The sequence below is a fragment of the Schistocerca americana genome, chromosome 8 (genome assembly GCF_021461395.2).
Source record: "Schistocerca americana isolate TAMUIC-IGC-003095 chromosome 8, iqSchAmer2.1, whole genome shotgun sequence".
Lineage (NCBI taxonomy): Eukaryota > Metazoa > Arthropoda > Insecta > Orthoptera > Acrididae > Schistocerca > Schistocerca americana.
In genome coordinates this window covers 422,221,523-422,293,611 of record NC_060126.1, presented here as the reverse complement: position 1 = coordinate 422,293,611, position 72,089 = coordinate 422,221,523, and positions in this window count along the sequence as shown.

Sequence of the window (72,089 nt, the reverse complement as noted above, 5' to 3'; positions counted from 1 at the left end):
CAAACCAAATGTAGTGTTAATTCTGATGCGAGAGCCATATCGACAGTTGACAATCGAACGGTGACTCTGGGATTGTGTGTAGCGTCTTGGTGTGAGCACGTATGTTGCGTCATTGCATTAGATAGAATCACACGTATATTCATGGCCGAGTTCTAGTTGTTTTTCTCACGGTATAAAATACATTTTGACGTGGACGTTATGAAAGATAATGTTAGACTGTGAGTTCCTTGAGCTTCAATGAGTACTATAAAAAACTGTAACGATGCTTACGGGAATAGACGGTGAATGTCGTGGTTAGAAGCGAAGGGTTTTTCAAATAACTGAGTCGCACGAACTAACGTGCTTTTAACTTATTGTTGTGTGTAAATTAATCAGCTGCCTCTCGCGCCAAAGCATTAACTGTCACCGTGGTGAGTTTTAAACTGTGATACGTGTGATACTTTTTCTCACCAGAACTGCTATTTCGCGGTCATAATATTTTTCTCGTTGATATGCTGAGACGCATATGCAACAAATAAAATATGTAATGGAAAATGAAGGATGGAATGTAACAGTATTATAAAAAGGAAAGGTGCCACTGACTATTTGGCATAGGTGCTGAGTCGCAGACAGGCACAACAAAAAGATACCCACAAATAAAGCTTTCGGCTCATAAGACCTTCGTCAAAAATAGATGACAGACACACACACACACACACACACACACACACACACGCACGCACGCACACAGTAACGCAAACGCAGCTCACACACACATGACTGCAGATTCAGGCAACTGTGGCACTGTGGCTCCAGTGGCCTGAGATTGCAGTTGTGTGTGTCTGAGTGCCATTTGCATGCGTGCGTGTGTGTGTGTGTGTGTGTGTGTGTGTCTGTGTGTGTGTGTGTGTGTCGACTGTTTCTGACGAAGGCCTTACGGGCCAAAAGCTTTATTTGTGACAGTCTTTTTATTGTGCCCATCTACGACTCAACATCTCTGCTACATGGTGTGTGGCAACCTTCAGATGTAATGTGTATGTAGATGTGGGAACACCTCACAAGACCATGGACCAAAGTGGTTCAAATGTGGCACACAAACACCTTGCCCTGAGAGGAACAACATAGGGATGTCTGTATGTAAGAGATATAGACATCCAACCTTTTTTAGATCTTGCTGAATACTCTGCCATGCAGGAAAGGAGTGTTATGGTATAATAGTATCTGCCTCCCTCATCGACACCCTCTGGAGGTGTGCTTACGTATTATGAGAACGAATTGAAGTGGAATGATCATATAAAATTAATTGTTGGTAAGGCGGGTGCCACGTTGAGATTCATTGGGAGAGTCCTTCGAAAATGTAGTCCATCAACAAAGGAGGTGGCTTACAAAACACTCGTTCGACCTATACTTGAGTATTGCTCATCAGTGTGGGATCCGTAACAGGTCGGGTTGAAGGAGGAGATAGAGAAGATCCAAAGAAGAGCGGCGCGTTTCGTCATAGGGTTATTTGGTAAGCGTGATAGCGTTACGGAGATGTTTAGCAAACTCAAGTGGCAGACTCCGCAAGAAAGGCGCTCTCCATCGCGGTGTAGCTTGCTGTCCAGGTTTCGAAAGGGTGCGTTTCTCGATGAGGTATCGAATACATTGCTTCCCCCTACTTATACCTCCCGAGGAGATCACAAATGTAAAATTAGAGAGATTCGAGCGCGCACGGAGACTTTCCGGCAGTCGTTCTTCCCGCGAACCATACGCGAGTGGAACAGGAAAGGGAGGAAATGACAGTGGCACGTAAAGTGCCCTCCGTCACACACCGCTGGGTGACTTGCGGAGTATAAATGTAGATGTAGATGAGAAGAAACGGTTTACCAGCACCAAAGGATGGGTTGCCCAGCACAACTGGCATGTTGTGTTTGAGTAGTATCAGTGTACTTCAGTGGCCTGCTTTGCATGACAGCCTACACAAAGGACTTACCAACACTTGACGTTTAGGCTTGTGTTGCATGAGAGGCTTGTTGTGGATGTAGTACCAACCTGCTTTATCACCTCTGTTGGAGGGCTACACATGCAGATGGGTATGCACTGGGGAAGGACAGAGGAGGAGATGGACAGATACAAGGGGCAGAAGGGGAGGAACAGGCAGAGACAGGTGGGAGGAAATTGCCTAGAAGTAAGGAGGCAGGAAGGGATGGACAGGGAGAGAGGATTCAGGGGAGGATGTACAGAGTGGGAGGAGGAGGGGACATGTAGAGAGAGAGGGGGGGATGGAGGTGGACATAGGGGAGGGAGGACACAATGGACAGAAGGAGGGGATGAGGAGATGGACAGAAAGGGGAAGGGAAAAGGAGATGGGCAAAATGGTGGGAGGAGGAGATGGATATATATGGTGGTGAGGAGGTGGTGCACAGAGGGGCAGTGGAGGAGATGGACCAAAAGGTGTGTGCATTACATGTGACACACATGTATACAGACAAAGCTGTGGGGAAAAGGCTAGTAGAATTACTTAAATCGACTGCAGGAAACAATTAATACAACCTTTCAGAGGATTCCAAATCTCGCAATGTTTATTGTTGCAACAGTGCCTATTTTGTACATGAAATGATTATATTTACAGATCAATTACACAAGCAGTTCTTAGGTACCAGGTATCGATGCATGCTGAAACACCCATATTAGTAAGTACTGTGGCCTCCATGGATGGCAATGCAGGCACTGACTCTGACAGCCAGTCGAGTGTACAGATAGCGAATACTGTTCTGGAATACATTATTCCATGCCTGCTAGACCTGTTCATGTAGTTCTGTAAGAGCTGTTGGTTGCCGAGTCACACAAGTCACTATTCGCCCCATCAAATCCCACATGTGCTCCGCTGGACACAAGTTCAGAGATCCTGCTGGCAGGAGAAGTTACTGCATGTCTTTGACAGCACGTTAAGTTTCAGGGCAGAGTGTTGGCTAGAATTATCCTGCTGGAACAACACGTTACCGTCCTGTTGCAAGGTCAGTAAAAGAACGGTCTAACAACATCCTGCACGTACCAAGCACCACAAACACCAAAGGTAAATTACAGTTACAGCTTATTGCTCCCCAGCTCATAGGCCTGGGGAGGGAGCAGTGTGTCTCAGACCAATACACTCTATGACACTGCTCACTAGATCCACGCCGACCGGAGTGGCCGCGTGGTTCTAGGCGCTACAGTCTGGAGCCGAGCGACAGCTACGGTCGCAGGTTCGACTTCTGCCTCGGGCATGGATGTGTGTGATGTCGTTAGGTTAGTTAGGTTTAAATAGTTCTAAGTTCTAGGCGACTGATGACCTCAGAAGTTAAGCCATTACTCAGAGCCATTTGACCGTCACTAGATCCACGTCGTATGTGCGAAAGACCATCACTTGTGTGCAGGCAGAAACTGCTTTCATCGCTGACGGCTATGGTGCACCATTACATATTCCAAGTGATCCTCTGACGGCACTATAGTTCAATTCATTTATCTTGGCGGCTCGCGCATGCCCGCCCAGACGCGGGAGATTGCAGTATTGCTAGTTGTACGCGCCAAGAGAAGCAGCGCCGTAGCAGTGTAGTTCTCAAACTTACGTTTAGGGGGGAGCGCGCAGTTTATGAAGTAAAGCCACCACGGCCGCATTAAACCTTTCGCTACTACAGAGACGTGCTCCCCGCATTCCACGCCGTGCGCGATTTTGTAACCACTGCACTGCTCGCCTGTGCAGACACATTGTGTTCCGACTGCTTTGACACACTTATCATTCGATTTCACAAAAACTATTTGGCCCAAAAATTTGATTTTGACACATCTTCTTGACTGATACCTTCCCCCCATAAATGACTTAATTTTGTTTCGATTTTCAACGCAGTTATATTGCAGCATTAAATGTAGTAAACCATTGCACGAAATTTTGAAGAGTTTGCAGAGGTAAAGTTCATAGCGTATACTTTCTGTATGTTCGATTGTAGTTACCACAATGTTGAGAATGAAATGTGGACAAGATACCTAAATTTCATATAAAATTTACTATATAACAATATCTCATTTAATTTAAGTACCAGATTGGTGTCGTATGTAATATTGAGAAATATTCCGTCTTTCGCGACTGTAATAGAAGTTTTATTTACACCGGGCGCGTTTGACTTTATTTTAAAGCACTTCAATCAATCAAAAGGAAGTACACAAAATACGTTAAACAAAACTGTGAACTTACAAAAACATTAGGACTTGAATATACTGTGTATCAGTGCTCTGAGCTATGTGAAATATAATTTTTGTGTGTGGCACACAGAAATAGCATTTATTTGCTAAAACACTGATCGGCCGACACAAACGTTGAATATTGTGTTACCTCAGCACAAAACTACGAAAGGTGACTTGGCAATGGAGGAGACAAAATGCTGTCCAATGAAGATGCTTCAAAAGAGAAAAACGCGTCTGGTCTAAATAAGACGCTTATTACAGTTGCAGAGGAGGAATATATTTCAATACCATTGGTAAAATTGCAACTGTGGAACAAAAACAAGAAAGAGAACATGAGTATTATTGTGTATGTGCCTTACCCTTCATTGTTGTCAATCGCTGCGATAGTCTTCTGCATCGCTGTAGTCAGTGTCGCAGTCTGAACCATCAGGTCTTAGAGTCATGACGATGGGTTCAAGCAGATTGTCAATTACAATGTAGCTGTCCATGTCCTCCTCCTGTAGCCTTTGTGCATGCCGAACACATTCAGCCCATGCTGAAGGAGTAATTCTGTCAAGTGCTTCGTGCAGAAGCCTTTCTGTATCGGCAATTTTAAATGTCACGTTTCGTTCTGCGACATACCCTTTCACTTGTGCCCAAGTTAACTCTATCGGATTGTATTGGCAATGGTACGGTGGCAAACGCAAAACTGTGTGTCCATGTTCCCGTGCAACACAATCGATTTCATAAACTTTTGTGCGAGGCTTATGAAGCACTACAAGATTCAACATTTCAGCACGAGTTTGGTTGGCAGTATGTGGAATATTTTTACTTGCAAGCCATAACATGATATCGGCTTTTTTGTACTTGTTGTGGGTGTCTTGTCAACAACAACAGAGTGATAACTCGCATTGTCCATTACAATCACCGAGTTTGCAGGCAAGTAAGGGAGAAACTGATTCCTAAACCACAATTTAAATGTCTCAGAGTTCATTTCGGAATGATAATCCCCTGAATTTCTCTTTTTTGCCCGGAACACTAATTTGCTTTCTGGAATGAATCCAGAAGCAGAACCAGCGTGAAGCACAATTATTCGTCCACCTTTACCAACTGGTACTTTAAACCCACCCGAACCATCACTCATTTTCCAACACGCTTTCCATGTGTGATTTTGGTTCACCCATGTTTCGTCCAAGAAAAAAATGTTCTTATTCCCGGATTTTCTTACTTCAATAATACGTCTTAAAAACTGTGCCCTTGAAGCAGCGATATCACTACGTTCCATTAAAAACTTTCTTCCGTCATTTGTATGTACATATTTGAATCCAATGTTTTTAAGTATACTATTCATTGAAGTCATGCTACCTTTAAAATTTATGGTTTCACGCAGTTTCACAGTGATTTTTTTTACAGTAGGAAATTCGCCTGTGTTGTACATGTTGAGCACTTCTCGTCTTAGAACATCTTTGTCGAAATTATCTAAATTAGTTACAGTCCTCTCACGAGTGCAATATTTCCCTGGCGATCTGAAAAGTGGGCTTCCACAGGTCTCCGTAGATAACTTTCCTTCATTGGCAATCCGCTGAACGGTTCTAAAGCTAACGGCTGTCACTTCTGCAGTGCGTTCCTGAGATCTGGCGACATCCGTGATAGGTCCACCGTTTTCTGCTTCGCGCTTGAAAAAAGCGTGAATCCGGTAAATTATGTCCCTCGCCTGTTTATGGAGAGTTTGTCGCTTACCACCATTATCAGCCATGACAACTTGCAACAAATGCAGATAAAAATTCACCAAAGAATAACTACAATCACATTTAACACTCGCACTCGCGAAGACATTCCCAGCAGACCGTTCAGAAAACTACTGAACACTCATTGGCTGTCAGCGGATGCGTGACGTCAGGTGCGTAGAACGAGCCTTAAATCGACCGCAGTCACTCATGGTTCCAACTATACAGAGTGTTCATTTTAATTGGAGACATTGAAATATCCGCAAATCTACACATCGGATCAAACAAAATTATAACTAAATTTCTTTTCTCTCAGAGGGGGACATCCAATGATACCAAATTCGACGAATTTGTAGTCAAATTTGTTATAATTGGATGTCCCCTTCCGGGAGGAACTAATTTTCATTAGGATTTCTTTTGGCTCTGTGTGCCGTTTTCAAGAGATTTCAATGTCCCCATAAAATGAACACCCTTTATAACATAAACAGTGTTTATAAATTGGGAAATATTCTATCTTTAGCAACTGTAACAAAACTTTCTTTATACCAGAGTCATTTCGCTTTTTTCTAAAACGTTCTGATTAAAACGAAGTTGGCGAAGTTGGCGAAGTACACAAAACTGAATTTTGGACGTAATAAAACATAAAACTAAAATATATTGCCAGTGAGGCACAGTGCGCAAACATTTTGTTTTTGTCACAACGGACGGCAAATACTTGCCAAAACATAGATCAGTCGACGAAACCATTGAATATGATGTTGCCAAAGCAGCGAAGCAAAGAATTCCGTCAGACAATCAAATAGCTCGGCAACGTACGAGCCGAAATTCTGCTCTAAATAATACTTTTAATACAGCCGCAAAAGAATATATCTCAATATGAATAGTAAAACAGCGACTGCGGAAGAGGCGATATAAACTCCTGGAAATGGAAAAAAGAACACATTGACACCGGTGTGTCAGACCCACCATACTTGCTCCGGACACTGCAAGAGGGCTGTACAAGCAATGATCACACGCACGGCACAGCGGACACACCAGGAACCGCGGTGTTGGCCGTCGAATGGCGCTAGCTGCGCAGCATTTGTGCACCGCCGCCGTCAGTGTCAGCCAGTTTGCCGTGGCATACGGAGCTCCATCGCAGTCTTTAACACTGGTAGCATGCCGCGACAGCGTGGACGTGAACCGTATGTGCAGTTGACGGACTTTGAGCGAGGGCGTATAGTGGGCATGCGGGAGGCCGGGTGGACGTACCGCCGAATTGCTCAACACGTGGGGCGTGAGGTCTCCACAGTACATCGATGTTGTCGCCAGTGGTCGGCGGAAGGTGCACGTGCCCGTCGACCTGGGACCGGACCGCAGCGACGCACGGATGCACGCCAAGACCGTAGGATCCTACGCAGTGCCGTAGGGGACCGCACCGCCACTTTCCAGCAAATTAGGGACACTGTTGCTCCTGGGGTATCGGCGAGGACCATTCGCAACCGTCTCCATGAAGCTGGGCTACGGTCCCGCACACCGTTAGGCCGTCTTCCGCTCACGCCCCAACATCGTGCAGCCCGCCTCCAGTGGTGTCGCGACAGGCGTGAATGGAGGGACGAATGGAGACGTGTCGTCTTCAGCGATGAGAGTCGCTTCTGCCTTGGTGCCAATGATGGTCGTATGCGTGTTTGGCGCCGTGCAGGTGAGCGCCACAATCAGGACTGCATACGACCGAGGCACACAGGGCCAACACCCGGCATCATGGTGTGGGGAGCGATCTCCTACACTGGCCGTACACCACTGGTGATCGTCGAGGGGACACTGAATAGTGCACGGTACATCCAAACCGTCATCGAACCCATCGTTCTACCATTCCTAGACCGGCAAGGGAACTTGCTGTTCCAACAGGACAATGCACGTCCGCATGTATCCCGTGCCACCCAACGTGCTCTAGAAGGTGTAAGTCAACTACAATGGCCAGCAAGATCTCCGGATCTGTCCCCCATTGAGCATGTTTGGGACTGGATGAAGCGTCGTCTCACGCGGTCTGCACGTCCAGCACGAACGCTGGTCCAACTGAGGCGCCAGGTGGAAATGGCATGGCAAGCCGTTCCACAGGACTACATCCAGCATCTCTACGATCGTCTCCATGGGAGAATAGCAGCCTGCATTGCTGCGAAAGGTGGATATACACTGTACTAGTGCCGACATTGTGCATGCTCTGTTGCCTGTGTCTATGTGCCTGTGGTTCTGTCAGTGTGATCATGTGATGTATCTGACCCCAGGAATGTGTCAATAAAGTTTCCCCTTCCTGGGACAATGAATTCACGGTGTTCTTATTTCAATTTCCAGGAGTGTACAAACAAAACGGATAACATGAATATTGTATTTGTGCCTTTTCGTTGTTTTTAATTGCTGGGAAAAGAAATATTGGAGGAGAAAATTACAAAAACTGAAAACTTATTATGATTATAATGAAGCACAGGAAATTTCAAAACATTACATTCAAACGAATAAAATTCATTAAGTAAGACACTTCGCTGTTGTTTTTAAATAAATAAAATATTTAGTATGCAACAAGCCTTGAACTCAGAATCTTCCGATTAGCAGCCCAACACCTTAACCATTACACCAACGCAGCTACTCATTTCTCGCATCTCCTGGAGCACTCTAAACGTCTTTAAAATACCGACAAACACTGTTGGGATGACTATGAATTACTCACGTTGCGTCGAAGTAGAATAGGAAATAAACAATTACCGCTGTTCTTTATTGCGAAAAAGCGGTTCGTGAGACTGATACAAACACCTTTCCTTGCTATCGCCTGAATTAGGAGCTTATTGTTTGTTTGGTTGAATTAATTAATTGAATATGAAGCAATTGGTGTAACGAATGCTTTTTCCAAACTTTCTATAAAAGAAAGTCTGCTATCAAGACATTGCTTTTGTTCAATTACTTCATTTATGACTGAACGTTTCTAAAATTGAAGACACTCGTCCGTGCTCTGCACTGCAGTTGAGATCTGGCAACGTCGTTCTCTGTTCATTGGCTGACTGTGATTTGTGACGTCAAATGCGCAGAACGAACTAAACTCGGCCGCCAAGATACATGACGCGCACCTTAGTCGAGCTCTGCACGTCGATGCAGTCACGTGAGTGGCAGATGGGCTAGAGGTATGCGTGCCTGTAATCCCATTGCTAATAAGAGGTTGGCAACAGTTCGCATTGACACGTCTGGACTCACAAGCCTTCTTATCTGTGTGTTGCCACTGCTGCCCTTACAACACGACGATCCTAGCGGGTGTCTGTGCTGCGTGGACGTCCTGAACCTAGTCTACGTGTATGCGAATGTTCACATGACAGCTGATACCAGCATCATTGCACAACTGACGCTGCATGTATAACTTGCGTGATAATTGTTCGAAAGGACCATCCCACCATTTGGATGGCCAAAATTTTATCCTTTTCAAATTCATTCTGTTGACTGTAGGAAGCGCGAGTCCATCACTCTGGCATGGTAGTATGCCTGCTGCACACGTTTGTACCACACAGATCCTTCTAGCTGTGAACATCCCATGTTAAAGGGTAGACATAGATGGCGCTCTTATAGTTATGCCACTGCGCTATCTGTTGGTGGATAACGTTGAAACCATTATCAGTATATCTACTGTCTCCCAGGTGGCATATGCTGTCATCCATAGTGTCTTTCCAAGTGCACTAATGTTTTTCTCCGGCGCTGTGCTTGTGAAAGTCTCTCCATATTTTTCAGCAATGGTATGGCGCAGAAATTTCTGATAATTTCCTACAGCGTGAGTTAAATTAGTTGGCATAATGTTGTGACATCGAAACAAGTACTCTCTGCAGTTTTCCAACAGGGTGCTTCGCTCTGTGTGGTGATAGAAATTCCCCTTAAATCTCTGTCTCACAAAGGAAAGGTCATTAACCTGAAATTCACTTATGGTATGAATGGTATGATATGGTGCCCTTTTCACCCAGAAAAGATATCGACTTGAGAACTGGTAGGGACAACGGTTTGGGTGGCAACACGGTGGAAGCCTACAATGCCAGTACTGATATCATTTCTGCATTTCTGGTATGAGCAGTCCAGCAAGCTAGCTGTCACACGCTAACTGCTTTAAATCAGGGTGCACATATGCTGAGCTCGGACTTAATTTTTAGTTAAACGTTAAATGTATTCATTAGAAAAATATCACAGTAAAAGCCACTAAAAGCCGAAAATCAGTCATATGTTTTCTAGTTAGAGGACTTGTTACGTCAGTTGTAAGGTTGATCAAATTCAAGAGTATACCTACCCGAAAAGGTAAAACCAAATGAAAATCATTCTTAAATGGAGGTAGGTGTCTGTTAACACCCCCCGCCCCCATCGAAGGCCATCCTGATTTAGGTTTTCCGTGATTTCCCTAAATCGCTCGAGGCAAATGCTGGGATGGTTCCTTTGAAAGGGCACGGCCGACTTCCTTCCCCATCCTTTCCTAATCCTATGACACCGATAACCTCGCTGTTTGGTCTCTTCTCCCAAACAACCAACCAACCCATCGAAGGCTGTAAGACTCTGCGTTTTTGTTGGTTCGATGTTTGGTAGATAACTAACCTAAAGACTACAAACGGAATGACACAAAGTGCTTACAGAGCTAAATCTAAAAACACAATTGTAAATTATAATTTTGTTGTATGTTATTCGACACTTAAGAGAAACTGTGGGTGATTGGTGCATGTGCTCATACCAATACTTTTGCTTCCGGGACGTCTTTCGATTTCGTTACCTTGCTACGGTTTCTCCATCTCGGCAGTTAACATCGTTGCGGCACCTCTGCCGGCAATTAAGTCACGATTACCTCACACAGTGGCGTCTGTCTGCTTGAAGCTGACTGTCGCCGAAGGAGTCTGTCTCTGCCCTGAACTTGCTGGCTGTGAAGGTTCGCTCGCCGCGTTTAGATGGTGTATGTTTACCTTGAGGAACGTGCCTACACCTGCAGGACATCCGCCGTATCCCTCCGTCTGTGCAGTACCGGGTCATACTCTGGAGCTCATCCTAGGCCTGTCTCCTGCTACGTAAGTTGGCCGACGTGGCCACATACGCCATCCCTAACTCTTCTAGGCCTGATACAGCAAGAACGGCGACCACCATTTCTCTTGTATGGTAAACTGTCTACCACGGCTCGTGAAAATCCCTGTCTTGTTTCACTCAACTGTGACACACAAGACACCGCTGTACCGTCAACGCCCTCCGTGAAGGATAACGCGCTGTTACTTGCCTGGCATCATCCATTTGTGAGGCGTCTCACAGGAATCGATACTCACTCGACAGAATGGGCTACGTAATACGAGGGCAAGTCAATTATTATCCACAATTAAGTTATATTTTTGTTTATTTTGGTAGTACTGTCGTTTTACGTTGATGACGCATGTTTTGTTTATTTGTTGTTATATCTTTGCAATTTTCAAGCTGCTAGGTTAGTTTCGTTATCGCTGCCGTGCTCTCAATCACGACTACACCGCTGCCTATTTGCACCAAAGAAGAGCAACGTTCAGTGATCCATTTTTTGTGGTCGGAAGGCGAATCAGGGACCGAAATTCATCGAAGACTTTCGGTACAGTTCTGGAATAGTGTTTTACCACAACGGAGTGTCTACGAATAGATTGAAAAATTCTGAAATGGTCGCACAAGTGTTACGCACGATGAAGGAGCCGGACGACCGTTTAACGACACAAATGGAGAAACAATTGAGCTTTCTCCTGATGTGATTCTCTTAGACAGACGATTAACTACTGACGAAGTTCCACATCGTCTGCAAATTATTCATGGTTCTGCCTACGAAATCATCCAAAACAGATTTAGGTCTCATTAAGTTTGCGCAAGATGGGTCCCAAACGAACTCACACAGCTGCATGAACAAACGCGCTTGCACATCTGCAAAAAACATTTGGCTCGCTATGGTAACGAAGGGGACAACTTCTGAGACAGGATCATTACTAGTGACGAAACGTGGATCCGTCATTACGAGCCGGAGAGTAAACGGCGAAGTGTGGAACAGAAACATCCTAAATCGCCGTGCAAGGAAAAGTTCAAGACCCAACCCTCCGCAGGAAACTTCATGCTTACGGTTTTTGGAACGCGCAAGAACCAGTCCGGGAACATTATGGGGAAAGGGGCACAACAATAAACAGTGTACGTTACAATGAGATGCTTACTACCAGGCTAAAGACTGCAAATCGAAGCAAACGACGAGAATTGCTGTTAAAAGGTGGTGTGTTGTTGCATGACAATGTTAGTCTGAATACTGCCGAAACGCTCCAGAAACTCGAAGTTCAAGTACTGGATCATCCTCCATATAGTCATGATCTTGCACTTTCTGACTATCACTTGTTTGGTTCACCCAAACAGGCATTAAGGGGCCGTCGATTTGCCTCGGACGAAGCAGTGAAAGAAGCGGTGCATTCCTCGCTCCAGTATGATAGCAAATTTCTCAAATTTGACTCTATATCTAGTAGGTATTTATGAAAGCGCCTTCCTCCAGATATCGGAATTATTTATCCGTTACTGAGAAACAGCCCAAAAACATGGTTCCTGTGTACCAAAACCTAGCCGAGGATTCCAAGACGGTTACGCCCAGCAAACAACTGTAATTTTTATGGGTTATTCTTAAGATCCCAAATTTGAAGAGCCTTGAAAATTTTCTTGATATCTTTACTGGTTTCCGATATACAGAAATTCGAAGTTACGCAACCTATACACGTATAATACGCACGTAATGTCCGGTATGTGGCAAAAAAGTAGTTTATAAAGTGATATAACAGGGAGAAGTATGCTGTAAAGTGCGTCCGTTAACATCAGAAGAGTTCTGGAAAGCCCATGTTGTAGTGCTGATGCACATGCAAAATTTGTGTGCGTGTAAACTTTGGTTTGAGGAGTAAAATTAATTTTGCGTTATTTCAGTTTCATATAATTCAACTGTCAAAATTTTACAGTCTCATATCGTTCTTTTTATATGAGTGGATTGTCCTGCAATAGCAGTGAAAGCATGGAACGAACGAAAAATGCACCTACCGGAGCACATAAAAGGATCCTCTTGTTTGAAAAGACTCTGACTGAAAAGTGGGATACCAGCCGCTTCATTCTGCATTCTTCAGCATCTTTAAAAATGTCCTCAAATATATTGTCAGGATACATATTCGCGATTTTTTAAGGCAGGAAAAGTAATAAACACCGGAACATAGTAGACAGCGGTTGTGTTATGGAAAGAGCGAAGGACACAGTGGCAGTGTGAGAGTAAGAGAGGGACACAGTGGTCGTGAAACACAGTTGACAGTGACAGAACAGTGCTGGGAAAAGAGTGAAGGGTACAGTGGGAGAGGAATAAAGAGAAGGATGAACTGGAAGTGGATGAGAGGCAGTGATAATGAGAAACAGAGCCTATGGCAATGACCACAAGGAAGAGAGATTAGTGACAGTGAGCACCAGTGGGAATGTATGAATCATATAGTAGCAGTAACAGAGAGCAAGAAGAAGACAGTGACAGTGAGAGTTGCATGTCAAATGCAGCCCAAATATATTCGCATGTCAAAATTTTTCGTAAAATTTATAACCATGCTGTGGACGGCAGAATGATGTAACTGATACCCCAATTTCTAGTCAGACTCTTTTAAAGGCGAAACATGTTAGCCTTTCTTGCTCCGATAGCAGCATTTTTCCGCCGGTGTATGCCAGTTTGTGCCACAACACTGGCTGTTATTCACTTCCTTCTGAGAACCATTGTATCCAACGCAAGCTCGGATGAAGCTCATACCTGCACAAAGAACGTTATAGGTTACTGTTGCAGCGGCTGGAGTGGTTACGAAACACACGTGGCAACAGACGTAGAACTAATTCAGGTACTCGCTGCTACAGTCGTGCAGTCAGTACAAAGTGTATCACAGATGTTCAAGGAAGGTAAATGGGAGACTTAACAGAGAGACATTATTGCGCATATGTAAGGAAAAAGACGATGCTATTGTTGTTTTGCCACTGTCAAATATCTGGCGTGAGGATCGTGAAAATATGATAAGAGAGAATAGAGCATGGACATAGCCTTACAGACAATCATTTGTACCTCGTGAAAACTGACACAAATACCCTCCAGCTCGCACTGTAGCTACTTTCGAGTGTACCAGGTGTAGATGTATGAAACCGGAAATTGGTTGCAATAATTACACAACTGTCGTATGAAACTGGTGAATAATAATTTATTCAAAATAGTCACCGCTGCTACTTGTACATTTCTCTCACCTCTCCGGCACGCTATGAATACCACGGAAAAAAAGTTCTTCTTTTGAAGCGAGCCATTTTCGTACATTTTCGTGCGAATTGAAGCGTTATTCGGCGACAGCGTGGCCCAGTGATGTAAATAGATGATAATTGGACGGAGCCAAGTCTGGCGAATAAGCCGCATTCCCTAGTATTTCCTAACTGAACGCCTCGATTGTTACCCTGACCAGTTTGGCTGTGTGTGATTGGGCGTCATCATGGATCCTTTTTCCTTATTCCGATCGTTCTTCACGTAATGCTCGATTTAAATCGATCATTTGCTGTTGGTAGCGATCAGTGTTAGCGGTTTGACCAGGTTGTAGCAGCTCATAATAGATTGCACCCTTATGATCTCACCAAATACTTAGCATTGTCTTCTTTCCAAAGCGATTTGGTGTTGCAGTGGATGTCGATGGTTTTTTCTGGATCCACTAATGATTTACGACACTTAGGATTCTCAAAATATACCCATTGTTCATGATCTGTCACTATTCGATGCAGAAACGACTTTTTTTTTTATATGACGAGCAGCATTTCACAAGTGGTCTTTCGATTTGCTTGCTGTCTCTCATTCAGTTCATGCGGAACTGATTTTCCCACATTCTGCAACTTTCCCATAGATTTCAACTGAATAGAAACGGCTTTATGCGTCACATTCAATTGTTCCGCGAGTTCCTGTTGAGTTTCAGTATCGTCTCCGTCCAATAAGGTGTGCAATTTTTCGGTGGTTTCCCGCGCTCGTTGTTTCTCACATCAAAATCACCACTATTGAATTTTTTCGAACCACTCGAAACACTGTGTTTTCGCAAAAGCATGTTCGCCGAATTCTTCGACAAGCATTCGATGCGATTCTGCAGCAGTTTTCTTCAAATGATAACAGAAAAACAATGCTGTCCACAAATCGTAGGTCGTAGACACAAAACTTGACATGTTTACGGTTTTGAAAAAAATAACCATGCATGAAACGTAGGTTACTGTGTGTGTCGTCTCCGTCACAGGAAGCAGGTGGCGCTGCAGACACGGTCTCACGGGCCCTACACTGACGGCTAGCAACATATACAGGGAAATACCAGTTTCATAGTCCTACATCTGGTATATGGAGATGTCAGACAGAGTGCTTCGTATCATGAGTACCAGATGAGACAGAGGCGTGTCTCAACACTTTGATACCTCAATCGAGTGACCACATATTCACGGTATTGTAAAACTTACATGGTGTGCTGCGGCTGTAGCTCGGGCAACATAGGTTGTTGAAGTCTCTATGTTACTTATTTTTCTCTATCGCATGCCTATCCTTTTTAGACTAGGATAAGCCTGTTGCGGTTTCACCATCGCTTTGACGCAAGACATGCTGTCGGATCCTGATTTTCGTCGTTGGATTAACACATTATTTCAGTCAATTTATCTTCAGTCCGGGTCGAAAATTGCGTGTTAAACAGCACTTTCTCTTCTTCAATAGTTTCGCTTTCAGCATTTTACGACCTAGTCTTTTCCATCACTTTGCGAAGACGTTGAGTAACCAGAATATATGTAGTGTCGTTTGTTCAGTTCGAGTTTCTCTGAGACGCTGCAGCGGAAGCGTGTAACCCCGGTGGTTTCCACGCGCTCACAATCAGGTGGCTGCCGATTAGTTGAGGCATGCACGTGAATAATTTTGAGAGACCCACTTGTTTTGGAAGACGAGTTACGGTTAGATGCAGATCAGAGATAACCAAAGCAGTGGACAGACTTAGGGTGAACGTTCTATTTATTTTAAGTGGTTGCTAACAGGCAACGTGAGCGAGACAATTTATTCTTCTGGTACTCGTAATACAGGTTCATTTTTCACTAATTTCTCGTGGTAAACTTGTCACGAATTGCGAAGTGAAATGATATTGAGACACAAGTTATTACAAAATCTGAGCTTTTCGTAACCTGGTCATTTAATCCGAAGCATTATGCACTAAATTTCTACGCTCTCTCGTACAATTTAAATGATTCTAAATTTTACTTGAATATGTGTCATTACTGAAATTCTGGACTTACATTCTACATGTATCTTGAGAGGCAAGTGGCTTTTGTCCTTTGCTTACTTAATTTTAAGCCAATATTGACCATTAAATTTCATTTTCTGTTACTCATTTCAACTTTCTTAAGTAATTTGTCGAATATTGCACGAAAATGCAGCCCACAGCATTATGGAGACACTACCGTCTTGCACAATGCCTTGTTGAGCACTTTGGTCCATGGTTTTGTGGTGTCTTATTCACACCCGAACCCTACCATCAGCTCTTACTATTGAAATCGGGACACATTTGGCCACGCCTCGGTTTTCCAGTCGTATAGGCGCCAACTGAGGACCCGCCAGGTTAACCGAGAGCGCTAATGCGCTGCTTCCTGGATTCGGATAGGCGCGCCGGCCCCGGATCGAATCCACCCGGCGGATTAACGACGTGGGCCGGTGTGTCGGCCAACCTGGATGTGGTTTTTAGGCGGTTTTCCAGATCCCGCTGGGTGAATACCGGGATGGTCACCACATCCCCCTCAGTTACACGACACATTGACATTTGTTGCACTTCAGCACAGTTTCATGGTTTACACTAGACGCAGACAGCTGGGGTACACTGATCCCATCCTGGGAGGTATGGGGTGGCGGCAGGAAGGGCATCCGGCCACCTCGTTAAATTAACCTAGCCAAATCCGTTGTAGCCAAGCCGACCCTGCGAACATTGTGGGACGAAGGCGCAAGTGAAAGAAAGAAAGAAAAGCGCCAACCGATGTGGTCACTGAGCCGTGGTGGATTTGATCTCGGTCGCATGGCACTCCGTTGGCACCACTAACTACTTGCGTTACAGATATCGATCTGATCATACGTGGCGACCTACGGTCTTTGTTCGGGGCGTGTGTTGTTGATTTGGCGGGGCCTGGGACAGTCAGTTGGCTGCAGGACACGTGGCTGACAAGTCGTTGCATTTGGGGGACTCCTGCGGTAAGGCATAGGCATCCAGAAGCAGCGAATGGTTAAACCGGTCGGGGACAGGCCTTGCTGGCTGGCTTAGGAACTGATGGTGGCAAGTTGCGCCGGCAGCGGTGGCCGAGCGATTCTAGGCGCTACAGTCTGGAACTGCGCGACCGCTACGGTCGCAGGTTCGAATCCTGCCTCAGGCATGGATGTGTGTGATGTCCTTAGGTTAGTTATGTTTAAGTAGTTCTAAGTTCTAGGGGACTGATGACCTCAGATGCTAAGTCCCATAGTGCTCAGAGCCATTTGAACCATTTTGGCGAGTTGCGGGAAGAGCGACGGATGTCGCGAGCAACCTGGTCGGTGAGTTCCCGGCCTACTCTGCAAGCTTAAATTTTACTACACCTCGAAGGCAGCCTGTACAGATTGGAGGTGATGACACACTGACTGGAATCCAGCAGGTTACGGTTTCTGAGTGGAGTTACGTGTTGCTTTCTAATTTTTGGGTACTTGATATTGAAAGTATTACGTGGAAATGGACCTGTTATATTAACGCACCTACGAGTGTCTGCGTATATGATCTTCAGTCAGTGTGGCTGATCACAATTTATGTTCCAAGCCGTATTCTATCAGTCTGCTTTCGGCCGGTGAGCGGCGAGGACGTCTTGTTTACGTCCCGTCCGCAGTGTCGCGGTCCCGTCGGCAGAGTCGCGAGCGCGCGTAGTTTGTTTACTTCCTCGCCGCAGCTAATACTCGCGTCCGTTGACACTGAGTCGCCATGGCTCATTCGTACAGAAAAGCTACCATCAAGATCAGCTTCCAGCCCGACTACGCACGACCACGAGCCTTTGAAGTCGAACGATTTATCCGTGACGAAGTTCAAATACCAACACAGCACATCATCGGTATCCACCTATCCATCACAAGCAGCGTCGTTTACGTCAAGATGGTCGATGACGAGTTATGTCACGCAGTTGTGAACAGATGCGCGAATACTCTCAAGTTCAAACACTCCGATGGTCACATCGGAGAGGTTACTGTTGACCATGCTGGACTAGGATTACGCACACTAAGAGTCTTCGAACTCCATTTCGAAGTACCACCGGACGTCGTTACCTCAGCTTTCCGCCCTTATGGGACGGTAATTAGCCACGTGGCCGAAAAATGGAACACCTTCGAGACGTACCAAGTCCTCAACGGCGTCCGACAAGTGAAAATTGAATTAAAGAAACATGTGCCGTCCTACTTAGTCATAGGTGGCTGTCGAGCAATCATAATGTACGACGGCCAACCTCGTACTTGTTCTGGTTGCGGCCAGGAGGGTCATGTGCGCTCGGCGTGTATTCAACGTCGGGTTACACAACTTCCATTGCATGGCACACCACCACCTCCTACGCTCACGGCCCTCCCCCTCAATTACGCAGACGTGACACGATCGACCGTCATGAAAGATGACAACACCCCCCGGAAGACAGGAAGCGTTAGAATGCGCACCTGCCGCCGGTCCTGGATTGACCAACACCATTACGGTGTCTGCAGGGCTTGAAGAACGCCGCCCATCGACTCCACAGGAAGATTCGGACGAGAGAATGGAACTCGACGCTAGGGTTGTACCGACCTCTGCCTTTCTCCCTGAGGGGGATGCTATACGGGAACCACAAGCTCTTTCGGACTCAGAAACCCACGTCCGCAAACAAAGGTCACCGAGAAAACATAAAAAGCGACGTCGCACACCCTCAGACTTTTACCTCCAGCGGACGTCTTCTCCAGTTGACGACCGGACGGCCGACGAAACGACGAGGAGAATGGATGACACGAGATCGCCCTCACCTGTCACTTTGTCTGATTTTGACAAATCCGATTCCGCTCCCTCGGACAAACGGATGGCCAGCACAGCGCCCGCCGTTGGTACACAACCGGAAAGAACTGCGGATTCACCCTTAGTCACTCACCCCACAAGTGTTCTACCGCAGCCACCGTTAACTTGCGGACCTTGGGCGGATGACATTGAAGACGATTATACGGCCGCTGTGGTGGATGAGGAGAGGGGTCTCTCCTCCCACACCTCGGCCCCTCCCGAGTAGCAACAGATGACGGCGCGGACGCGGCCAGCAGATCACAGGCCCCACCTTTTACGGCGACACTGACGGCAGCTCCCACCGCAGGAGACGATCTACAAACCTATCGCTTAACGACCATCAACATTAACACCATTCGGACACGTACGAAGTTGTCGCTGCTCCAAGACATGCTCAATGCAGCAGACGTTGACAGTGTCTTTCTCCAAGAAGTCTTCGTCGACGATTTCCCGGGTATGTATGGTTATACGGCTCATGTTTCCCACGCCTCGCCGACTAACAGTGGCGTCGCCATTCTCCTCAGAGAGGGCCTCGAGGCGGACGAAGTCCTATATCTCCCCGACGCTAGAGGAATGGCCGTAACAGTGCAAGGCGTCCGGTTTATCAATGTGTACGCCCCTTCTGGAACGAATCGCCGTCGTGACCGATCGCTCTTCTTCGCAGAAGGAATAGCACCACTTTTTCAGGGCTTAGGGGGCGATTTTAATTGCACCCAAGCACCTAAAGATCAGCTGCCACGCCATTCACCGTGCCCCGAACTTGGGACACTCATCGGCGATCTCCAGCTAGTAGATACATGGGAACATGTCCGAGGAAATAGACCGGGATACACCCATTTCACGAGTCACTCGTCTAGTCGCATCGATAGGATTTACGTCTCCCGTTCTCTCGCGGCAACGGTGAGTGACGCGGAGGTGTGACCAGTAGCCTTTTCTGATCACGAGGCCTATATATGTGCCGTCACCCTTCGTCGCCAACGGGTGTGGCGCAGCCGACATCCCTGGAAATTAAACCTTGCTCATCTCGCTTCTCCGGATTGTCGACGCGCCATCGAAGACACGTGGAGTTTGTGCGTCCGCCGCCTCCCAACGTATCCTACGTCGATTAGTTGGTGGTTAACCTGCGCCAAGCCGGCCCTACGGCGAACCTTTATTACGTATGGTCGTGAGACTGTTGCTTGGAGGCGGCAGACCCTTGATTTTTATTTCACCGTCCTTCGCGAATGCGCCTCCTTGCCACCCACACCAGAACGACAGCTGACAGTTCAGCGTGCGAAAGCACAGATCGTAGCCCATATGCGCCGACACCTCGAAGGGACGATCGTCCGAGCGCGGACACAAGACAGACTCGCAACGGAACGACCCACCATGTACCACGTCATCCGAGAACGTACACTGCGAAGACGGGCGCTGATACATGCCATCACCACTGAGGACGGCCTTCATCACACCACACAACGCGATATTGCTGCAGCCTTCTTCGACCATTACGCACGACTTTATTCTGCTCAATGTTCCGACCCGATGACGGTGACAGCAGTCTCACAACTGGTTTACGGCATTGTCCCACAGGATTTACAAACTGAATTATTGAACGACATTACGGAAGACGAAGTTATCGACGCCATCGGTAAAGGAGCGGCGAATAAGTCTCCTGGCCCCGACGGGCTCCCTGTGGAGTTTTATAGAACTTTCCAGTATTTACTGGCTCCCAAGTTAACAGACATCTGTCGGGAGCTTATGTCCCCCGCGACGCCGCTCCCTGCGACCTTCGTAGAAGGAATAATTATACCGGTTCACAAGCCTAAAGGTGGGGCTCGAATACAAGATTACCGCCCGCTAACACTCGTCAACTGCGACATGAAGATATTCACCAGACTATTAGCAAACCGTCTACGACCGATCCTACCTTACGTCATCTCGCCAGATCAGACTTCCCCAGGGGGTATCAACAACATCCACACAGCACTGTGTCGATACCGTGACTTAATAGCCCTAGCCAGGGCACGCCGCGTCCCGGGAGCACTGGCATCACTAGATTTTAGCCAAGCGTTTGATCGAGTGGATCACGCGTACCTAACGTCCGTTCTCCAGCACATGCAGTACCCACAGCAATTCACAGCCGTCGTGATGCGCCTACTCCGAGGAGCGACTTCCAAAGTGCTCGTTAACGGGCGTCTCTCGCAGTGCCTCCCGATTTTCCGCTCCGTCCGTCAAGGCTGCCCCTTGTCGACGTTACTATATGCTCTGGCACTGGAACCGCTCCTCTGTGGTCTCCGTCAACGCCTCACCGGTCTTACCCTACGTGACGTCACATTTCGCTGTACAGCATATGCAGACGACCTGGTTCTCGTGTTCCGCAATCGCGATGATGTCAACAGAGCACTAGAATGGATTACCACGTACGGTGTGGCTTCCGGCAGCTGTCTCAACGTCGCCAAATCGGTCGCCATGGCCATAGGAGACGGGTTGACCCCAGCGTGTGTCGACCCCCAACAGCTTCGTGGCACTATCAAATGTCTCGGAATAGAGTTTCACGACGACATACGGCGCACCGCGGCTCTTAACTATCGCCGCTTATTACAACAAATTCGGGTCCAGATCTTCAACCTTCGTCTGCGGACCCTCGACATTCTGCAAAGGACACACTTCGTTAATGTTTACCTCGCATCGCGCCTTCCACACATAGCGCGTGTTCTCCCAATGCCGTTACTGATGGCTCGACGTCTACTAGCGGCATTCGGAGCCTACGTCAGTACAGGCATGCTCTTCAAGTCAGTTATGAGTCACTGACCCTTCCCCCAGAAAGGGGAGGTCTTGGCCTAGTCCATGTCCACGACAGAGCTGTGGCCCTGTATGTTAGCTCCCACATCAAGCTGTGGCGCCACCACCCGGAAAGCTTGACAGGTTTGCTGTTGGAGTCCTTAGCTCCGCCGTCCATTATGCCCCCACTGACGACGCAAGACATACCCCCACCCTTCTACTACTTCGGAAACTTTTACATTGAACACAGCTATTTCCGTATCGCAGTACCACCGACGAAACAGGCGTCGGCGCGGGATATATATCATGTCCTACAGCAGAGGCGCCCACCAAACATCGTGGAGACGAAAAGCCCTCGGGTTAATTGAAAGGTGGTGTGGAAGACGATTCACGCGATTCCATTGGACACAGCCGTCCGATCCACATGGTACATCACAGTCAATGGTAAACAGATCACCCGATCACGCCTCCACAAGTTAAACATGACGGAATCGCCTCTCTGCGTAGATTGCGGGATACCAGACACGGACGAATACCGTCTCACATGTGGCGCGGCAGAAGACGTATAGCGCTTGGTGCGACAAAAGTTTGTCGTATTTTCTACGAGTGACTCCGGAACACATTACACCTCGGTTTCTACTATTTCCGGATCAACAGTATTTCCCGCGCGCCAAGACCAACGCTGTCACGTGGATCCGTGCGCATGCGGTACACTACTTATTTCACGATGGACCTAAAGATGTATTAGACTTTTGGAACTACCTACAAGAACGTCATTGCAAGATCGTACGGAACCCAAAATACAGACAGTATTTTTCTAATTACTTAGGGAGTGCCCTAAGCGAACCTCCGCGCAGCTGGATCATCAACAGCTAGGAGAAGATACCCATTGAGTGAGCTGACATGACTAAGTTCGATCCTCGGTGGAACAACATGATATACGTGCAGACGTACCTGGATGATGAAGCGTAAGGAGAGTAGCGACACACCCTTCTGCATCCTGTATGAAGCACTTTTTTTTCGTTTTCCCCATATACATTACCTTGGTGTAGGAACGTGCCGAGATATTGTTTTCTTATTCTCAGAGCACGATGCGGTGCTAGATACATTTATTTTTGTTGTGGTATAAAGGAAAACCACATTAAGAATGTATTAAAACAGTAAATAAAAATAAATAAATAAATAATAATTCCCACAAAAGATTTCCCCTTCCCATCCCTGATTCCTTGACGGAGGAGGGGGACTCTGCGATCAGACCTCGGGTTACGACCCCTGATCGCTCTGCCTTCCGCGCCCTCCCCCACCTTCTTTAAAAAAAAAGGGGTAGCGTCTATAAAAAAAAAATGCGCTGCTTCCTGGATTCGGATAGGCGCGCCGGCCCCGGATCGAATCCACCCTGCGGATTAACGACGTGGGCCGGTGTGTCGGCCTCCCTGGATGTGGTTTTTAGGCGGTTTTCCAGATCCCGCTGGGTGAATACCGGGCTGGTTCCCACATCCCGCCTCAGTTACACGACACACAGACATTTGTTACACTTCCGCACAGTTTCATGGTTTACACTAGACGCAGACAGCTGGGGTATGGTGTGGCGGCAGGAAGGGCATTCGGCCACCTCTTTAAATTAACCTTGCCAAATCCGTTTTAGCCAAGCCGACCCTGCGAGCATTGTGGGACGAAGGCGCAAGTGAAAGAAAGAAAGAAATGCGCCAACCGATGTGGTCACTGAGCCGTGGTGGATTTGATCTCGGTCGCATGGCACTCCGTTGGCACCACTAACTACTTGCGTTACAGATATCGATCTGATCATACGTGGCGACCTACGGTCTTTGGTCGAGGCGTGTGTTGTTGCTTTGGCGGGGCCTGGGACAGTCAGTTGGCTGCAGGACACGTGGCTGACAAGTCGTTGCTTTTGGGGGACTCCTGCGGTAAGGCATAGGCATCCAGAAGCAGCGAATGGTTAAACCGGTCGGGGGCATGCCTTGCTGGCTGGCTTAGGAACTGGTGGTGGCAAGTTGCGCCGGCCGGGGTGGCCGAATGAGGTGCTACAGTCTGGAACTGCGCGACCGCTACCGTCGCAGGTTCGAATCCTGCCTCAGGCGCGGATGAGTGTGATGTCCTTAGGTTAGTTATGTTTAAGTAGTTCTAAGTTCTAGGGGACTGATGACCTCAGATGTTAAGTCCCATAGTGCTCAGAGCCATTTGAACCATTTTGGCGATTTGCGGGAAGAGCGACGGATGTCGCGAGCAACCTGGTCGGTGAGTTCCCGGCCTACTCTGCAAGCTTAAATTTTACAACACCTCGAAGGCAGCCTGTACAGATTGGAGGTAATGACACACTGACTGGAATCCAGCAGGTTACGGTTTCTGAGTGGAGTTACGTGTTGCTTTCTAATTTTTGGGTACTTGATATTGAAAGTATTACGTGGAAATGGACCTGTTATACTAACGCACCTACGAGTGCCTGCGTATATGATCTTCAGTCAGTGTGGCTGATCACAATTTATGTTCCAAGCCGTATTCTATGCAAACGTAGGAGTATCTCTGTTATAAATTCAATGGACGGGTTTAACTTTGTAACATAATCATTGCATCAGCTAGCTCTGATAATTCTGCTTTTAAATAACAAGTAGTTTTAAGCAGTGTTAATATCGCAACTTGTATGCATAGCCGCTTGTGTGATCAGTTGTGATTATCTACATCTTAGGCGCTCTCGTCTGTAGTCTTATCTGCGCAAGTTACTGTTCCCTTCTGCTGCAGTATATACTTGACAGCGGAAGACGCGTTCCTGTTCCCTGGGCCAGGAGTAGAACGTGTTTGTTTCCTCTGCGGCGACACTTCCATCGTTGCACGGCGTCTGGGTTGGCCGATCTGTTCGTTTGATGCGTACCACGGCGGAGTGTCGCCGAATAATCGGCAACCAGTAATCTGCCCTATTTGGCGGATTCAGTAAACTTATATGGTTTAAAGTGTGTTTTGCAAGTCCGAAGATCCTCTTCGCTATACCTGTTCTTTATCTATTCGTTTAAACCTTCCTCCCTTGTTACTACTTCTGAGTACGTTATGTTTAAGGCCTTTTACTTATCAATATAGTCGAGCCTTTCTTTGATCCACTGTCTTAACTAACTCTACTCATTGTGAAACTTGAATACTTGTTGCTTGTTGGCTGTGATATCTGTCTCCTGTAGTTGTCAGCTTACCGGCAGTGATATCTGTCTGCTGCAGTTCTCAGCTTACCTTGAATTTTGGGCAATTGGATATTCATTAAAGGTCACTGTCAACGCTCCTGCTGGCGTGTACTAGTTGGGATTATCATTTAAATTGTATGTCATCCCAGATTATCTTGTATTTTGGCGAATTGTATGTTTGTGTAAGGGTCAAATCAATGTTTCTTTTGGTGTGTACCAGTTAGGATCATCATCATCATTTAAGGCTGATTATGACTTTCAGCGTTCAGTCTGGAGCATAGTCCCCCTTATAAAATTCCTCCATGGTGCCCTATTCAGTGCTAACATTGGTGCCTCTTCTGATGTTAAACCTATTACTTCAAAATCATTCTTAACGGAATCCAGGTACCTTCTCCTTGGTCTGCCCCGACTCCTCCTACCCTCTACTGCTGAACCCATGAGTCTCTTGGGTAATCTTGCTTCTTCCATCCGTGTAACATGACCCCACCATCTAAGCCTGTTCGCCCTGACTACTACATCTATAGAGTTCATTCCCAGTTTTTCTTTGATTTCCTCATTGTGGACGCCCTCCTGCTATTGTTCCCATCTACTAGTACCTGCAATCATCCTAGCTACTTTCATATCCGTAAACTCAACCTTGTTGATAAGGTAACCTGAATCCACCCAGCTTTCGCTCCCATACAACAAAGTTGGTCGAAAGATTGAACGGTGCACAGATAACTTAGTCTTGGTAGTGTCTTCCTTCTTGCAGAAGAGAGTAGATCGTAGCTGAGCACTCACTGCATTAGCTTTGCTACACCTCGCTTCCAGTTCTTTCACTATGTTGCCATCATGTGAGAATATGCATCCTAAGTACTGGAAACCGTCCACCTGTTCTAACTTTGTTCCTCCTATATGGCACTCAATCCAATTATATCTCTTTCCCACTGACATTACTTTCGTTTTGGAGATGCTAATCTTCATACCATAGTCCTTACATTTCTGATTTAGCTCTGAAATACTACTTTGCAATCTTTCAATCGAATCTGCCATCACAACTAAGTCATCTGCATGTGCAAGACTGCTTATTTTGTGTTCACATATCTTAATCTCACCCAATCAGTCTATTGTTTTCAACATATGAACCATAAATAATATGAACAACAGTGGAGACAGGTTGCAGCCTTGTCTTACCCCTGAAACTACTCTGAACCATGAGCTCAATTTACCGACAACTCTAACTGCTGCCTGACTATCCATGTAAAGACATTTAATTGCTTGCAAAAGTTTGCCTCCTATTCCATAATCTCGTAGAATAGACAATAACTTCCTCCTAGGAACCCGGTCATATGCCTTTTCTAGATCCATAAAGCATTGATACAATTCCCTGTTCCATTCACACTTCTCCATTATTTGCCGCAAGCTAAAGATCTGGTCCTGACAACCTCTAAGAGGCCTAAACCCACACTGATTTTCATCCATTTGGTCCTCAACTAATAATCGAACTTTCCTTTCAACAATACCTGAGAAGATTTTACCTACAACGCTGATTAAAGAGATACCACTGTAGTTGTTACAATCTTTTCTGTTTCCATGTTTAAAGATTGGTGTGATTACTGCTTTTGTCCAGTCTGATGGAACCTGTCCCAACTCCCAGGCCATTTCAATTATCCTGTGTAGCCATTTAAGATCTGACATTCCACTGTATTTGATGAGTTCCGACTTAATTTCATCCACCCCAGCTGCTTTATTGCACTCCAATCTATTGACCATTTTCGCCACTTCCTCAAATGTGATCCTATTTCTATCATTATTCCTATGGCATTGTACATCGAAATCTGAAACATTACTGATCGTATTTTCACCTACATTGAGCAACTCTTCAAAATATTCCCTCCATCTGCCCAAGGAATCCACAGGATTCACCAGCAGTTTTCCTGACCAGTGCAAAATACTTGTCATTTCCTTCTTACCTTCCTTTCGAAGACTGCTAATTACACTCCAGAATAGTTTTCCAGCAGCTTGACCCATAGTCTCCAACCTGTTTCCAAAGTCTTCCCAAGATTTCTGCTTGGATGCTGCAGTTATCTGTTTGGCTTTGTTTCTTTCTCCAACGTAACTTCCTCTGTCTACTTTAGTTCTTGTATGTAGCTATTTTTTATACGCCTGCTTTTTCCTTTTATAGGCTACCTTAACTGTGTCATTCCACCAAGCTGTTAGCTTCATCCTACCTTTACACACTACTGTTCCAAGACATTCTTTAGCCACTTCTAGTACTGTGTCCCTGTACCTTGTCCATTCCTTTTCCAATGACTGTAATTGACTACATTCAACTAACTGGTACCTTTCTGAGGTCACTGTTATGTACTTGTGCCTGATTTCCTTATCCTGAAATTTCTCCACTCTTACCCTCCTACATATGGACGTGACCTCCTGCCCTTTCGGCCTCACAATACCAATTTCACTGCAGATTAAATAATGATCAGTGTAATCAAAGAATCCCCTGAATACACGTGTTTCCCTCACAGCCTTCCTGAATTCCTGCTCTGTTATTACATAGTCAATGACACATCTGGCTCCCCTGCCTTCCCAAGTATACCGGTGAACGTTCTTATGTTTAAAAAAGGAGTTTGCGATTACTAAGCCCATACTGCCACAGAAATCCAAGAGTTGTTTCCCGTTCCTGTTGGCCTCCGTATCCTCTCCAAATTTACCCATAACCTTTTCATATGCTTCTGTTCGATTTCCAATCCTGGCATTAAAATCACCCATGAGCAGAACAGTGTCCTTGTCCTTTACTCTAACAACTACATCACTGAGTGCATCATAAAAACTATCCATCGTGATCTGTCCCTTCACAATGGGAATATACTGACACAATCCTAATTTTCTTGCTAGACACTGTCAAATCTATCCACACCAGTCGTTTGTTTACGTACCTTGTTGCAACTACGCCGGGTTCCATTTCTTTCCTGATGTAAAGCCCTACACCCCATTGTGCTGTTCCTGCATTGACTCCTGACAGGTAGACCTTGTATTCTCCCACTTCCTCTTCTTTCTCACCCCTTACCCGAATGTCACTAACAGCTGAAACGTCCAGCCCCATCTTACTTGCAGCCTCTGCCAGCTCTACCTTCTTCCCAGAGTAGTCCCCATTGATATTAATAGCTCCCCATCTCATTACCATTTGTTTGCCAAGTCGTATCTTAGGAGTCCCTGGTTTGTCAGTTCGAGGTGGGACTCCGTCACCTCCAAAGGTCCGAGGGATTGTGCTCTGATTGTTGCCAGCATCATGTTTAAAGTACCAGGGAAGCAGGTTGCCAGCCTTACTTGCCCCGAGTCCCATTGAGTTTTACTCCTAACGGTAGAGGGACTAACCGGTGGATTTGGTCCGAGATGCCCAGCCTTATTCCAAAGTAACTGGTATCCCGACTGTCGGGACCACTTACTTGGCCACTCATACGTTGCTCGTGGTTCATGAACTAGGACACGACTACAGGAACCCACACCATGAACCACACACCCCAGTTAGGAGTTACATTTAAATCGTATACCTTCCCAGCTTGGTCTGTGTTTTGGTGGCTTCTGTGTTTTATTGGTTGGTTGGTGGGAGGGGACGAAACAGCGGGTCATTTGTCCCAACGGATTAGAGAAGGATGAAGATGGAAGTCGGCTATGTCCTTTGAAGGGAAGCATCTTTGCATTTGCCTGAAGCGATTTAGGGAAATCACAGGAAAGCTAGATCAGCATGGCCGGACGCGGGTTTGAACCATCATCCTCCGGAATGTGAGCCCAGAGTGTATTTTATTGCTTAGGAGATTTTTATTAAGACCCCCAAAGAAAGCAAGTGTTGACAGATGTGAAAATTACCGAACTATCAAAAAGTCACGGCTGCAAAATACTACCACGAATTCTTTACAGACGAATGGAAAAACTACTAGAAGCCGACCTCGGGGGAGATCAGTTTAGATTCCGTAGAAATGGGGGAACACGTGAGGCAATACTGATCGTACGACCTATCTTAGAAGATAGATTAAGGAAAGGCAAAGTTACAGTTCTAGCATTTGTAGACTTAGAGAAAGCTTTTGACAATGTTGACTTGAATACTCTCTTTCAAATTCTGAATGTGGCAGGGGTCAAATACAGAGAGAGAATGGCTATTTGCAATTTGTACAAAATCCCGATGGCAGCTATAAGAGTCGGGGGACATGAAAGGAAAGCAGTGGTTGGGAACGGAGTGAGACAGGTTTGTAGCCTATCACCGATGTTATTCAATCTGTATATTGAGCAAGCAGTTAAGGAAACAAAAGAAAAATACGGAGTAGGAATTAAAATCCATGGAGAAGAAATAAAAACGTTGAGGTTCGCCGATGACATTGTAATTCCGTCAGAGACAGCGAAGGACTTGGAAGAGCAGTTGAATGGAATGGACAGTGTCTTGAAAGGAGGGTATAAGATGAACATCAACAAAGACAAAACGAGGATAATGGAATGTAGTCGAACGAAATCGGGTGATGCTGAGGGAATTAGATCAGGAAATAGGACACTTAAAGTAGTAAATGAGTTTTGGTGTGTGGGGAGCAAAGTAACTGATGATAGTCGAAGTAGAGAGGATACGAAATGTAAACTGGAAATGGCAAGGAAAGCGTTTCTGCAGAAGAGAAATTTGTCAATCGAGTACAGATTTAAATGTCACTAAGTCGTTTCTGAATGTGTTTTTGTGAAGTGTAGCCATGTATGGAAGTGAAACACGGACAATAACTAGTTTAGACAAGAGGAGGATAGAGGCTTTCGAAATATAGTGCTACAGAAAAATGCTGAAGATTAGACGGGTAGACGACATAACTAATGAGGAGGTATTGAACAGAATTGGGGAGAAGAGAAATTTGTGTCACAACTTGACTAGAAGAAGGGATCGGTTGTAGGACATGTTCTGAGGCATAAAGGGATCACCAATTTAGTACTGGAGGGCAGCATGGAGGGTAAAAATCGTAGAGGGAGACCAAAAGATGAATACACGAAGAAGATTCAGAAGGATGCAGGTTGCAGTAGGTACTGGGAGATGAAGAAGCTTGCACAGGATAGAGTAACATGGAGAGCTGTGTCAAATTGTCTCTGGACTGAAGACCACAACAACAACAACAAATTGCCAAGGAAATTCCAACTGCCACAAACCGGAGCATGACTTGTTATCCCTTCTGTATTTTTGATGGGAGTTAACATGTTATCCAAACTTGGAAGCAGCGCATTTAGTGACTGTCATTGTAATCCAATTAGCTAATAAAATTGTTTGCTGAACCTGCTTGCAGCCATGCCTAGTTGGTGTGTCATCTTTCTCGTTTTTGGGAACTGTACACTTCCGATTTCAAGCCCTGCTCTTAATCATATATTTTTTTTTTTAAATTTGACTTCACAGAACTGAGCCTGTTCAAGGTTTATTTTTAGATCATAAGCGTTTTGATTCTAATAAGGTTTTTTTTAAAATTGGTATTATAATATTGTTGTTAAGCAATAAAGTGTATTCAATACAACAACAAGTGACAAAATGTGTTGGTCCATCTCCCATGTGTTTTCCTTACCGTTATCCCCACGTCAGTTGTGAGATACCAGTCGCGAGCCCAGGAGAGGCACTGCTGGCTATGTAGTGCTGTTAATACAGGCACTCGCTTCGGTCGTTTGCTGCCACAGCCCATTAACGTCAAATTTCACTGCACTGTCCTGACCGATACTTTCGTCATACATCGCATATTGATTTCTGTGGATATTTCAGTCAGTGTTGCTTGTCTTTTATCACTCATAACTTATGGCAAACGCCGTTGCTCTCGGTCGTTGAGAGAAGGCCGTCGGCCACTGCGTTGTTCGTGGTGAAAGGTAATGCCCAAAATGTAGTATTCTTGGCACTCACTTGACACTGTTGATCTTGGAATATCGAATTCGGTAACGATTTCTGATACGGAATGTCCCATGTTTCTAGCTCCACATACCATTTCGCGTTCAAGTCTGTTATTTCCCGTCGTGAGGCAATAATTACGTCGGAAACCTTTTTACATGAATCACGTGACTACAGCTCCGCCAATGCACTGTTCTTGTGTACACGATACTCTTGCCATCTGCATACGTGCAAATGTCTATCCCACGACATTTGTCACTTGAGTGTGTATTTTCGGTGCAGCTTTTCTGTGACACCATCTTATGCTCAAATGTGGCAATGTAGCCCTTCTTGTCTTTTAGTGATTGTTAAAAATTCAGACGATAATATAATTCAGTTTGCACGTACTTTCTTCTCAAATATCCCTCTCTCTGCAAGCAACTTTTAGGTGTGAAGGTACATTTCTTCCTCTGCTAGTGAGTGCAGAATTGCTGTGGCAGATTTTATACAGTATGTGCGTCTATTTCATTGTCCACAATAAAACTGTGTAGCGCATTGCAATAATGTGTCAAGTTATTAGTAAGAGTTCTTGTATATTCAGCACTTTCAAACAATGTCATTATTCAAATAAATTGGAGAATTATGATCAGGAGCTAATCGTTTACGTATCTAAGAACTGTGATTATAAACATAGGCAAATATCACCATTGCAGAGAGTTCAACTGCAAGTTGATCACTCTTACAGTCTTGTAATTTTTATAAAAAATTACAAATGATTTTCACAGTGTTTGATGTTCAGTCATAGTACCTTCTGCACTGAAGCTCCAAAGAAACTGGTATAGGCATGCGTATTCAAACACAAAGTTATGCAGACAGGCAGAATACGGCCGTGCCGTCGGCAACGCCTATACAGGGTGTTACAAAAAGGTACGGTCAAACTTTCAGGAAACATTCCTCACACAAAAAGAAAGAAAATATGTGATGTGGACATGTGTCCGGAAACGCTTACTTTCCATGTTAGAGCTCATTTTATTACTTCTCTTCAAATCATGGAATGGAAACACACAGCAACAGAACGTACCAGCGTGACTTCAAACACTTTGTTACAGGAAATGTTCAAAATGTCCTCCGTTAGCGAGGATACACGCATCCACCCTCCGTCGCATGGAATCCCTGATGCGCTGATGCAGCCCTGGAGAATGGCGTATTGTATCACAGCCGTCCACAATACGAACATGAAGAGTCTCTACATTTGGTAGCGGTGTTGCGTAGAGAAGAGCTTTCAAATGCCCCCATAAATGAAAGTCAAGAGGGTTGAGGTCAGGAGAGCGTGGAGGCCATGGAATTGGTCCGCTTCTACCAATTCATAGGTCACCCAATCTGTTGTTGAGAAGCGTACGAACGCTTCGACTGAAATGTGCAGGAGCTCCATCGTGCATGAACCACATGTTGCGTCGTACTTGTAAAGGCGCATGTTCTAGCAGCACAGGTAGAGTATCCCGTATGAAATCATGATAACGTGCTCCATTGAGCGTAGGTGGAAGAACATGGGGCCCAATCAAGACATCACCAACAATGCCTGCCCAAACGTTCACAGAAAATCTGTGTTGATGACGTGATTGCACAATTGCGTGCGGGTTCTCGTCAGCCCACACATGTTGATTGTGAAAATTTACAATTTGATCACGTTGGAATGAAGCCTCATCCGTAAAGAGAACATTTGCACTGAAATGAGGATTGACACATTGTTGGATGAACCATTCGCAGAAGTGTACCCGTGGAGGCCAATCATCTGCTGATAGTGCCTACACACGCTGTACATGGTACGGAAACAACTGGTTCTCCCGTAGCACTCTCCATACAGTGACATGATCAACGTTACCTTGTAAAGCAGCAACTTCTCTGACGCTGACATTAGGGTTATCGTCAACTGCACGAAGAATTGCCTCGTCCATTGCAGATGTCCTCTTCGTTCTAGGTCTTCCCCAGTCGTGAGTCATAGGCTGGAATGTTGCGTGCTCCCTAAGACGCCGATCAATTACTTCGAACGTCTTACTGTCGGGACAACTTCGTTCTGGAAATCTGTCTCGATACAAACGTACCGCGCCACGGCTATTGCCCCGTGCTAATCCATATATCAAATGGGCCTCTGCCAACTTCGCATTTGTAAACATTGCACTGACTGCAAAACCACGTTCGTGATGAACACTAACCTGTTGATGCTACGTACTGATGTGCTTGATGCTAGTACTGTAGAGCAATGAGTCGCATGTCAACACAAGCTCCGAAGTCAACATTACCTTCCTTCAATTGGGCCAACTGGTGGTGAATCGAGGAAGTACAGTACATACTGACGAAACTAAAATGAGCTCTAACATGGAAATTAAGCCTTTCCGGACACATGTCCACATAACATCTTTTCTTTATTGTGTGTGAGGAATGTACCTTTTTGTAGCACCCTGCATAAGACAGCAAGTGTCTGGCGCAGTTGTTAGGTCGGCTACTGACGCTACAATGGCAGCTTATCAAGATTTAAGTGAGCCGGAACGTCATGTTTTAGCCGGTCCACGAGCTATGGGACACAGCATCTCCGAGTTAGTGATGAAGTGAGGATTTTCCCGTACGACCATTTCACGAGTCTACAGTGAATATCAGAAATCCGGTAAAATATCTAATATCCAGCATCGCTGCGGCTGGAAAGCGATCCTGCGGCTGAAGAGAATCGTTCAGAGTGACAGAAGTGCAACCCTTTCGCAAAGTCCTGCAGATTTCAATGCTGGGCCATTAACGAGTGTCAGCGTGCGAACCATTCAACGAAACGTCATCGATATGGGCTTCCGAAGCCGAAGGCCCACTCGTGTACCCTTGATGATTGCACGACACATAGCTTTACGCCTCGACTGGACCCGTCAACACCGACATTGGATTGTTGATGACACAAAACATGTTGACTGGTTGGGTGAGTCTCGTTTAAAATTGTATACGTCTATATACCATCTGACAGGTGACATGTACATAAGCGTTCTGCCTGTTCACCTGTATCCGTTCATCCCCGTTGTGCACTTCTAAGGACTTGTGCTATTCCAGCAGGGCAATTCGACACCCCACACGCCCAAAATTGTTACAGAGCGGCTCCAGAAACAATTCCCAGACGTGAGCATTACTGAGCATACCTAGGATGCGTTGCAATATGCTGTTCAGAAGAGAACTCCACCCTCTCGTACTCTTACGGATTTATGGACAGCCTTGCAGAATTCATGCTGTCAGTTACCTCCAGCACTACTTCACACATTTGTGGAGTCCATGCCACGTCGTGTTGCTGGACTTCTGCGTGCTCGCGGGGGCCCTACACGATATTAGGCAGGTGTACCTATTTCTTTGGCTCTTCAGCGTATTAGCTGCGTGATTTATTGTAAGTGTGAGCTGCTGAGTGAAATTATTATTAATTTTTGAAGTCAGGTGGCGTACCAAAATGGTTTATTGGGTTATAAATTTGTTTATAAGAAGGCATAGTTTTTTCAGTAAGTCAGAACTTAAAGATACTACTTAGGTTAGCAGTCCAATCTCCTAAATCAGTAACTAGCTTGCAAGGTTTCACAGTTACAGATGGTGTCTCTCCTCTCACGTAAATGTCTCTAATTTTATCATCTCTGCAACTTTTTGCACATTTTCAGAATTTTATTTAGAATTTTTCCAGTTGCCTAAGGTCATTATTCCCGTTGGCTCTTCGTCTCTGTATAACCAGGTGGATACCGCTGTTACTTCACCAAATTTCTTTTGCATCCCTTTCCTCCCTTTCTCTCTAAGCCTTCTTGTTATTGTCTTGTAGGTGTTTGTTTCGTTTTTTAATATCCTTGACCTGTTCACGGGTTACGTCAAAGTCGAGGTACTGGAAAAGAAGCACTTGCTGCACTGTTTTATCATCGATACAGATTTTTAATTTGTACAAGTCCTAGACTTGTTGAATAAGTTCGTGCACAGTGAATTACGTGGAGAAGAAGTGCTAGGACACGTTTCAACATTTGGAGTCCTAAACCAAGTAACCATGGCAACAGTTAGCGATCGTTCCAGAGAGCTAGAATCGTAACATGCTGGGTAAATTTAGTATTTGCAGACACTCCGTAGGGATCGTAAGAATAAGATAAGAGAGAATAGCGATCGTACTTTTATTTAGACAGCTACTTTTCCCTATATGTGCCACGAATTAACGAACGCAGTGGGACTGGAAGTGCCTAGTAATAAGAATACGAAGGAAAATTTGTTTAACGTCGTCAACGACAACGTCATTAGAGACGGAGCAGAAGCTCGGTTTCGGAAGGATGCCAAAGACGAGCCATCCAAGCATTTGCCTTGATGGATAACAACACTGCAAGGGCCTAAAACAAGCGTTTCCTTGGAAATTTCTTTTTTTTTCTTTTTCTTGTCTTGTTTTTTCGGCTGTAGAAAAGGCGATTGATAAATTATATCTGGGGTGGTTACTAAGCACGTATTAAATGGTCGAAAAAGGTTACAAAATGATGATACTGTTGCAATTCTCCCAAGGCATATTGAATCTGGAGCAATCTGCGACACGCACTGTATCTGGTTTCAATATGAATCTGGAAAAAAGAAAAAAAAACCCTATGTAATTTAGATGAGAGTAGCTAGTGAACCACTTAGGGGATCGTAGAAATATTGATTTTTGTTTGTTGGTGAGGGTTTGAATTTAAGTCCTTCAGTCTTCACCAAAAAAGGACATTCATTTATTGATAAATAGTGTTGAAATTTACTAATCGTAAATCCCCTATATGATTCACTTTCAAATACTATTTCAAATTTGTGGTTAAATTTTAAAATAAAAATAGTCGGGGTTAAGCAGCGTGCCGCTTTGAAAAATCTTATCCCTGGTAAAACGCGTTTGAAGTCCTGAAATGTGCTATAGACATGATCAATCCAAAACCTTCTAGTTTTAGAAAACTCTTATCATTAATCCGGTATCCCAGGATTGGCTTGGCGTACTGTGTCCCGTTGCGATCGGAATCGTATCCACTTGTTTAGCATAGAACTATTGAAATATCGGTAGCGCCAGTTCCATGAACGCACAAAATTTTAAAATTTTATTTAGCCCTACTCCGAGCAGGGGCATTGCTGGGATGATTCGATAGTTGATTTCATACACGTTAGGTTGGTCATATTAACAGAATCTTCCGTCGGTTCTGGGCAGTTGGACAAGCAATAATTATTGGGAAGCCTAAGCCTCAAGCACCTCGTTCTTGAAACATGATGTCTGCATTACACTTTTTACATTTCACGTGTTGAGATACAACGGAGAAAACGGCAAGAAAATTTATAATCCTACTGCTCAATCCGTAATTCACATAAAAATCCTGATCACTGTCTTTCAGTTTCTTAGCAGAAGCACTGACTCTTTCCGTACTGCTCCCACCCTCACATCTATTCTTTGAACGCTTTGATGACATACTGCTTCGACACCGCGTCGGATACGATGTTTTCGTACCTTCTCTGCTTGAGTACACTTTCTTACCAGTCATTATTACTTGAAAGACAAAACTGTATGCTATAAATCACAAATAAATACATCAAAAGACAATACTGCACATAAAAATCAATATTCGAACTGAAAGAACTGTCTGTTGCGTTCAAATATTAACGGTTGCTGACGCCAAGCTAACAGGATATTATTTTGAAATGCTTCCAAGTATACCCAGACACTGCAGGGAGTACCGAGTCTGCGCAGGTAGGCCGTTTCGGATCATCCGAGGCGCTAGAGCAGGAGCTCACAATTCCATAGCACAATTTTTTTCTGGGACTAGACTCTTTTCCTCACACTGTAGAAGGTCGAAAGCACGCTTTAAGCCAATTAAAAGAAGATGAGTTTTTGAAAATTCTATTGTGGTGTTACCGTTTAAGCGATTTAGGGAAACCTCTAATAACAGTCTGCATGTCATCATGGATTTACATTAGCTTGTGATGTACATGTGTAGGTGTAGAAGTAGAAAGGAGAAACGAGTTGTCATATTGAATTGTTGTAGCGCAAACGGTTAGTTCATGGATAAGAATGGTACTCTTACGCCGCATGTCAGTGGGAAAAGAATGAATAATTTACGCATTTTACGTAGTTTGGTGTGTGGCAGGCGTACATAAGGTCACGTAGGAGTACATTTTCGTGCTGTGTGCGTAGCATAAAATAATATTCTCCTGCAAGAACGCGCAGGTAAAGAGCAAATGGGGCACGGCGCGCTGTGTTAGAAGTTCATCAGCAGTCTGCCCCGGACAGCCTTGCGGCCTCATCCATCATACGAACGCACCTCATAAATTTTGACCGGTGATAAATTATGATATGTATTGCATCTGAGGAGAAAGGGACACACGCACACACGGTTATCCATTAGGCCGGCGCTCGCTCTCTGCGGCCAACACGTGTGGCTGGACGCTCTGCGTCCTCTTGAAATATCGCCTCGCCGACGACAGCCTATGAAGCCGCCGGGGCTCCGCTTTTGTCGGAACACCGTTGCATGGAAGTCCAGTAGGTGTCAGGTGGAACATGAAGCTATTATCTGCCGTGCTCTAAAGAAACTGACCGTCATATGTTTCAGATGGGAGAACTGTACAACGGAGCGATTATCTTTCGTGTTTTAAACATCAAACGGTTCCATGTCTCAAAAGAGTAAACACTATATATGTATTAGCTACTGGTTTAGGTGTGCGTGGAAAATTAGTTAACAAATAAAGACCTCTCACTTTTTGTGTCACCATGTAGCGACTCTTTCATACCCTGTAGTATAAACAGTGAGCTGCGTAAGTCGTAACACACCTTGAATTTCGTGAACGAAGTTATCGAGACAAAATTTTTGTCAAATTATAATAAGCAGAGAGAGACGTAACTTTTTTGTGTTTTTAATCATCTTAGCTGTTGTTTCAAACGAGGTATTAAAGCAAATATTAGGTTGGTCATATTAACAGAATCTTCCGTCGGTTCTCGGTAGAACAACATTATAATAAATGAAAAGCACCAGTTTGCTTTTGTTCTACAATATTACTTTTATTCCTAACCAGTTTTCAGCTTACAAGGCCATCTTCAGACATTTACTGAGTATTATCACCAAAGAAGTTAAATGTTAGCAGACAACATTGGAAGAGAAGTAACACATCTAGACTGAAGTAGAGACATACAGTGAGTAACATCTTTGCAATGAAACAGTAAAAACTGAAAAGTACATAAATAACAATGGAATTGACAGGAAAACCTTTAGCACAAAATAGGAATAGCATGCCTACGTAACAGTTTCTACTAATAAACAAAACTAATAAAATAAGATAAAATTAGTACTAGACAAGGCTGCATCAAGAGGTATGAAACATGGAGAGTGATACACAACCAATTAAAAAAGAAGACACCGTTGTCAATGTACATACATAAGGCACTTAAGCAATATTAATAAGATAAACATAAATTAATAAATGCAGGAAAATTGAGGTGTTTGAGGGAACCAACAGTTTGAGAGTGTGGTGGTACTGCATTTTAACATTGAAATTATAATCAAAGCAGTGGCTGCGTACCAGTTTTCACTAAATAAATGAGCAAAGTAAAATATGAGCAGTATTTGATGAGACAACTACAAGGGGAGTTAAACATGGATAGTGATACAAGTACAAGTTAAAAGGAAACCCTTAACTATTGAAACTACAGCCTATGTGGAATACAAAGACAACTGCAACAAATAAAACAACTTAATGAATACAGGAAAATGGGAATATATAGGAAGAGAGAGTGTGGGAAGTAATGAACAACAAAGATGATTATATGAAGTTTAGGAGAGGGGAAGTGTTGAGTAGTGTCAGGTCATTTAGGATTAGATCTGAACTGTGAGCAAGATTTTTGTTAATTTCCAGGGCTTCCAGCTGGTTGAGTTTATGGCCTTTGTTTGCTAAGTGAAGTACATGGGACACTGGCTGGTAGTTGTGACCCTCACTCAGTACATGGTCAGCAAATGCAGAGTCTCAATTCTGCAACCTCCAGCTGCGTTCATGTTCAGCCAGCCTAGTTGATATGTCTCTGACTGACTGACTGACCAATGTAAAATTTGTCACAATCAGAACAGGTTATTTTGTATACCCCACTGTTGGCTAATAACTGGATCTTGTCTTTGCTATTAAAAACACACTGGGCTGTCGTGTTCCTGACATAGTAGGAAACCATATACTTGCAGGATTTCAGTGCTTTGGCTACAATCTTACATTTAACGTCTTTGGTGATAGTACTCAGTAAATGTCTGAAGATGGCCTTGTAAGCCGAAAACCGGTTAGCGATAAAAGTAATATTGTAGAACAAAAGCAAACTGGTGGTTTTCATTTATTATTAGGTTGGTGCTTACCATGGCTGAAACCGGAAATAAGACACAATAATTGGCTGATGGCCGAATTACAAGAATAACAAGTAATTTCCGGGTAAATACCTGGACAGCAAAATTTTTCTAGCAAGAAGACGACATCTAACAGAACAACAGTTAACATTCCGACTGACCAATACAGCAAAACGCCAGTACTGAAAGAAATTCCCCCAGCTTGAATTAGGGTGTCAACGCAGTTCAGAAAATAAACAAGTATGTCAATTATGTTTTCAGAGGTTAGGCATCAATCACTGGTAGTCAATGTCTGGTACTACCAAAGTCAACAACTAGTATAATTTAGGGAACCAGACCGTTGACATGGCGTCGTAGGCCGCACATCTGGTCCGGAGCGTAGTGGTTTCCCCAGGAGGACGACGCAGCAGCATAGCGGTGGTAAACTGCGACGTGTCTTTCTGGATGCACCGAAGTAGGCCCCTGATTGAAGATGGGTTGCTCTCGGCGTGTGGCCCAGAGGATTACTCAGTGAAGACTTGCTTCCTGTGGCCTGTGCGAGGCCTTAAATTGGATGCCCGCAGCCTAATACTCTGAGTACTACTTTCAAGCACGTGTCTATGCACAGTAAACTAGTCCGTGCACGTGGCGACCTCCAGCGGAGTACCTGAAGGCTCCTGGTGGTTGCCAGCCTGACGTGGACTCTGCTTGGTGGCCGATGGGGTGGCCCCTAAACGGTCCGGGACCCGCCCGACGCATCTGTTGCGCAGGCGGCTGATGCGTATTGGCGCTTTGTTGTGATACAGTACTAGGCCGTGCGTGGCATGTGTTCCCGCCATCATGTATTTTACACCCTGTTTCTAACGTACTTCCACCTCATTACGTTAATTTAAATTACTACTGCAACTGAGTTGCTGCTTTGCCTGACCGTGACCGGCGCTAGCAGTGCGTATCGATATTTCCCCTCTCATAATATCTTTGCTGGACTGCTATTACTTCTCAGTCGTTGTCTGTCGTAGACCAGTTAGCGTCGGGAGTTGAGAATGCGAGTCCGGGCTGCCAGAGTTGGAACGTGTCTGGAGCACAGTCCGGACCTACCAGTTTGGGGTTGCAATGTGGCTCTAGTGCAATCAGGTTGGAACCGTGGCTCGCCCGACCATTGCCGCCAGGCATCACTTGAGCCGCGCCGCAGTCTTGGAAGATCGTCGTTCGGTCGTCGAACCGGACGACACGTTTTGGCTCGCGGATCGTTCATGAATCGGCTGTGTGTGTGTGTGTGTGTGTGTGTGTGTGTGTGTGTGCATCGACTCCCGATTTGTGTTCCTGCCTGCTTAGTTACTGTTGGGTATCGTTGAGGTCTTCGTGCAAGTGTTTGTCAGGTTGTGTGTGCAAATGGCGTTAGTTCCACTGACGACTATTTTAGATGTTGTCGGCACTCTGCGACAGTCGGTCGATTGTTATCTCCACGCGGTGCAGTCGGCTGGGACCGCTGGCAGCTCCTGCGCAGTATCGGAGCGTGTGTGGAGCTGTCCGATCACTATGAGCTTCGTGGTTCACCGACCCAGGACGACAGAGTAGTAGTTTCAACTGCCCAAGCCACGTCCTTTCACGTTGTGGTGGTTCGTTCCGGCGGTTTGCTGTTGGAAAGGTTTTCCTGTGATCAAGACCGAGCGTTTCTACTGCCGAATTTCAGCCTCCATATGGTGCAATTAACTACTTTAGTCGACTACAATTTGAGTGCACCAATTTGAGTGTGGCCATTAGTGTTCCGGTTACCTGCCCTGGACACTATGTGGCCGTTAGTGTTCCAGTTACCTGCCCTGCCCACTAACGTAGATTCAGGCGGCGTCCTTTCCTAACCTGTTGTCGCTGTCCAACATGATGTGTAATTTTTACAGCTAATACTCCACTGTGGATTATCAAGTTTGTAACCTTTCCGGTTTGAGTTCCCATGTACTGATTGACGGGAAGCAAGTCATTGTGTCGGTCGGTCCGTGGCTGTCCCCTGATCGGATTCCGATGGATCAAGTATAGTTGGGCTCACCACCTGTCTCGCCCAAGTGAATGGGGGCACACTGACCTCCCTGGAGGCTTCTGAGTGCCACCGGTGTTTAATTATCTGTTGTCAGCTACTTTAAATTCAAGGCTGGTGGTTATTTTTATTTTATTTTCTTAAAATTTTGCAAAATTAATTTTTTAATTTATCTTTCAAGCTTAAACATTGCGACCTTCTGCCTTTAAAAGATTATGGTAATGTATTTTAAAATTTTGAAATTTAATTGTGACCCGCAGGCATTTGTATTTCACTTGGCATATGTTTGCTGGTTTTCTTTGTAAATTATTTTATTGCTATCTTAAATGGAATTTTATCTTGTTGATTTGTTAAGATTTCTTGTTTGGAGGCCTTCAGCCTTGAAAGAGTTGCATTCAGTAAAGGTACGGCTATGTGCCTCTTTGGTTGTAAAGGTTATGAAATTACAATAAATGACAATTAGAAGGAGAAACTGACCTCAAACTTTGGCCCTTTCCACAATCTTATTACCTGTTCTGCCCTGCGGGTTTAGCGAGCGTATCAGGTACAAAGAGAGATACATTTCGGTGATAAAAATTGCATGACCAGATCGATTGAGCAAAATCATCTGCAAAAGTCCTACCACAGTGCATCAAGTGCATCATGTATCACAATGAAACTGTCAACACATTACGTATACTTGATTATTATTCATGTCTCCTGATGTCTTACTTCAAAAGTGGAATGAAAGGACTCCCATTATGAGAGGCACCAAAAAATATCGAATGAAAAAAAAAAAATTCACGGCCACCTATCGAACACGGACTAGCAGTTTGGCAGTCTAAAGCACTGACCACTTTTTCACCCGCTATTTGGCACAGCCAGTTTTACATTACCACAATAAATGAACCATCCCTCTTCAGACATTGCCCCTGCCTATTCCCAAAAATTCTCCTAAGGCGATGGGATGAAAGTTTCTATAATTTTTCTTTTTTTATTCATCTTTTATTACGTGATTGTAATCAGTAAATGTGTACAAATGAAAATCCTACAAAACAGAATGCTATAAATCTTTCTTCAAGAAATACTGCAACTGAAGTTTTCTTGTGCTCTTCGACTGGAGTTTTCTGCCTCCAACAGCGCCGCCTAAAATATGGACAACAGACTCATTCTTCTTTCCTAATGCCTCAATGACTGAAGCTTTCCAGAAATCAGCCAGTCTCTTTTCTTTATCACTGCCTACAGTTCAGGATTTCCTCTTTTCAGTGTCGTGCAACGCAGAATGTCTGACTGAGCCTGCAACTCTCCAGCCTGGGAGGGGAGGGGAGGGGGGGGGGCGGAGAGGGGTAGGAGGAAGAGAACGGAAACACTGTGTAAATAATTTGTGAAGAACATACGGTGTCCAAGGTGTGTGTTCCAGGGCGCTATGACCGTTTTGCAGGTACCACCAGTAGTCAAGTTGCACTTTCTCCACATCCCCGAAGGCATACTCGATGGCCATTTGCTAGAACCATGTAATTACATGATATTTGCCAAGGGGAAGTAATATTCATCCGGGCAGAGGAGAGTCCGAGGTTCAGTCACGTCAGCTCTGATGCGGAGGTATCAAGCTAAGATCTTCTGTATCAGCCGCCAAACGCAAAACAATACCACGCACGTGAAGCGACTTTCATCGTATGCCATGACGCCACCGAGCGTGCACAATGGTCGGCAGAAAAGTGGTGGTGTGTCGTTTTCCACATTCGTCGCCAATGGACACTTGGGTACTTGGTTTCTACCATGTTCCATGGAACCGTCCGCAAAAGAATGCTGTAAAAGCTTTTTGCCTTCGGTGGATGTGTTGTGGAGAGGTCCGAGGTCGCATAGGTGTATCGTAGAATAATTGTTGACACATGGGAGAGCAGTGTCTCTACTTGCGCCAACGACACCGGTGGGACTTGAGAGATCGGCTTCAGGACCTGCAGTAGGCGAACTGTGAGAGAGGAGCGTTGAGTGGTCCTTCGTTTCCACGTATTGCTTTTATAGAGGACAGCTCGACCGCCGACCGTACTCTATTAGACACGTAGAATGAAGGACAGCAAAGTAATGGCACGCAAACATAACAACGTTAATAATTAGAACATTATTAACTTCGGGCCCAATATTATAGTATTAAAAACGTTTACTTTTCGACAATATTTCGGTGTATAGTCTAGAAAATTTGGTTTTTGTATCAACTTCGCGCTCGATTTTTTCGAAAACTAGGAAGTCTCTAGACAAAAGCTGTAAGAGGTGTTTCTTTGCTTTCAGTATAGAAAGTTCTTTCAATGCGTTATCTAAAACAGTGACCAACATGTCAGGCCATCACCTTGTTAGTGTTCTCGAATCTGTGGATCACATGGAACGAAGGAAGGAAGAATTAGTTTAATGTCCCGTCGACGTCGACGTAATTAGAAACGGAGCACAAGCTCGGATTGTGTCAAGAACGGGGAAGGAAGTCGCCCGTACTCTCTTAAAGCGACCACCCCGGCATTAATCCGGAACGATTTAGGGAAATCATGTAAAAGCGAAATCCGGATGGCCGGACACGGGTTTGAACCGTCGTTCTCGCGAATGCGAGTTCAGTGTCCTATCCACTGCGGCACCTCGCTCGGGTTGCCCCGGAGGCCTACAGCTCGAGCTCCGGGCTGTGCAAGCTGTAACTGACTGTGTGGGAAAACTCCTTCCTGCCTGCCTCTACTCGTGTAGGCAGCCACTGTTGCTGCTGCGAGCCATGTCACACCAGCTGGGTCCACGGTGTGACTCAGGACGCCTCAACGAGGTCCGTCCTCCGCAGTTGGGCTGCCCTTGGACTGCATTGCGGATTGCTGCCCACTGTTGTCGTCAGAATCCCTCCCCAATTCGCTGCCGTCATCGCTCCATCGGCTTTGGTTCAAATGGGTCTGAGCACTATGGGACTTAACATCTGAGGTCATCAGCCCCCTAGATCTTAGAAGTACTTAAACCTAACTAACCTGAAGACATCACACACATCCATGCCCGAGGCAGGATTCGAACCTGCGACCGTAGCTGTCGCGCGGTTCCAGACTGTAGCGCCTAGAACCGCTCGTCCACTGCGGCCGGCGGTCCATCGGCTTTACAAGCTGCCACGGCGCCAACCGTCCGCTGACGGTCGCATTTCTTCGCAGGGCATGTACCACATATATCGAGGGGCCGTTGGCTTTTCCGACTATCGTCACGATTGTTGTACGAGTGGTAGTAATTAAAATACAACTACTCGCAGAGGTCAAGTGGGGGCTGTAGTAATCGTATGGCAGCGGAAGTTGGTTGCTACTGTAATGCATTAATGCGGAGCCGAATTAAGCTGGAAAAAATTAGTTCCAATTTTGTCCACTAGGTGCTGATCTGGCGCTGTGAATCCCAAAAAGACATAGAAATGTTCCCACATGTGATGGATCACGAATGGGACATGGGCAGGAAACGTCATACAAGCAATAAAGGCATAATGTTGATTTTATTATTAGTTCGTTCTGTATGAGCCCCGGAGACGACGACGAGATGACGTACTGCTCTGGATTTGAACCTGATGACCAATATTGTAACTATTTGTTTCTTTTCAGCGTAAATCGGTCCTACGCTGACGCACTAACATATCTACCATTTTTCTCTGCAGCAAGATAATTACAGCCCATACTGGACCCCCATAAGTAGTAACCACACAGTAGTTTGCTGAGTAATGAATGAATGTTCTGACAATGCTGTGCTCACGCTGATACATCGGACGATTACCACTCTTCCACTTACCGTGCCTTTGCTACCCCACCCAGAGTGATAAACTCCTGACTTCCTGGCGCAAACTACTCAGTTCTGCCATCTGTCCACCATCCGTCGGGGCCATTCACTCCCGTCCATTACTGTGAAAAAAAGAAAAGTAGAAAAAAATCGGTGTCAGCTTGAATAAGGGGCACAAGACGAAACAGATTCACTTTTAAATTCAAACTGAATCTTCAGACACTGTCAAAAAATTCACTGAATTAATAAGTTTATTGAGACAATGTTAATAATAATTGTGAGAGTTGTCGCAAAGCTACTGCTGAAACATCTCCGCTTTTGTAGTCCTGATGTCCTCAGTTGCGTATAATACTACGGTAACTACGGTATGTTGCTGATTATTATTTTGGGACCGTCTGATCACAACTGAATATAACACAAATTGTTGTGCCACGAGATTTTCTCCTTTGTTCCTTGCAAGGCTTCTTCAGTGGCCTAGAGCATGTACATATTTTTGTTTATGCTACTCGGTTTACATTTAGGACTTTGTATCCATAGGTAATAAATAGTTCTGGCGCGTTTTGATTTTCTATGATGTATTAATAAATTAAATTTCTACTCATAGACTTACACGTACCTACACACACACGCACAGACACAGGCGCACGCACACACATACACACACGCACACACACACACACACACCCACACACACACACACACACACACACATACATGCAAAGAGATCTGTTACACACACACAAACAGATCACAAATAGCACAAAAATATAATCAGTAGTTGGGAATATCATTCAACAGTTGGAAACACCATCCAAACCAAACATTAAAACGTGTGTTCAGTACCCAATGGTGTGAAGTTGGCAAAAATGAAATTTCAAATGGGAATTATCAGATGAAAAACAGCTTTAACAAAGGAACAAGAACCCAGCACGTAGAGCAACATCCATGGAATCTGTAAGTTGAACTTTAATTTACTACCACATTTGGAAAAACAAGAAATGATATAACTGTTTACAACCTATTATACAATGTCATAAATGTAGTTCAAATAGTAACTCCAGGCCAGTGAAGATGCCTTGCAGAGAACAAAAGCGAAACTAGTGTCGCACAAAAATTGTTTTTTACTCAACTGTCATTAGACGGCCCAAAGAAAAAATTAGCTACATGCTGAAGTTGTAAGGTCAGAAAAAAAAGTACGGAAAAACTACGATAAGATTGACAGTACATAGACACAGTGTCGAGCAGGCCAAGAGAGTATTTCGATACCATGTATGTAAGGTTACAGTTACAACCACCTTCCATCGATACCATCTAACTGCGAAATTCCTGCAATACCTCGCCTAAAATAATCCCAAATTCTTGTAATCTCTAAGTATTTCATATCACTTAATCGGTTTCGAATAGATCACACCGAAAACATTCAGCAGGCCGGTGTGCGGTTCTAGGCGCTACAGTCTGGAGCTGAACTACCGCTACGATCGCAGGCTCGAATCCTGCCTCGGGCATGGATGTGTGTGATGTCCTTAGATTAGTTAGGTTTTATTAGTTCTAAGTTCTAGGCGACTCATGACCTCGCATAGTGCTCAGAGCCATTTGAACCATTTTTTAAACATTCACCTAAAAGCATGTCTTGTTTGATATTATAATGGGAAATCCATCCCTGCACCCTGCTCGTGGTCTGTCTCCAAAAATGTCAAAACCTACCAGAACATGACGTCTCACATTATTTACTGACATTCTCAATGGTTCAAATGGCTCTGAGCACTATGTGACTTAACTGCTGAGGTCATCAGTCTCCTAGAACTTAGAACTACTTAAACCTAACTAACCTAATAGCATCACACATATCCATGCCCGAGGCAGGATTCGAACCTGCGACCGTAGCGGTCGCGCATATCCAGACTGAAGTGCCTAGAACCGCTCTGCCACATCAGCCGGCTGACATTCTGATTTTTTCGAATTCATTACTTTTCAACCGATACTTTAACGTAACACTACTATGACACACACGTGGCTATCTTATCGCACTTACATATATGTCTGTAAGTATGATTCACGTAATTAAATGTGTAATAGATATATTTGAACATGTTTAAAACTATTTTTAATTGTTTGTTATCTATTTTGTCAACGTGGTGCCATGTGCGAGTCTATTTACGAAAGTCATCATGACTTGGATGTAATTGCACTGAAGATAGCTACGTAATAGCTTAAATCGAGCTGCAATAAACCGATTAAAATGCACGACCGATGCTGCCCTTCCTCTTACCTTGGATATTCAAAATAGCTACAGGTTTGTAGAGTTACTTGTCGTCATTTTTCGTTGTATAAGTTTATAAATGCAAAGATGTAAGACAGAAATAGCGAAAGCTTTTATTTTTTCAACGTTTCTGATTACACGATGGGTTGTCAGATGTTTTGTATATTCCGAACCTTGCCGTTTGGGGAAAGACTGTTTTGAAAAGCAGAGCTGAAACTGCATTGCGCTGCTATAGGTATCCTTCAGAACTAGCGGTTCCAGGCACTGGAAGCTGGAAATCAGCTGTTGTGAACAAGGCAGTAGTCTGGGTGTCAACAACGAATTGCTCAATTACTACAACTACAGCCTCAGATGGTCGCAGGAGTGCTTATACACATATTTCATGTAAGTTTGCTCCACGTAAGGATTGCTGAACGCAAGAAGAAATGACGTCACTGGTTCCACATGCAAGGCTCATTGAATTATTTAAAATAAAGGACATAACCCTGAATATTTAAAGCAGTTCTTGGATTTTTTCCGATGAGCTTTAATGAAGTGCTGCATTAAAGGTGAAAACATTTGTATAACAGGTAGAGAATATAACTGCTGCTGCTTCACAGGTTTGAAGAAAATTTTGTTCGTAAAGTAACTGCTTTTGGTAGAAAGTTGATAGATAATTTCAAACAGCTTAAGGTCATCTGGCATGGCCATTAGTTAGAAACGCGTATAGGCGTTAAAGAATAATTATGTATCAATAATCCTCTTCAATAGGTGTAAAAAGTAGTTTGTGTGCATTTCCTGAGATTCTTTTTCATAAGAGATCTTAAAATAATATTGTTCCCTGTAAAGGCAGACATATCTTCGCTCTAAAATCATAGTACGCGTTGCACTGTATACAATATAGTGAACAATGTCGGATGTTTTCAAAAGATTTTCACGGATGATGCTCTTGTTACATAGAGAACCTTAATGCAAGAGAATTGTAGAAAAATGCAGGAATACCTACAAACGACCGTCTGTTGGTACAGAGATGGGCAGTTTACCCCCTCGCATAAACAGATAGTGTGGAGCATAAATAGGCGGAAAATCCTACTAACGTATTATTATACCATTGCTGGAAAAACCACTGGAAGCAGTCAAGTCCGTTAAATATCTGGAAGTGATAAATTCCGTTAAATATCTGGAAGTGTGGGTACGGAGCGATGTACAGTGGTAACGGTGCTAGAATGAGATTCGGTGGGTGGATCTTCGGGATGTATAGTCCGTCCATGAGTGCAGTAGCTTTTTGACTGATAACTGAATATTGCTTGTCAGTCCTGGTTCTGTATCAGATAAGATCGACAGAAAGAAATGGAGATGATACAAAGAAGAGCAGCACGTTTTGTCACAGGTTCGTTTGGTAAGTGCGAAATCGTCTCGCAGATGCTCATCCATCTCCAGGAGCAGACTTTTCAAGAGACGCATTGTGGATCAAGGAGTCGTTTATGTGAAAATACGGTGAGCGTACATTACTGTAGTCGTCAAATAATTAGTTGCTTCCTCCTACGTTTATTTCCAGAAAATACCATTAAAGTGACATTAGATAAACTTGAGTTCTCACGGAGGTTTACGACAACCATCTTCTTGCGCACGATTCACGACTGGAACAGCGAAGTGACTGCATACATACTCAGCAAACGGTCATACGGTGTTTCGCCGAGGGTACCACGTATTACTAATAGTCGTTTCGTTTCCTGTTCCACTCGCAGACAGAGGCAGGGAAAAACGACTGTCTACACGCCTCCGTATCAGCACCAAAGTCTCATATCTTATCTTCGTTGCCTTCCTCCACGGATTCATATTTTAATTCCTGAACGATCTCCGTAACACAAGTGTGTTGTTCGAACCTACCACTAACGAATGTAGCTGAAAGCCTCCGAATTGTTTCCATGTCTTCCTTTAAAACGACCTGGTGCGTGTCCGAAACACTCGAGCAGTACTCAAGAATAGGTCGCACTGTCGCCCTATATGCGGTCTCCTTTACAGATGAACCGCCGGCCGAAGTGGCCGCGCGGTTCTGGCGCTGCAGTCTGGAACCGCGAGACCGCTCCGGTCGCACGTTCGAATCCTGCCTCGGGCATGGATGTGTGTGATGTCCTTAGGTTAGTTAGGTTTAACTAGTTCTAAGTTCTAGGGGACTAATGACCTCAGCAGTTGAGTCCCATAGTGCTCAGAGCCATTTGAACCATTTTGAACAGATGAACCACACTTTCATATAATTCTCCCAATAAACCCAAGTCCACCACACGCCTGCACTACCACAGTTCCCTAATGCTCGCAGCATTTTATATCACTTTGCAACTTTACGCCCAGGTATTTAAATGACATAATTTTGTCAAAAGAGAACACTACCTATTCTGTATCCGAACATTACGGTTTTGTTTTTCCTATTGATCCTCATTAACTTTACACTTTTCTGCATTTAGAGCTAAATGCTATTCATCACACCGACTGGAAATTTTGTCTAAGTCGTCTTGAATCCTCCCATAGCTACACATCATCAACAGCTTCCCGTGCACCATAGTAACATCAGAAACAACCGCAGATTGCTGCCTGTCCTGTGCACCACATCATTTACGTATATACACACATCAAAGAAAGTCTTGCCTCACCCCAGTTCCATGAACTTCTGAGGATAGTAGCCGGCCGAAGTGGCCGCGCGGTTCTGGCGCTGCAGTCTGGAACCGCGAGACCGCTACGGTCGCAGGTTCGAATCCTGCCTCGGGCATGGATGTGTGTGATGTCCTTAGGTTAGTTAGGTTTAACTAGTTCTAAGTTCTAGGGGACTAATGACCTCAGCAGTTGAGTCCCATAGTGCTCAGAGCCATTTGAACCATTTCTGAGGATAGTCTTGGACAGTGGATATTATGTCACAGACACAGTCCCTTTGACTCTTTAGGGATGTCACTAAACCCGCCCAAAGATGAAAACAACCATGAATGAGCAGCGCCTATTAGAGTGAGGGGTCCTGACAGCCGATCAGCTCTAGTCGTATCACCAGGAAGAAAGTACACGGCTCGTGTTGTATGTAGTTCAACCATGCCTAGACGGTCAGTACCGTGGTTCGATTGCGTACGCATTGTTACTTTGCGCCAGGAAGGGCTCTCACCAAGGGAAGTGCCCAGGCATCTCGGAGTGAACCAAAGTGATATTGCTGGGTCATCGAAGAGATACAGAGAGGCAGGAGCTGTCGATAAGATGCCTCGGTCAGGCCGCCCCAGGGCTACTACTGCAGTGAATGACCGCTACTTACGGATTATGGCTCGGATGAAACCTGACAGCAACGCCACCATGTTGAATAATGCTTTTCGTGCAGCCACAGAATGCCGTGGTACGACTCAAACTGCGTGCAATAGGCTGCGAGATGCGCAACTTCACTCCCGACGTCCATGGCGAGCGGTATAAATGGGCCCAACAACATGCCGAGTTGACCGCTCAGGATTGGCATCACGTTCTCTTCACCGATCAGTGTCCCACATGCCTCCAACCAGACAATCGTCGGAAACGTCTTTGGAGGCAATCCGGTCAGGCTGAACGCCTTACACACACTTCACTGATGTTTTGGGGTGGCATTATGTGGGGCCGACGTACGCCGCAGGTGGTCGTGGAAGGTGCCACAACAGCTATACGATACGTGAATGCCATCCTCCGACCGATAGTGCAACCATATCGGCAGCATATTGTCGAGGCATTTGTCATCGTGGATAACAATTCGCGGCCCCATCATGCAAGTCTTGTGAATGACATCGCTCGACTAGAGTAGCCAGCATGTTCTCCGTACATGAACCCTATCGAACATGCCTGGGATGGATTGAAAAGGGCTGTTTATGGACGACGTTGAGGAGTGGGACAATCTGGACCAACAGTGCCTTGATGAATGGTTCAAATGGCTCTGAGCACTATGGGACTTAACATGTATGGTCATCAGTCCCCTAGAACTTAGAACTACTTAAACCTAACTAACCTAAGGACAGCACACAACACCCAGCCATCACGAGGCAGAGAAAATCCCGGATCCCGCCGGGAAAAAAAAGAGATGGGGCCCCTCCACGCCCGCACCAACGTGGTGACCAAACCAAAAGTTCTACTGTCACCTCCGTGAACATGTTAGTTATCTAGTAAGTGGATCACAGGATGCTGGGCTGTGATGTTGTCCGTGCGTCTGGGTAAGGCTACGCATTAACACGGTCCATCAGGTGATAGATAGTGGACGAAACGAGAGTGAGGGTAGCGATTTGAAGAGCAGAGGGGAAAAAAGTGCCATGGCTCGTGCCGTGGGAAAAAAAACCCTCTGTACCCCGCCGGGAATCGAGCCCGGGAACCCGGGCGTGGGAAGCGAAAACGCTACCGCACGACCACGAGATGCGGGCCCACGGATCTGTTCTGTATTTGTAGGTACGTTACCAACTTGTACCTCCGTTACCAGTCTGCTGTGGGGTACCGCGTCAAATGCTTTTCGGAAATCTGGAAATATTCAATCTGCCTGCTGCCCTTCATTCATAGTTCGCAGTACTTTGTGACTTAGCGCTGGGCGAGAGATTCGCGACAAATGTAAGCTAAGTAAGAGACCATTGCCATAGAGTATTCATCATAGAAGTGAAGTGGGACTGAACACGGACCTGGCGACTGATTTGTTTCCAACTCTTTCAGTTGTCTGTCTACGGCAGGAATCGTTATTACTACGTCGTCCATATGGTAGTCTGTGCGATGATCACACGACGGTAAGTTTGTACGATTCTCCTGCATGAACGATTTCTTAAACAATAAATTTGAAACTTTGGCTTTCCTTTTGCTATCTTCAGCTGCCACACGAGGCTGGTCAATGTGCCAATGGATGGATGCCTTAGACCAACCTGGCGATTATACATAGGACCAAGATTTTCTCTGGTTCTCGGCCAGATCTTTCGCTCAGGTATGACGGTGGTAGATGTTGTATGCTTCACGCATAGAAATTTTTACAGACGCACGAATCTCTACTATCTTTGCGCCTTCTCTTTTGAAGCGTGACTGCAACATCCTCTACTTCCTCAGGATTTATCCCCTGGTATACTCCATCAGGTGGCTTGTGGAATATATATGTTGATGCTGGGGGGGGGGGGGGGGGAGAGGGGGGAGGTGAATTGTGGAGCGAGACCAATTGGCAGATGCAAGTGGATGCTGGTCCAGTAGTTATTCAGAGACGTAAAGGATGCCGCAGAACAGACTAGCGTAGCGTGTTGCTCCTCAACATACTTTGGATTGGAGACCACAGCGACACAGAGGTGTGGCACATACAGGGTGGCAATTACTGGACTATATGAAATAAACGTAAATTAGTTACAAACTACGGAGTGCACACACATCATTCAACATGTAAACGTCACTACAGATATTCGGATTTAGGTTATAAAATTGTGCCGTGGCTGGATCGTGTCATGTCTTTTTTTGAATTATCATTGGTTGCAGTCCTATTGTGTCTTATTTCTTCTTCGGTTACCGTCATAACCTTGCTGTCTTCTCTCCGTGAGTGGCAGCAGCAGCGTGTATCGATACTGTTACTGCTGTAATATCTTTGGGGTGGGGAATATATTTTCTGAGTGTGCGGTGGGTTGCAGTCGGTCTGTTGGCGCAGAGTAGCGAAGAGGTCCCTGTCGCACGAGGTCGGGCCGGAGCTGCTGGCGGCGTGCGCGCGCGGTTGTGAGGGTTGTGAGGTTTACGAAGTTCGTCACCCACCGATCTTAGACTCTTAAAGTTTAGCACTTACTTAGCCTCCTATCAAGCCTCAACAGCTACCGCTTCTCTTCGTTTCATCCTGGTTGTTGCTTTCTGCGAGGTTCCCACGCGTAACAACGTGTGTGTTTAACTTAATTTAATTCACTCCTTCATAATGGAAGTTCACCAGCGGTATCTTCTGCATTTTGGCCTTTAACGTTCCGGTTACCTGCCCTGGGCGTTGACGCAGTTTTTGGTAGTGTATTTTCCTCGTCGTGTTGTTGCTGTCCATCACGGAGTGTAGTTCGGCAGCTGAGGTGTTTTGGTAGTTTTGGGCGTTTATTCTGGCTTGGCTGGATTAGACACCAGTATTGACGTCATGTTGTCGTTTTGCTTGTTGGGTGGAGCAGAACTGATTTGGTTGGTTGGTTTGTCTGCTGCCCTTCTGTTGGGTTGCCTTGTGATTAAGAGGTTGTCGGTCTGGCTGCCTGTCTCATCTAAACGTGCATTAGTGTTAATTCCTAGGCCGACCCTTGGAACCTTCTGAGCGCCGCTCCTTCTGTTTCACAAAGTGATTTCCTTTTTAGTCTTAAGGGGACCACATCGTGGTTGAGGTTGAAAAAATCTATTTTCGCTTTTCATCATATTTCGTTAGATTAAGGTTTTTTTTTTTTCGAGCATTTAAAGAGCGTTTTCCTACCACGTGTGTTTATTTGCCACGCCCACTTTTCTGTCACCCACTTTTCTGCATATATTTTAGATCTTTACATCTCCTACATTGCACGTTAGGGATTTTTCTTACTCCCGAGTGCGTTGGCTACACTTGGAATGCAGCGGTCGGTATTCTTTTGTTTCTGCTGTTCGTCAACAACACTCTTTCAAACAGGCTGTTAGTTTTGTTCAAGTGTGATTGCGAGTAGTTGTTAAACTTACTTTTGCAGTGCTTGTTTGGATGTGTTTTGTTGTGTTTATTGAAAATGACGAAACGTAAAGGCATTTTCAAGAAACGACAAATTAGAGGAAACAAGTTTAGAAAGCTTTTTGTACAAGAGGTTATGTCGCCTGGCAACGATGTTTCTAACTGTAATTCTTCAACAAGTGCATCATCAAAGAAGCTCTCACCATTTCAAGAGAACTACAACGAATTTACTGTAAGTGACAAGGGGTGCAGTAACATTATTATAAATTTGAGAATATTATCTTATGTAATTTCTAAATTTGTACAATGTAGACAGTGTCGTGAGTCACAAAGTGTGAAAGTTTGTGAAAGTGCCAGTGGGAGAAAAGGCCTAGCAATTGCTTTGGATTTTATTTGCACTAAATGCTCAGCTATGATTTCATTTATGAGTTCTTCAAAACCAGATGCATGTGGCCCTTATGAAATAAATACTAGATTAGTTTATGCCTTACGACCCATTGGCAAGAGCATGGCTGCAGGAAGAACACTTTGTTCAGTGATGAACTTACATCAACCCCCAAATAAATTTGACAAACTGACTTCAATATTAGAGAAAGTTGCATGTAAGGTCAGTGAGGAAAGCCTGAAACTGGCTGCTAGGAAAGCAGTCTAAGAAAATGATGGATGTTCGGATGTTGCAGTCGCACTTGATGGAAGTTGGCAGAAAAGAGGACATACTACCGTGAATGGTGTAGTGACTGCCACGAGTGTAGACCCCGGTCAAATGTTAGATGTGGAGCTAAAGTCTAAATATTGCAAATGTTTTAAAGTCAATGAACGTAAAGAACACAACTGTGTGGCTATTTTAGAGGAACAAGTGGTGGTATGGAAGTTCATGGAGCACAACAAATATTTCATCGCTCCGTAGAAACAAGAGGCGTATGGTACACCAAATATTTGGGCGATGGTGACAGTAAGGCATACGACAATGTGGTGAACTCTATGCCATATGGAGATACCATTATTAGAAAAATAGAATGTGTAGACCATGTTCAAAAACGTTTGGGAACGAGGCTGAGAAAACTAACTGCTGATATGAGAGGAAAAAAATTAGAAGATGGTAAATTGTTGACCGGACAGGGTCGGTTAACTAAAACTGAAATAGAAAACTTGCAGGTATACTATGGGCAGGTAATTAGGAGAAATAAAGAAAATCTGGAGGCAATGAAGAGAGATGTTTGGGCCATATTCTTCCATAAGTCCTCTACTGATGATAAGCCGTGTCATGGATTGTGTCCATCAGGAGAAAATTCGTGGTGCAATACAATAGGGTTTCATGCTGCTGTTATTACAGCAATCAAACCTATTTTCAGAGACTTGGCTCACCCTGACCTTCTAAGGAAATTTCTGCATGGGCAGACACAGAACCCAAATGATCGTTTCAACAGCATAATTTGGAATGGCCTTCCTAAAACTGTATTTGTAGGCATGCATACAATGAAACTAGGAGATCATGATGCTGTTATTACATTCAGTTGTGGTAATATTGGAAAGTGTTGGGTACTGAAAAAGCTGGGAATTAATCCTGGTGAAAATATGATCACTGGGCTGCAACATTGCGATAAAATGAGGATAGCCGATGCAGACAGGTCTGCATCTAATATGGCCAAGAAAGCAAGACAAACATCCAGAAAGGTGAAAAAAAAGCTGGAAGATCTGCTAGAGGCCAAAGAAGGGCCATCATAAGCAGCAGGACAGTTTTAATTAACTGTAAGTGACAAATTTCAGAAGTTTTTTTCTATAAAGTCAATTTCCTGAAAGCAAAAATTTTCAGTACATATGCCCCATTATATAAAAAATGAATGAAATTTTCAAAGGCTCTGCATAACATAGAAATCCATCTCTTGTACTGCATTCATTAATATTCCTCCATTAGGAAATTCACAAAAAGTATTTTCCGCACAAAAAACATAATATTTTTTGTTGATCAATTTTAAAAAGTATTTCTTAAAAAGTATAAAATGGATAAAGTAGATTTTAGTACAGTAGGCTCTGTTAGCATCATGTAACAAACAGCAAAAATATTAAGGTCCTGCATCAAATAGTTTTTTTCAGAAATGGGTCAAATATTTGCCTAAATTAACATGGGTTAGATAGGCAGTGTGTGGTCCCTTTAAGTACTCTGTGTGGCCTTCAGCCGAGTTTTAGCTTATTAAAATTGTAAGTTTTTTTCTCTTTTGGCCTTAAGCCGTGAAATTGTTATCTCCATGGTGTGTAGCCTTCTGCCGAGTTTTAAAATCTTTTAAACTGAAAATTAAATATAATGCTCTTGTCGTTAAGTCATAAAATTGTTATTTTTGGGGATATGAGGCCTTCCGTCGAGTTTGCACGAAATGTTTTCAGCTAAAGCCCTCAGCCTTTTCAGATTGAAAGCTCTTCTTCCTAGTACTTAGCCGTAAAATCGTTTTGACATAGTTTGTGGATTTCTAGCCGATTTTTAATCTCTTTTAAATTAAAATTTCAAAATGTTGGTTATGCCTTAAGGTTTTAAGATTTGTGTTCTTTACTATGTGGCCTTCAGCCGAGTTTAATCCCTCTTAAATTTAAAATTCAAAATTTGGTCTTGCCCAAGTCATAAGATTGTTATTATGTGGATTTCAGACATATTAGATTTGCCTGTCATCATTGGCGATGATGTGACGCAGTCGAATAGCGAATTCTGCTTGAACCGCTGAAGTGTCGAAACATCGATGCTGTCGATGACCTCCTGAATGGATGTTTTCAGCTCAGCAATGCTTTTGGGGTTATTGCTGCACAGCTTGTCTTTAATACAGCCCCACAAAACGGAGTGACATGTTTTCAGATCCGGAGAATATGGCAGCCAATCGAGGCATACTCCAGTGGTTTCTGGGTATCCCAGAGCTAGAATGCGGTCCCAAAAGTGCTCCTTTAGGACGTCAAATACTCTCCTGCTTCAATGGGGTCGAGCCCCGTATTGCATGAACCACATCTTGTCGAAATCAGGGTCACTTTGGATAACGGGGATTAAATCATCTTGCAAAACCTTCACGTACCGTTCGGTAGTCACGATGCAATCAAGGAATATCGCACCGACTGTTTCGTGACGACATTGCACACATCACATTCACCTGTTGAGAGTGAAGAGCTTTCTCGATTGCGAAATGCGCGTTCTCAGTCCCTCAAATGCACCAATTTTGCTTACTGACGAAACCATGCAAATGAAAGTAGCCTTCGTCGCTAAACCAAACCATACCAATTCCCATCATGCCCCGTGGCCAACGGTACAATTTGAACGTCCTAACGCAAACCGTTCAGAAGTTACGACGATTTTATTTCATGTCGTTGTTGTAGTCTTCAGTCCAGAGACTGGTTTGATGCAGCTCTCCATGCTTCTCTATCCTGTGCAAGCATCTTCATCTCCCAGCACCTACTGCAACCTACCTCCTTCTGAATATGTTTAGTGTATTCATCTCTTGGTCTCCCTCTACGATGGTTACCCTCCACGCTGCCCTCCAGTACTAAATTGGTGATCCCTTGATGCCTCAGAATATGCCCTACCAACCGATCCCTTCTTCTAGTCAAGTTATGCCACAAATATCTGTTCTCTCCAATTCCATTCAATACCTCCTCATTAGTTATGTGATCTACCCATCGAATCTACAGCACTCTTCTGTAGCAACAACATTTCGAAAGCTTCTTTTCTCTTCTTGTCTAAACTATTTATCGTCCACGTTTCACTTCCATACATGGCTACACTCCATACAAATGCTTTCAGAAACGACTCCCTGACACATAAATCTATACTCGATGTTAACAAATTTCTCTTTTTCAGAAATGCTTTCCTTGACATTGCCAGTCTACATTTTGTATCCGCTCTACTTCGACCATCATCAGTTATGTTGCTCCCCATAGCAAAACTAGCTGAATAATTGTCACCTTGTGCCTATTTACTGGCTGTCGGCACAGTGGCCGGCGATCACGCACATCTCAAACGGTTCGCAAGCAAGCCAGCTCTGGAGCACCAAAAGAACGGTGTCAGCAGTCAGAAGTCAGCAGGCGGCACGCGAGTTATCAGCGCCGGCCCCGTCTACTGCCGGACCTCGGCCCGCATACAGATGGCGACATCGACCGACCCGCAGCAGTACAGGGCAGGGCAGGGCATTTCACGGCGGTGGGAACCCAGCGCGCCCTAGCCAGGAGGTAGATGCCTACGGTAAACACCAGGTTCGCTCAGAATTTAAAAGGGACTTGGAAGACTTAAGATCAAATATGGTAGAAGAGACAGATACCAATCAATCTGAACTTCTAAGACAATAGGGGAAAGTGGCAAGAGAACGAGTTGCTGTGTAGATTGTTTGAGACTAGCGATACACCATCTGACTTTCGGAAGAACATCATCCATACAATTCCAAAGACGGCAAGAGCCGACAAGTGCGAGAATTACCGCACAATCAGCTTAACGGCTCAAGCATCCAAGTTGCTGACGAAAATAATATACAGCAGAACGGAAAATAAAACTGAGTGTGTAATTAGATGATGATCAGTTTGGAAAATGGGGGTAAGCTACAGACAGGGACGGGTTGTATACAATATCTACAAGAGCCAAGAGGGAATAATGAAAGTGGACGACCAAGAACGATGTTCAAACAGCTTACGGTAATACAGCCAGGTAACAAATTTGAGCGACCACCGATACTTCGGTGGGAGCACACACCGCCATTTTCAAGACCTAAAATGCAACGGACAGGCGATGTACAAGTAAATTTAAAACCCCGGTTCATTGAGTAATTGAGGAAAGATGACACACAAAATGTTAACACAAATGCGACTAAAGATGACCAAAGTCAGAGGTATCGACAGTCAAAGACTACGAACCAGCAGTTGAGGTAATATTGACTCTGTCCCTTTGATTTGCGCTCGGATTAAAAAGAGTTTGGGACAGGGATGTAGTCTTTCACCCCTACTGTTCAATCTGTACATCGAAGAAGAAATGATGGAAATAAAAGAAAGATTAAGGAGTGGAATTAAAATTCAAAGTGATGGATGTAAACGATACGATTCGGCGACGACATTGCTATCCTGAGTGAAAGTGAAGAAGACTTACATGATCAGTTGAATGGAATGAACAGTCTAATGAGTACAGAATATGGATTGACAGTAAATCAGAGAAAGACGAAAGTAGCAGAAATGAAAACAGCGAGAAACTTAACTCAGGACTGAAGTACATGAAGTTAAGGAATTCTATTACTCAGGCAGCAAAATAACCAATGACGGTCGGAGCAAGACGGACATCAAAAGCAGACTAGTACTGGCTAAAAGGGCATTCTCCGTACTGGCTAAAAGGGCATTCTCCGCCAAGGGAAATCTACTGGTGTCAGACATAGGCCCTAATTTGAGGAAGACACTTCTGATAATGTACGTTTCAAGTACAGCACTGTATTCTAGTGAAACAGGGACTGTGGGAAAACCGAAACAGAAGAGAATCGAAGCATTTGAGATGTGGTGTTACAGGCGAATGTTGAAAATTAGGTGAGCAGGTAAGTTAAGGAATGACAAGGTTTTGCGTAAAATCAGAGAGGAAAGGAATGTGTGGAAAACACAAGGAGAAGGGGCAGGATGATAGGACATGTATTAAAACATCACGGGATAGCTCCCACGGTGCTAGAGGGCGCTGTAGAGGATAAGAACTGTGGAGAGAGACAGTGATTGGAATACAACCAGCAAATAATTGAGGACGTACGTTGCAGGTGTTACTCTGAGATGTATTGATTGGCTTAAGAGAGGAATTCATGGCAGTCCGCGGCAAACCAGTCAAATGGCTGATGACAAAAATAAATAAATTAAATAATTAATACATAGTAAAACATCAATCCATAACCCAAAGCGTTTGCAGCACGTCCGGGACATCCGTTTACAATATGCAGTTATCAGTAGGACCTCACATCGTAGCGTCGACTAAACTGGAGGCCAAATAAACATTTTAATTCTGATCCCCCTTCTATTATGCCACACATCCATTTTCTTCATGTCATCGAAAGTCAATAATGAATTAATATGGTTGCAGTCCATGCCACGAGATGTGTCCCAGGGTTAATTTCTGCATGCATCGTGTTCCATATACCAGGCTATAAGTGATAGTACACAAATCAAAAAAAGTTTTGCATCACCTCGGCTCCGAGACTTCCGGAACCTGTACAGAAAATTGGAATAGAGATGAACATCAACATCATTTCCGCCCACTTTATTGCTCACGAAAACCACACATTGAATGTAGTACCACCACACAGCGAGACTTTCAGACGTGGTGGTACAGATTGCCGTACACACCGGTACCTATAATTCCCAGTAGCACGCCCTCTTGCATTGCTGCATGCCTGTATTCGTTGTGCATACTATCCACAAGTTCATCAAGGACCTGTTGGGCCAGATCGTCCCACTCCTCAACGGCGAATCGGCGTAGATCCCTCAGAGTGGTTGCTGGGTCAGGTCGTCCATAAACAGCCCTTTTCAATGTATCGCACGTGAGTTTGATAGGGTTCATGTACGAAGAACATGTTGGCCACTCTAATCGGGCGATGTCGCTATCCTGGAGGAAGTCATTCTCAAGATGTGTACGATGGGGGCGCGAATTATGGTCCACGAAGACGAATGCCTCGCCAATATGCTGCCGGTCGTTGCACTGAAGGTCGGAGGAAGACATTCATGTATCGTACAGCCGTTACGGCGCCTTCCATGACCACCAGCTGTGTACGTCGGCAGCACATATTGCCACCCGAAAACAGCAGGGGACATCTACCTTGCTGCACTCGCTGGACAGTGTGTATAAGGCGTTCAGCCTGAACGGGATTCCTCCAAACATGTCTCCGACGATTGTCTGGTTGAAGTCATATGCGAAACTGATCGGTGAAGAGAATGTGATGCCAATCCTGAGCGGTACATTCGGCATGTTGCTGGGCCCATCTGTACCGCGCTGCTTGATGTCGTGGTTGCAAACATGGGCCTCGACATGGACATCGGAAATGAAGTTGGGAATCATGCAGCCTCTTGCGCACAGTTTGAGTCGTAACAAGACGCCCTGTGGCTGCACGAAAAGCATTATTCAACATGGTGGCGTTGCTGTCAGGGTTTCTCCGAGCCATAATCCATAGGAAGCGGTCATCCACTGCAGTAGTAACTCTTGGGAGGACTGAACGAGGCATGTCATCGAGAGTTCCTGTCTCTCTGTATCGCCTCCATGTCCGAACAACATCGCTTTGGTTCACTCTGAGATGCCTGGACACATCCCTTTTTGAGAGCCCTTCCTGGCACAAAGTAACAATTCTGACGCGATCGACTCGCAGTATTGACCGCCTAGGCATGGTTGAACGACAGACAACATGAGCCGTGTACCTCCTTCCTGGTGGAATGACTGGAACTGATCGGCTGTCGGAAATCCCCCCTCTCATAGGCGCCGCTCATGCTTGGTTGTTTACGTCTTTGGGCGGGTTTAGTAACACCACTGAACAGTCAGAGGGACTGTGTTTGTGATACAATATCCACAGTCAACGTCTATCTTCAGGAGTTCTGGGAACTGGGGTGATGCAATACTTTTCTTGATGTGTGTAATACATTAATTATGTAAACACAGTTCACCTACAGTCCACAAGTTCAACAAGCATCGTCTACGTTTTCGCAGCGGAGCCAAACTAACCCTGAAGGACAGTTAGATAGTTGTAGATTCTGTCGTACAAGACGACTTGCCTTAACATTATATCTCTCCTAACTGCTTGTGGCGTTGCTTTAAAAGTCATGCCGCAATGCGAGGTGGCACGGGCTTGACAAATGTCTGAAGTTGTTCTGGAGGGAACTGACACCATGAAACCTGCTGAGGTATCAGCAAATCCGCAAGAGTACGAAGGGATGGAGATCTCTTCTGAACAGTACGTTGTAAGACATCAAAGATATTCTCAATAATGTTCATGTTTGGGGAGTTTGGTAGGCAGCGGAAGTTTTTAAACTCAGAAGAGTGTTCCTGGAGACACTCTGTAGCAATTCTGGACGTGTGGGGTGTCGCATTGTCATGCTGGAATTGCCCAATGGACATGAATGAATTCAAGTGATCAGACGGGATGCATACGAACGCGTCACCTGATTCAAATCGCTCTGAGCACTATGGCACTTAACTTCTGAGGTCATCAGTCCCCTAGAACTTAGGACAACTTAAACCTAAGTAACCTAAGGACATTACACACATCCGTGCCCGAGGCAGGATTCGAACTTGCGGCCGTAGCGGTCGTGCGGTTCCAGACTGCAGCGCCTAAAACCGCTCGGCCACTGCGGCCGTCACACGTCACCTGTCAGTCGTGTCTAGACGTACCAGGGGTCCCACATCGCTCCAGCTGCACATGCCCCATTCCATTACAAAACCTGCACTAGCTTGGAAAGTCGCCTCCTGACATACAGGGTCCACGGGTTCAGGAGGTTGTCTCCATCCGCTCGATACAATTTGAAACGAGACCCGTCCAACCAGGCAAAATGTTTCCACTCATCAACAGTCGAATGTCGGTCTTGAGGGGCCCAGGTAAAAGTTTTACACCGTAAAACTTTCTGTCGTGCAGTCGTCAGGTGTACAGCAGCGGGCCTTCGGCTCCGAAAGCCCATATCGATGATGTTTCGATGAATGCTTCGCACGCTGACACTCGCTGACGGTCCAGCACTGAAATCTGCAGCTATTTGCGGAAAGATTGCATTTTTTCCGGATTCCTAATATTCGTACGAGAAAGTCCCCACTTCATCGCTACCTCTGAGATGCTGTGTCCCGTCGCTCGTGCGCCGACTATAACAGCACGGCCACACTCACGTGAATCTTGAAACCTTACCACTGGAGCGGCAGTAACCGCTCTAACAACTGCACCAGGCACTTGTCTTATTCAGGCGCTGGCGACCGCAGAGCCATATTCTGCCTGTTTACATATCTCTGTATTTGCATACGGATGCCTAGACCAGTTACTTTGGCGCTTCAGTGTATATGATTTGCATTATGTGCTAGTTACGAGTTTGTTACTCCGTTATGGTTTCTCATGTTGCTCTTTGTTTCTCAGATTAGAGAGAACTTTTGCAACACAAGTTTCGTGAAGTTACATTATCGCATGGTGTTATTTACAATTTCCACAGCTGCTAGTGCAGATGTGTCATCCTGGTGCTGTGTTTACTCGGTCCCCATAGCCAAAATGGTCGATATTCTGTGTTTTGTCACCCACATTGATTACAACACTTCACTTGAACTTTTCACTGTTTCTTGAACATGTTCGTGTCTACAGTGTGTTGTCAATTGTCGCTGTGTGTTCATATTTCATCTATTGTTTGTGTCGGGTATGTGTGATTTGATACTAGTTCCTTTCTTTGTGTGTGTGTGTGTGTGTGTGTGTGTGTGTTTGTGTGTGTGTATGAAAGAGAGAGGTGATGGGGATAGATCAATTACATAATCTGGTTACGTTTTACATTTTGTTTGGTATTGGTTATATTGATTCGGTCATTAGTTACACTACTGGCCATTAAAATTGCTACACCACGAAGATGACGTGCTACAGACGCGAAATTTAACCGGCAGGAAGAAGATGCTGTCATATGTAAATGATTATCTTTTCAGAGCATTCATACAAGGTCGGTGCCGGTGGCGACACCTACAACGTCCTGACATGAAGAAAGTTTCCAACCGATTTCTCATACAAAAACAGCATTAGACCGGCGTTGCCTGGTGAAACGTTGTTGTGATGCCTCGTGTAAGGAGGATAACTGCGTACCATCACGTTTCCGACTTTGATAAAGGTCGGATTGTAGCCTATCGTGATTGCGGCTTATCGTATTGCGACATGACTGCTCGCGTTAGTCGAGATCCAATTACGGTTAGCAGCATATAGAATCTGTGGGTTCGGGAGGGTAATACGGAACGCCGTGCTGGATCCCAACGGCCTCGTATCACTAGCAGTCGAGATGACAGGCATCTTATCCGCATGGCTGTAACGGATCGTGCAGCCACGTCTCGATCCCTGAGTCAACAGATGGGGACGTTTGCAAGACAACAACCAACTGCTCGAATAGTTTGACGACGTTTGTGGCAGCATGGACTATCAGCTCGGAGACCATGGCTGGGGTTACCTTTGACGCCGCATCACAGACAGGAGCGCCTGCGAAGGTGTACTCAACGACGACCTGGGTGCACGAATGGCAAAACGTCATTGTTTTGGGTGAATCCAGGTTCTGTTTACAGCATCATGATGGTCGCATCCTTGTTTGGCGATTTCGCGGTGAACGCACATTGGAAGCGTGTATTCCTCATCGCCATACTGGCGTAGCACCCGGCGTGATGGTATGGGGTGCCATTGGTTATACGTCTCGGTCACCTCTTGTTCGCATTGACGGCACTTTGAACAGTGGACGTTACATTTCAGATGAGTTACGACCCGTGGCTCTACCCTTCATTCGATCCCTGTGAAACCCTACATTTCAGCAGGATAATGCACGACGGCATGTTGCAGGTCCTGAACGGGCCTTTCTGGATACAGAATGTGTTCGACTGCTGCCCTGGCCAGGACATTCTTCAGATCTCTCACCAATTGAAAACGTCTTGTCAATGGTGACCGAGCAACTGGCTCGTTATAGTACGCTACTATTGATGAACTGTGGTATCGTGTTGAAGCTGTATGGGCAGCTGTACCTGTACACGCCATCCAAGCTCTGTTTGAGTCAATGCCCAGGCGTATCAAGGCCGTTATTACGGCCAGAGGTGGTTGTCTTGGGTACTTATTTCTCAGGGTCTATGCACCCAAATTGCGCAAAAATGTAATCACATGTCAGTTCTAGTATAATATACAGGGTGGTCAGAAAATGCGTGAAATGCTTGTAGCGATGTTACAGGGCAGGTCGTACTGAGACATAAATGTTAAGAAAGAAATTCGATACGTTGCGCCGTTTCCGAGTTATTTAGCATTGAAGTTAGCCAATCAGATCGTCGCGCTCGTAAATTCAAGTTTCAGCTAACGAGACAAAGCACTCGGGCAACACCGCACCTGGCAGGCCGATTGAATGCGAGCGCGCGTCGCCTCGATTGGCTAAATTCTATGCTAAATAACTCGGAAACGGCTCAACGTATCGAATTTCTGTCTTAACATTTATGTCTGAGTACAACCTGCCCTGTAACATCCCTACAAGCATTTCACACATTTTCTGACCACCCTGTATTTGCCCAATGAATACTCGTTTATCATCTGCATTTCTTCTTGGTGTAGCAATTTTAATGGCCAGTAGTGTACTTCCACTTTCATTGCAAGGGATTTACATATGAAATTTATTCTGTAAGTTGGTGTCTTTCATACACTCTTGAGGCAAAAAACTATTGGCACTGCCCATCGCAACACTGTATGAGATCTGGTGGCTTTGTGGCGATATTCATCGATGAAGGAAGTGTATTAAAGGAGCAGGAACGAAACAGAAAACACTGGTGACGAAACTGGTCTAAAATGTGGATATCCAGTCACGTTAGTGCATTTTACGAGGAGCAGATTGTTATGCTGCGGCATCCTGAGACGAGCGTGTCGCAAAAGATGAAGCCGATCAGTTGTTGCGTGCTGCTGTCATGAACATTGTGGAGAGTGATTAAAGAATGCTTAACCGACGCACGGGCGACTATGTTTGGACGCCGACAGCTCGTCACACACCGTGGAGGTCGGAGGCATGCGCACTTTATTATTCGCGATAGGCAACGATTTGTGGTTCATCTGACGACAGTGTGCGATGCTGGTGTGGGCACGAGTCTTCCAGAGCACACCGATCAGCGAATATTATCGAACATGGCGCCCCACAGCAGACTAACCAATGTGTTTGTCATCGAGATTAGACCGCGGATCAGTAAAACGTCTCGCCTGGTCGAATGAGTCACGTTTCCCAGCAGACCATTTCGATAATCGTGTTCAGATAGACTGTCAGCCAGGTGAATAGCTGGTCGAAACATGCTCTGTGCCACGAACGCAGGCTCATGAGGGCAGTATTTTCGTGTATGGGACGTTGACCTGCGCGACCATGGAACTCATGGTAGGAATCGAAGGAACCATGAAAACTGTAGACTAAATGTATATTACTGTGGACCACCTGGATCCCTTCGATTGTGATGCTGAAATGAGGCTCTTATTTCCGACGGCCTTCATTTCACTTCCGAGATTATTTGTGCTGCTTTTTATGTAATTATTAATCAATAAATACGTCTTCACAGGAGGGTAATAACAGCGCATTGTAATAAGTAGTTGATTGTGGTTTGTGTACATGAAGCAGCATATCTGCGTAGGTTATTTTCTGGCCGGGAATAATTCCTGTCTGCTCTGAGTCGAGGCTGGCTGTAAGTTCACTAACGGGCAGCGGTACAACACAAAAGGCAGAGGGACAGCGCGTTTTTCGGAGAATCAGCAGTGCTGTAGGACAGACCACACAATTGTCTGCTACACGAGAGACTGGCGCCGTGCCCCTCTATATCTTCCCTGACAGCGGTGGGACATTCCAGCAGGATAACTGTCCTAGCGTCAAGAGATCATCCTACAGTGGTTTGAGGAACTCACGTTAACGTCTAGGTCACCGAATGCATCTGCTCTGCACCTGGCGAGACACATCCGTGTCACTATTTGTCTCCAGTTCAGCAGTCTCAAACTGCTGCACCGTAATGTAGGGTAACCGCATGACGTACGTAAACGTCTGGTACCGCACACCCTCGGAAATCTACCATGCATATTAAGCATATTCGAAAGCTGTGCTGCGTTCCAAAGGTGGAACCACACACTGTGAAACAGGCAGTCATAATGTTCATCGGCGTAAGGGTATTACATTTTCCAAAAGCTCTACTAACAAACTGTAGTCAGCCATTCACCTTTTCTGCAACTGATCTTCTGCGCTCGGTTCATTTCGTCTCGTTCCGCACCGTCACACCCAGTTATTCAATCGATGCGACTGTGGCAAGCAGAGCACCATTAATATCTTGTTACAAGAATGCCTCTCTCATGCATTCCTACTAACTTGCACTTACTGACCTTTATATAAAGCTCCCATTCACCTCAGCAATTATAAATTCCGTGTAAGTCCGGTGAATCAACCTACCTCAGCCAACGAGTGAACGTATCCTTACACAATAGCGTCACCAGCATTCACTGTAGGATTGCTGCCCACCCTGCCCGACGAGATAGTTTATGTACATGGAGAACGGAATCCATGAACTTTCGGCACACAGCCGTGAAAATATTTATTCTACAACTGATGTTACGGCCGTATATCGTCCGGTTGTCCTCAGAGTGATTCAAAAAACTAACGACAAGGCGCAGTCGGAGTTACGAGGTAGCGAACTGAGCTCGGCGTTTCTCAGGGCAAACACCGTAGCACAGTTCAAAAATGGTTCAAATGGCTCTGAGCACTATGGGACTTAACATCTCAGGTCATCAGTCCCCCAGAACTTAGAACTACTTAACCCTAACTAACCTAAGAACATTACACACATCCATGCTCGAGGCAGGATTTGAACCAGCGACCGTAGCGGTCGCGCGGTTCCAGACTGAAGCGCCTAGAAGCGCACGGCCACCAGTGGCAGGCCGTAGCACAGTTCCTCCATCTCTTGTCGTGGGGTGGGGTCGTGGCCTGTCGTGTGGGATAGGCCTCTGGTTATGTGAGAAGGATGGTCCTCATGGTGTTAAGAAGAACATCACTCTCGCAAAAGGTCTGGCCAACGAGTACTGACAAGGTATCATGGGTGGCCCTATATGCTCTACTGGAGCGGTCACACATGCTGGTCGGTGCGCCGCCTATGGTGAAACGGTTCAGAGATTCGATTCGCTTATCTATGTACAGGGTGACAGTTATTGAACTACTACGGTTTACATTAGGGCGTTTAGACTACACGGTTGGCCGCGAGCCGTGATGGGAATTAGTATGCGCTGTATGGTTTGGCTTAGCGACGAAGCCCACTTTCAGTTGGATGAGTTCGTCAATAAGCAAAACTGGTGCATTTGGGGGAATGAGAATCTAAATTTCGCGATCGAGAAGTCTCTTCACCCCCAACGGGTGACTGTGTACTGTGCAATGTCCATTCACAGAATAATCGGTGCGATATTCCTCGATGGCACAATGACTACTGAACGGTACATGAATGTTTTGGAAGATGATTTTGTCCCCGTTACCCAAAGTGGCCCTGATTTCGACAAGATGTGGTTCATACAAGACGGAGCTTGACCCCATCGAAGTAGGAGAGTGCCTGATGTTCTGGAGGAGCACTTTGGAAACCGCTTTCGGGCTATGGGGTACCCAGAGGGCACTGGCATGGGCCTTGATTGGCCGCCATATTTTCCCTATCCGAAAACATGCGACTCCTTTTTATGGGGCTATATTAAAGACAAAGTATACAGCAATAACACAAACTCGTTGCTGAGCTGAAAACGGGAGGTCATCATCAGCATCGATGGTCCGACACTTCAGCGGGTCATGCAGAATTTCGCTATTCGACATCGCAAGTGATGGCAGACATATTGAACACGCCATAACCTAAAGTCGAATTCCTGTACTGAAATATACACGTTGAATGAAGCGTGTGCATGCCATATTTTGTAACTAATTTAGGTTTTATTTCACATGGGTCAATAATTGTCACCATGTTTACACAACTGCCACAGCTGAATTATCTGGATGCAGTAAGTGTGCGTATCTCCGGTGTTGTCTGACCTGTATGTGACTTATCACAATTTCCACGAGGAATCCGTTACACACCCGCCATACGAGACAGTAAATAGCCCTTCACAGGACCGAATGTGGCTCACATCTTCGTTGGGGGCTTGATGATCACCTTAACACAGTATCTATCTTTGAGGAAACAGCACGTGCGTAAGGCAAAAACACTCTTAGTCTAAAGTTATTACTTTCTTCTTCCAGATCACGTACTTGCATTCGGCGAGAGAGAGGTAGCTTCCTGGCTGATGACTACGAAAAACTGGCCGCCGGCGTGGACTGGCTGAGCGTATTCAGCGCACGTCCGGGGATTCCCAGCGATGGACTGGGCAGACGGTTTTGCATTCGCAGCTCTGAAGGTGTCGCAGACAGAGGGAGAGCAAGAGAGAGAGAGAGACAGAGAGAGGGAGGGAGAGGGGCACCTGGCGCTCCAAGTTATCAGTGCCTGGCGGAGGGTGCTTGTGAGTGCTGCATGCAGATGAGGCGCTTCTTGCTGCTCGCAGCACTCCACGCTACACTGCCCTACACGACGCTACACTGCAGTACACCTCGTCGCCGGAGAATATTGAAAGGCGTCGCGCGGAGAATACTCTCAACGGGAAGCAGCTGGAGGCGACTGCGGGGGAATGAAACAAAAACTTTGAGGTTTGCCAGTGACGTAGCAATTCTCTCAGTGATAGCGAAGTATTTGGAAGAGCAGGGTGTCGAAAGGAGCATAATCAGGTGAAGCTGAGGGAATTAGATTAGGAAAGGAGACACTTATGGTACTAGATGAGTTTTGCCATTTGAGCAGCAAAATAGCTGATGATGGCTGAAGTAGAGACAATGTAAAATGTTAACTGGCAATGGCAAGGAAAGCATTTCTGAAGAAGAGAAATTTGTTAACATCGAATACAGGTTTAAGTGTTAGAAAGTCTTTTCTGAAGATATTTGCTTGGAGTCTAGACAAGTATGGAAGCGAAACATGGACGATAAATAGTTAAGATAAGAGAAGCTTTCAAAATGTGATGCTAAAGAAGAATGCCGCAGATTAGATGTGAAGTTCACGTAACTACTGAGGAGGTAGTGAATAGAACAGAGCAGACAAGGAATTTGTGGCACAACTTAACCAAATGTAGGGATCAGTTGACAGAACACGTTCTGAGACATAAAGGGACCAGTTTAGTACTCGAGAGAAGTATTGGGGTAAAAGTCGTACAGGGAGATGAAGAGATGAAAACACTAAGCAGATTCAGAAGGATGTAGGCTGCAGTCGTTATTGCAGATGAAGAGGCTCGCACATGATAGAGTAGCATGGAGAGCTGCATCAAACCAGTCTTCGAACTGAAGACCACAACAACAACATGATGCACGTGTGACTCGACGCTGCTCTTCGCTCGGTGGTGTTCATCATTTCAAAGATTATCCGTTGTTACTTCAATCGGTTTACAAAGACCTCTCTTTTACTTTCATACATTTGTTGTTGTTGTTATTGTGGTCTTCAGTCCTGAGACTGGTTTGATGCAGCTCTCCATGCTACTCTATCCTGCTCAAGCTTCTTCATCTCCCAGCAATCTACATCCTTTTGAATCTGCTTGGTGTATTCATCTCTTGGTCTTCCTCTACGATTTTTACCCTCCACGCTGCCCTCCATACTAAATTGGTGATCCCTTGATGCCTCAGAGCATGTCCTACCAACCGATCCTTTCTTCTAGTCAAGTTGTGCCACAAACTTCATTCTCCCCAACCCTATTCAACGCCACCTCATTAGTTACGAGATCTACCCATCCAATCTTCAGCATTCTTCTGTGGCACCACATTTCGAAAGCTTCTATTCTCTTCTTGCCTAAACTATTTATCGTCCATGTTTCACTTCCATACATGGCTACACTCCATACAAATACTTTCAGAAACGACTTCCTCACATTTAAATCTATACTCGATGTTAACAAATTTCTCTTCTTCAGAAACGCTTTCCTTGCCATTGCCAGTCTACATTTTATATCCTCTCTACTTCGACCATCATCAGTTATTTTGCTCCCCAAATAGCAAAACTCCTTTACTACTTTAAGTGTCTCATTTCCTAATCTAATACCCTCAACATCACCCGACTTAATTCGACTACATTCCATTATCTTCGTTTTACTTTTGTTGATGTTCATCTTATATCCTCCCATCAAGACGCTATCCATTCAGTTAAACTGCCCTTCCAAGTCTTTTGCTGTCTCTGACAGAATTACAATGTCATCGGCGAACCTCAAAGTTTTTATTTCTTCTCCATGGATTTTAATACCTGCTCCGAATTTTTCATTTGTTTCCTTGACTGCTCGCTCAATGTACAGATTGAATAACATCGGGGATAGGCTACAACCCTGTTTCACTCCGTTCCCAACCACTGTTTCCCTTTCATGCCCCTCGACTCTTATAACTGCCATCTGGTTTCTGTACAAATTGTAAATAGCCTTTCGCTCCCTGTATTTACCCCTGCCACCTTCAGAATTTGAAAGAGAGTATTCCAATCAACATTTTCAAAAGCTTTCGCTAAGTCTACAAATGCTAGAAACGTAGGTTTGTCTTTCCTTAATCTAGCTTCTAAGATAAGCCTTAGGGTCAATATTGCCTCACGTGTTCCAATATTTCTACGGAATCCAAACTGATCTTCCCAAAAGTGGGCTTCTACTAGTTTTTCCATTCGCGTTAGTATTATGCAACTGTGACTTATTAAACTAATAGTTCGGTAATTCTCACATCTGTCACTACGTGCTTTCTTTGGGTTTGGAATTATTATATTCTTCTTGAAGTCTGAGGGAATTTCGCCTGTTTCATACATCTTGCTCACCAGATGGTAGAGTTTTGTCAGGACTGTCTCTCCCAAGGCCGTCAGTAGTTCTAATGGAATATTGTCTACTCCCGGGGCCTTGTTTCGACTCAGATCTTTCAGTGCTCTGTCGAACTCTTCACGCAGTATCGTATCTCCCATTTCATCTTCATCTACATCCTCTTCCATTTCCATAATATTGTCCTCAAGTACATCGCCCTTGTATAGACCCTCTATAAACTCCTTCCACCTTTCTGCTTTCCCTTCTTTGCTTAGAACTGGGTTTCCATCTGAGCTCTTGATATTCATACAAGTGGTTCTCTTATCTCCAAAGGTCTATTTTCCTGTAGGCAGTATCTATCTTACCCATAGTGAGATAAGCCTCTACATCCATACATTTATCCTCTAGCCATCCCTGCTTAGCCATTTTGCACTTACTGTCGATCTCATTTTTGAGACGTTTGTATTTCTTTTTGCCTGCTTCATTTACTGCATTTTTATATTTTCTCCTTTCATCAATTAAATTCAATATATGTTCTGTTACCCAAGGATATCTACTAGCTCTCGTCTTTTTACCTACTTGATCCTCTGCTGCCTTCACTACTTCATCCCTCAAAGCTACCCATTCTTCTTCTATTGTATTTCTTTCCCCCATTCCTGCCATTTGTTCCCTTACGCTCTCCCTAAAACTCTGTACAACCTCTGGTTTAGTCAGTTTATCCAGGTCCAATCTCCTTAAATTCCCACCTTTTTGCAGTTTCTTCAGTTTTAATCTACAGTTCATAAC